Raw genomic sequence first — 72,089 nt, forward strand, 5'->3', positions numbered from 1 at the left:
GTAAGAACTCGAACCGTGATATATGGGTTTAAATAATTAATAGAGAAGTAAAATTGGAATTTGAATAAGCTTCGTTGATGAAGCCAAAGTTCGTCGACGAAGGCCTTGTGTTTCTCGTCAATGAAGTTCAAAGGCTCGTCAACGAGGAGAAACCGAGAGATTTCAGAAAATCGAGAATCTCATACTCGTCAACGAGGTCACCGTTTCATCGATGAGCTGTCTATATGACCTCATCGACGAGGATACCATTTCGTCGACGATGATGGCCGAGTCAAAAAGCTATAAATATCCTTTCTCTTTACTTCCATGCTAAGAAAACTAGATTCTCTCTCTCTCTCTCTCTCTCTCTCTCTCTCTCTCTCTCTCTCTAAAACTCTTCCTACTCTCCATCTCTCTAGATTTCTTCGTTGTTCATCACGAGAATCGTTAATCCAAAGTTACCATGAGGATCGTGGAAGGATTCTCTACAAAACCTATGGATCGGAATCCCGTTTCAGAGATTTTCAGGTTTCGGCTTAAAATCAAGGTAAGGCTCAGTTTTCTTTTCTGATCCGGTGGTTTGGTAGAGGAAGGAGTTGTGAGTATATTTTGTACTGTGATTTGTAGGTTTTGAGAACTCGGTTCGCTGTTTAGGAGCCTTAGAGTTCGAGATCTGTCATCTGGGGGAAAGGTAAGGGAAAACAGTTTATATTAGTTATTTTCGAAATCGGACTCGGTGGAACTGTGGTCCACGGTCCTATGTATGTTTTGACTACTCATTTAGGGGGATCTAACGGGTAAAACTATGGGTTTTTCATGATTACAGTTTTGGAAAAAGGGGGCGATGGGCTGCATCCTTGGTTTTGTTGAAAACCGAGTGTATATGATGATTTATATTGTGATATAAGGATGGTCATGCCTCGACTTGTGTTAAACTGTATGTGTTTGGAAAACCATAATTTTAAATTACCAAATGGGTGTGGTTTGTTTGGTTATATGAACATGCATGTTTGTGTTTTGGTTGAAATGCAGTAGGAACTAGGTTCAAAATTGTTCCAGGTACGAAAGAGTGTCCGGCTGTAATAACCCGAAGAATTTTTCAGCATCTCATCGACGAACACAGGGGATTCATCGTCAAGGATATAAAAGGAGCTCGTTGATGAGGACAAGTTTCTTCGACAAGAAGATACTGAGAGAGGGTTTAAAACAGACTGAAACTCGTCGACGAGGGTTCAAGTTCATCGACAAAATTTCTACAGGACTCGTCAACAAGGTGATGTGTCTTATCAACATATCCAACCCTATAAATAGCTGAAACTCGGATTTTTAATCAGATTTTCAGCCTAAAACCCTTCTCTCTCTCTCTCTCTCTCTCTCTCTCTCTCTCTCTCTCTCTCTCCTACGACCCCCTCCCCTTCTCTCTTCGATTATGGCCCCATTTCTCATCGGATTGAAGATCTGAGGCCACCACGACGCTCCTGGTGAAGTTCTCTGCAAATCTACTGGAGCAGATCATGGGGAAAGTTGGTTTAAAATTTATCCCAAATCCAGGGTAAGGTATTTTACTCAGATTATGCCTTTCTTGTAGTTATAAGAAATGTTGTAGGTAAGAAAATACTGATGTCTTGTTTTGGGGGATATAATTTTCAGGATGTTAAGCTAGGAACCATGTGGGTATATAGCTAGAATCTTATAAGGGCTTTTCAGATTTAAGGTAAGGGAAATATGTTATGCTAGCAATTTTTAATATGTATACAGAAGATTATGAAAGTTTATTTACAAGCATGTATATCAGATTATTTTCCAGAGAATTATGACTATTGTTTTTATAGCAGAATTACAGAAATTGAGCATAAGACTACGTTTATTCAAATGTGTGGCATAAGTTTATTGCAGTACAATACATATAGATTTTACAGTATTACAGATATATAGATATCCAAATATTTCAAAATATTAGAAATGAATGAGACCTACAGTATTTCTCAGAAAGCATGATTTCTAAACCATAACACTCAGAGAGTTTAATTCAGATAGATTATACAATGATAGCATCAAGATGCTATAGTAGATATACAGAGTATACAGATATTATATATAGAGCACGCGGATATTATATACAGAGCACACAGATATTATATACAGAGTCTACAGATAGTATACACAGAGATTTTATACAGATATTATAGATAGTACAGACAATAAACTCAGATATTACAGATGGATAATATATATATATATATATATTTCAGTCAGATATCTTAAATAACTCAGAATTATAGTGTTATGGTTGTTTTTGAAATCATGTTAAAAGTAGCAAGATGATTATATATTTATATACGTATACAGTATTACATGATATCAGATCCCTGTGGAAATTATAGACAGATATATTTCCAGTAGAACACGGTACCATTGCTAGTTTCAGACACGTGCAACCACATGACTCAGATAGCATGTGGATTCCGTCTAACCGTGCTAAGAGAGATTGCAGTCTCCCCAGTACGCTGGGTTGAGGTAGCCGGTTAGACGATGACAGAGGTTTGAGATAGCTCGGAGTGATTGCAGTGGGTTAGGATCTACATAGATCATTACAGATTGGCGGATGATAGAAATTGACTTACCTGGAGGGCCGACTAGAGTAAGTCCAGCCTACGGGCTGCACAACCCTATCATGAGGGGATATATCATGATATACAAATCCCAAGGTATAGTAGAAGTTCCTATGTACAAATATATCACACAGCAGCAATTTATATTATTATACTAGCAGTACCTTCAGATAGCAAACTCAAATACATAGTCATATTTTAAAGATTACATCATAGATAGATATATTCTATACAGTTTATCAGTTTTCTCAAATTACAGTATTATTTCAGTATTTTAACTATTTAACTCAGCTGCCACACACTAGTAATAGCATATTTCCACTTACTGAGCATTGTCTCATCCCAATGACTTACCATTTTTTAAAAGATCCAACTAGGCGAGCAGATCAGGCTCGTGGGTAGAAGTTGACTTGACTTGCCGTTGTGGGAAGGGTAGGTATTTTTGAGATAATAGTATTTTGGGATAGTTATCAGATCATAGAGACGTCACAGGGTATTTTTGCATTGTAAATATATTTCAGAGTTTTATAGTTTTCTGGTGTTGTATTGTATATAGCAGTTGCCAGTTTTTGTTTACCGTTGCCTAGTGTTGTATGATGTATAGAGTATTCCCCAGTGCTCCTTTGGTCCTGGGATGTTATTAGTAGTATTTCAGACAGATGATATTATGATTCATAGATAAGATAAAAAAATATTGAATAAATAGCAGGTCGTTAAAGTTTGGTATCAGAGCCTAGGTTGCTAAGTTTTGTAAACTTTAGAATGCAGCGAGAACAATACCAGAATATAGGAAAAGGATTTGAGGTTGTGTTTTGTGGTCTGATTAGAGGATTTTCGTGATGGGTTTTGTGTTTTTCCTGGGGTGACGATTTCAAGAAAACTATCAACGAGTCGTGTGTTTGGGTCGCAGGATTGGATTTTGGGGTAGGAACAAGGGAACTAGTTGACAGTGAATTTGAGGTTTCAGTTGAATGAAGTAAAGTAAATTTGTATAGGATTTTAAAATAGCGTTTTGTGTATTTTCAGGATGGATCCGGATAGCAATGGTACAAATACTGGAGGTGACAGACCATAACCTTCCAGTATATGAGGTGGGGATACAGAGGTCGTTTTGCGCAACATCACTCAGCAGGTAATGGCTGAAATGGCTAGGAGCGGAGGAGAGTGTGGCTGCACGATCGAGTAGTTTACGCGGATGAAGCCTCCATCCTTTGTTGGGGGACCTGACCCGATTGTGGCTGAGAATTGGGTTCAGGATGTCGAGGAGATTTTAGTAGTACTGACATGTACAAATAAGCAAAAAGTGGAGTTTGTAACGTTTAAACTGACAGGAGAGGCAAAGCGCTGGTGGAGATCAGCACGTATAATTGAGGAGCAGAGGTTGGATCCAGTGCCAGTGTTGTGGAGTCGGTTCAAGGAATTATTCTTTGAGCGATATTTCCCTGCTATCATTCGGAGCACAAAGGTAGCAGAGTTCCTACATTTGTCTTAGGGGTTGATGACGGTGACACAATATGCTGCACGATTTCTTGAGTTATACCGTTTCGCCCCACATTTAGCACCAGACGAAGAGAAAAAGGCCAGGAAATTTGAAGAAGGTTTGAAGCATAGTTTATTTGAGCAAGTTATCGGCTTTCAAGCTCAGACGTTTGCAGAGATGGTGGATAGAGCTGCTGTTATTGAGTGTGATATGCAAAGGAGCACTGCAGCTCAGGGTTAAAGGAAGAGGTCTACGCCTCAAGAATTGCAGGCGAGCTCTAGCCGAGGGCCATGGAGAGGAGATCGCTATGGAGGTGGTTAGGGACGGATGACGGGCTGTGGTGGTTTTCATGGTGGACGGGCTGCTCTTACTTGTCCTAGATGTGGCCACAGACATCGAGGTGAATGCAGGATGGGTGAGGATGTCTACTATCGATATGGGAGACCCGATCACAGATCTTGATTGTGTCAGGGATTGACAGCTCAGGCACCAGCTCCCAGACCATATCGGGGTGGTTATCAGGTGCCCCGTGGAAGACAGTAGAGGAATACTACACCGGCAAGGGTGTACGCGTTAACGTCATGTGACGCAGATGCAGCTAGTGACGTAGTTACAGGTACCCTTACTACTTTCTCATATACAACTATTGTTTTATTTGATACAGGTGCCACCTACTCTTTTGTTTCTACGGTATATGCTAAGTTAACGGGGTATGAGGCACAGTTGCTGGATATTAGGTTAGCTGTAGCCACGCCGACTGGGTCAGTGGTGAGATGTAGAAAGGTACTCAGGAGATTCCCGGTAACTATTCAGTGAAAGATATTGCTAGCTAATTTGGTGATATTAGATATGCAAGGGTTTGACATCATTTTGGGTATGGTTGGTTGGTAGATAAATACGCTAGTATTGACTGTCATTCGAAAGAAGTGATTTTCAAACCTCTAGGTGAGCCAGAATATAGATTTCTTGGTTCACAGGTACGTTCTTTGCCACAGCTTGCGTCAACTATCCAAGTGAGGAAATTGATCCAAGAAGGCTGCTAGGGATTTGTTGCTTACATTAAGGAATTGCCGAAAAAAGAATTAAAACAAGATGATGTCACTGTAGTTAGAGAATTCTCAGACTTATTCCCAGAAGAATTACCTGGTTTGCCACCAGATCGTGAAGTTGAGTTTACAGTGGATCTTCTACCGGGATCAGAGCCATAATCTAAAGCTCTTTATCGGATGGCCCCAGTTGAGTTAAAAGAACTGAAGGATCAATTGCAAGAATTATTGGATAGAGGATTCATCAGGCCCAGTGTGTCGCCTTGGAGAGAGCCAGTCTTATTTGTGAAAAAGAAAGATGGGACCATAAGAATGTGTATAGATTATAGGGAGATAAATAAACTGACAGTTAAGAATAAATATCCACTTCCCAAGATCGACGATTTATTTGATCAGCTCCAAGGGACCCAGGTTTATTCTAAAATCGACCTGCGGTTAGGTTACCATCATGTAAAGGTGAGGGCAGAGGATGTCTCGAAAACAATGTTTCATTCGAGATAAGAGCATTACGAGTTCTTGGTGATGCCATTTGGATTAACTAATGCACCAACAATATTTATGGATTTGATAAATTGGGTGTTGCATCAATATTTGGACTAGTTCGTGGTTGTCTTTATTGATGATACAATGGTCTACTCGAGGAGCTTTGAGGAGCACGAGCATTATTTGAGACTGGTATTGCAGACATTGAGAGAGAGAAAGTTGTATGCGAAGTTCAAGAAATGTGAATTTTGGCTGAAACAGGTTTCTTTTCTCAGCCACGTGATCTCTGAGGCAGGTGTATCTGTCGATCCGAGTAAGATAAAGGCAGTGGTAAATTGGATAAGGCCAAGAAATGTTCAAGAGGTTAGAAGTTTTTTGGGTTTAGCAGGTTATTATCGACGCTTTTTGAATGGTTTCTCTAGTTTGTCAGGTCCATTGACGTGACTTACGAGGAAAAATGTAAGGTTTGAATGGACTGATGACTATGAGCGGAGGTTCCAGGAGTTAAAGCAGAGGTTGGTTACAGCCCCAGTATTGGCTATTCCATCCGGAGAGGATGGGTTTGTGATATACAGTGATGCGTCCCTAAAGGGGCTTGGGTGCATATTGATACAGCATGGCAGAGTCATTGCATATGCTTCTAGACAGCTTAAACAATATGAAAAGAATTACCCTGTGCATGATTTGGAGTTAGCTACAGTGGTGTACGCTTTTAAAATCTGGAGGCATTATCTGTATGGTGGGAAATGTGAAATCTTCACGAATCACAAGACTTTGAAATATTTCTTCACCTAGAGAGAATTGAACATGAGGCAAAGAAGGTGGTTAGAACTTATCAAAGATTATGACTATACTATTAGTTACCACCCAGGGAAAGCGAATGTAGTGGCAGATGCTCTAAGCAGGAAGTCAATAGAACCAATACTAGTAGCCATAAAGATTCAGCACCCGATCCTAATGGATTTGGAGAGACTCAGTATAAAGTTGGTAGAGGATAGTCCACAAGTTTTTGTTGCTAGCCTAGTTATACAACCTACCCTATATGAGAAAATTAAAGCAGCTTAGAGTGATGATGTGAAGTTGGCGAAGGTTATGTCTAGAGTGAGGGATGGTCAGGGAGAGGAGTTTAGCATATCAGATGACGAAGCCCTGCGGTTCTGTACCAGGCTTTGTGTTCCTGCAGATACTAAGATTAGAAGAACTGTATTGGAGGAAGCTCACAGATCCCTATACATTGTTCATCCAGGTAGTACTAAAATGTACAAGGATCTACAAGAGTACTTTTGGTGGAATGGGATGAAAAGAGAAATTGCTGAATTTGTACAGCAGTGCTTGACGTGCTAGCGGGTTAACGCTGAGCACCAAAGACCAGTAGGATAGTTGCAGCCATTGTTTATTCCAGAGTGGAAGTGGGACCACGTTTCTATGGATTTCGTTATGGGGTTACCACCAGTGCGGTAGGGATTGAATGCAATTTGGGTAGTTGTAGATTATTTGATGAAGACTGCCCATTTTATCCCTATGAAAGTCGGCTATTCCATGGACAGATTGGTAGAGATATATGTTCAGGAGATAGTTCGCGTCCATGGTGTACCAGTATCCATAGTATCATATCGGGATCCTCGCTTTACTTCGCGATTTTGGAAAATTTTTCAAGAGGCTATGGGTACACAGTTAGCATTTAGCACTACTTTCCATCCTCGGAGAGATGGTCAAATTGAGAGGATAATTCAGACCTTAGAAGATATGCTTCGTGCGTGCGTGCTAGATTTTGGGGGTAGTTGGACTCAGTTTTTACCACTAGTTGAATTTGACTATAATAACAGCTACCAGTCTAGTATTGGCATAGCTCCCTACGAGGCATTGTATGGCAGGAGATGTCATTCTCCTCTTTTCTAGGACAAGGTAGGCGAGAGGCGAGTTTTGGGTCCAGAGATTGTACAGTAGGCTTGTAACAAGGTTCGACTAATTAAAGAAAGAATCAGTACTGCACAGAGTCGATAGAAAAGTTATGTAGACACTCGCCACCGAGAGTTAGAGTTTGAAGTGGGAGATCGGGTATTCTTGAAAGTAGTTCCTATGAGAGGGATTATGAGATTTGGGAAGAAGGGAAAGTTGAGCCCTAGGTATATTGGCCCTTTTGAGATACTAGAGAAAACAGGGTCAGTTGCCTACAGGCTAGCTTTACCGCCAATTTTATCCAAAATACACGACGTGTTTCATGTTGCTATACTGAGGAAATACGTCCCAGACCCGTCCCAAATTATTAGTTATGCAGAGATAAAATTTAAGGATTAATTAGCTTATGAAGAAGCACCAGTACAGATATTAGACAGAAAGACACAAGAGTTACGCACAAAAGAAATTCAGTTAGTAAAAGTTTTGTGGAAGAATAACGCTATAGAAGAAGTTTCTTGCGAACTCGAGGAGCAAATCAGACAGAAATACCCGCAGTTGTTCCAAGAGATATAAAGGTAATCAGGTAAAGTATAATAGTTAGATAAGTTTCTCTTGTAGGTACATGTATGGATTTAGTTAGTAAATAGTTTTAGTTTTATATATGTAATCTCCTAGAACATAGTATGTAACCATGGTATTCCTCCGCCATAAGTGAGAGTAAGTAATAAAAGAAGTAGACCAATTGCTTTCATGGGATGATAGAAGGTAATATAGATACGTAAATTTCGAGGATCGAGGATGAAATTTTATAAGGAGGGGAGAATGTAATAATCCAAAGAATTTTTCAGCATCTCGTCGACGAACACTGGGGATTCGTCAATGAGGATATAAGAGGAGCTCGTCGACAAGGACAGGTTTCGTCAACGAGAAGATACCGAGAGTGGGTTTAAAATAGATTGAAACTCGTTGACGAGGGTTCAGGTTCATCGACGAAATTTCTACAGGACTCGTCGATGAGGTGACGTGTCTTGTCAACGAATCCAGCCCTATAAATAGCTGAAACTCGGATTTTTAATCAGATTTTCAGCCTAAAACCCTTCTCTCTCTCTCTCTCTCTCTCTCTCTCTCTCTCTCTCTCTCTATCTCTCTCTCTCTTACGACCCCCTTCCCTTCTCTCTTCGATTCTGGCCCCATTTCTCGCCGAATTGAAGATCTAAGGCCACCACAACGCTCCTGGCGAAGTTCTCTACAAGTCTACCGGAGCAGATCGTGGGGAAAGTTGGTTTGAAATTCATCCCAAATCGAGGGTAAAGTATTTTATTTAGATTATGTCTTCCTTGTAGTTATAAGAAATGTTGTAGGTAATAAAATACTGATGTTTTGTTCTAGGGGATATTGTTTTCAGGATGTTGAGTTAGAAACCCTGCGGGTATAGAGTTAGAATTTTATAGGGGCTTTTCAGATTTAAGGTAAGGGAAATATGCTATGTTAGCAATTTTTAATATATATACAAAAGATTATGAAAGTGTATTTACAAGCAAGTATATCAGATTATTTTCTAGAGAATTATGAATATTGTTTTTATAGAAGAATTACAGAAATTGAGCATGAGACTACGTTTATTCAAATGTGTGGCATAAGTTTATTACAGTACAATACATATAGTTTTACAGTATTACAGATATACAGATATCCAAATATTTCAGAATATTATAAATGAATGAGACCTACAGTAATTCTTAAAAAGCATGATTTCAAAACCATAACACTCAGATAGTTTAATTTAGATAGATTATACAGTGATAGCATCAAGATGCTACAGCAGATATACAGAGTATACAGATATTATATACAAAGCACACAGATTTTATATACAGAGCATAGAGATATTATATACAGAGTCTACAGATAGTATACACAGAGATTTTATACAAATATTATAGATAGTATAGACAGTAAACTCAGATATTACAGATAGATAATATATATATATATATATATTTCAGTCAGATATCTTAGATAATACAGCTCAGAATTATAGTGTTATGGTTGTTTTTGAAATCATGTTAAAATCTGTAAGATGATTATATATTTATATATGTACACAGTATTACATGATATCAGATCCCTGTGGAAATTACAAACAGATATATGTACAGCAAAGCACGGTACCGTTGCTAGTTTCAGACACGTGCAACCACATGACTCAGATAGCATGTGGATTCCATCTAACCGTGCTAGGAGAGATTGCAGTCTCCCCAGTACGCTGGGTTGAGGTAGCCTATTAGACGATGACAGAGGTTTAAGATAGCCCAGAGTGATTGCAGTGGGCTAAGATCTACATAGATCATTACAGATTGGCCGATGATAGAGATTGACTTACCTGGAGGGCTAACTAGAGTAAGTCCAGCCTACGGACCATACAATCCTATCATGAGGGGATAGATCATGATATACAAATCTCAGGGTATAGCAAAAGTTACTATGTACATATATATCACACAACAACAATTTATATTATTATTCTAGCAGTACCTTCAGATAGCAAACTCAGATACACAGTCATATTTTAAAGATTACATGATAGATAGATATATTATGTACAGTTTATCAGTTTTCTCATATTACAGTATTATTTCAGTATTTTAACTATTTAACTCAGCCGCCACATACTAGTTATAGCATATTTCCACTTACTAAGCATTGTCTCATCCCAGTGACTTACCATTTTTCAGGAGATCCAGTTAGGCGAGCAGATCAGGCTCGCGGGTAAAAGTTGACTTGAGCTACCTTTGTGGGAAGGGTAGGTATTTTTGAGATAATAGTTTTTTGGGACAGTTTTTAGATCATAGAGACGTCACTAGGTATTTTTGCATTGTAAATATATTTCAGAGTTCCATAGTTTTCTGGTGTTGTATTGTATATAGTAGTTCCCAGTTTTTGTTTACCACTGCCTAGTGTTGTATGATGTACAGAGTATTCCCTAGTGCTCCTTTGGGCTTGGGATGTTATTAGCAGTATTTCAGACAGATAATATTATGATTTACAGATAAGAAAAAAATGTTGAATAAATAGCAGGTCGTTACACCGACTCTATATACGAGGGCGTGTGTTTATTGTCTGCCATGTAGGCAAGAGTGTCTGGTTTTATATCCGAGGGCGTGAGCCTATACCGGCTTATCACCGAAGGGTGTGGATCCACCAGTTAGCGCCGGTACGATGCCATGGTAGTTTGGGACTAGCCATGTGCTGGTGGTGCCGTGTATCGAGGGTTGGCTACGGGCTAACGCCGGATATCGCGGACTGGCTTCGAGCCGAGGGGTGTGACGACACCGGGTAGACCATGGACATGCATATGCGTGTGTGTGCATGTATGGACTGTACTGGAACTACATTGTGAAAACACAGGAAATGCTTTTAACTGTGTATATATTTGCTGTCATGATAACACACAAATGCCACGCACTAGTGTGACCTGTATTTGCCTTACTAAGTGTGTCTCACCCTTTCTATATGTACATTTTTACAGGTCCTTCGAGTAACCGGAACTAGCGTCCTTAGGTTAGGAGCGTAGTGGCCAGTGAACTGCGTGTAGCGCTTGGGTAAGTGCTAGGACTTGTGTTTTGTGGGTTGCCATTTTGAGATGTGTTGGGCACCTATTTATATGTTTTTTATGGAACCTTGTTTCTGTTCTTGTATAGACTCTGGTATGGCACCATGCTTGTATAGAATGACCTTTTTTCGACTGCATATATTCTGTTGTGTTTGGATGTGTATAGGGTGCCTGGGAACCCCACGGGGTCGAACCCTCATCCTTGTACTGTATCTTTAGATAGTTTGTATGATACAGGGACATATTAGATTACATTTTCACCCTTGGGTCCCATTTTCGGGTTCGGGGTGTGACACCCATACTGTGTTCCTACAGATACCGAGATCAGGAGAACTATATTGCAGGAAGCTCACAGATCCCTATACACGGTTCATCTCGGTAGTACTAAAATGTACATGGATCTACAAGAGTATTTCTGGTGGAGTGGAATGAAGAGGGAGATAGCTGAGTTTGTTCAACAGTGCTTGATGTGCCAACAGGTTAAAGCTAAGCACTAGAGACCGGCAAGACAGTTACAGTCATTGTTCATTCCAAAGTGGAAATGTGATCATGTTTCGATGGATTTTGTTAAGGTGTTACCGTCAGTGCGTCAGGGATTGAATGCAATTTGGGTGGTTGTTGATCGTCTAATGAAGACCACTCATTTCATCCCTATTAAATTTGGTTATTCCATGGATAGGTTAACAGAGATTTATGTTCAAGAGATAGTTTGTGTTCATGGGGTACCGGTATCCATAGTCTCCGACCAAGACCCTCGGTTTACTTCACGATTTTAGAAAAGTTTTCAAAAGGCTATGGGTACACAGTTAGCATTCAGCACTGCTTTTCACCCTCAAACAGATGGGCAGACTAAGAGGACAATTCAGACTTTAGAAGATATGCTTCGTGCTTGTATGCTTGATTTTGGAGGCAGTTGGATTCAATTTATGTCATTAGTCGAATTTGCTTATAATAATAGCTATTAGGCTAGTATCGGCATGGCACCTTACGAAGCACTGTATGGTAGGAGGTGTCGATTTCCTCTTTTCTGGAATGAAATAGGCGAAAGGCAAATTTTAGGTCCAGAAATAATACAACAGACGTCCGACAAGGTCCAACTAATTAAAGAAAGAATCAGCACCACGCAGAGTCGGCAGAAAAGTTACGTAGACAATTGCCGCCGAAAACTAGAATTTGATATGGGAGATCGAATATTTTTGAAAATAGCTCCTCTTAAAGGAGTTATGAGATTTGGAAAGAATGGCAAGTTGAGCCCTAAGTATATTGGCCCTTTCGAGATACTAGAAAGAATAGGGTCAGTTGCCTATAGGTTAGCTTTGCCGCCAGCTTTGGCTAGAATTCATGATGTGTTTCATGTTGCTATGTTAATAAAATACATCCCAGACCCATCCCACATAATCAGCTATGCAAAGATAGAGCTTAAAGAATCTTTAGCTTATGAAGAAGTGCCAATTCAAATCTTAGATAACAAGACTCAGAAATTGCGCACGAAAGAGTTTCAATTAGTAAAAGTTTTTTGGAAAAATCATGATATAGAGGAAGCTTCTTGGGAGCTCGAGGAGCATATCAGACATAGATACCCGCAGTTGTTCCAAGAGGATGGTGATAGCAGGTAAAGTATAAGTAATTAGATAAAGTTTCTTTTGCAGGTACATGTATTGAATTAGTTAGTAGGTGGTCTTTTAGTTTTATATGTGTAATATTCTAGAACTTAGATTGTAACCACTGTATTCCTCCGCCATAAGTGAGGGTAAGTAATAAAATAAGTAAACCCTTTACCTTTACGAGATGGTAGAGTGTATAATGGTGTTCAATCCAGATAGTAAATTTCGAGGATGAAATTTTATAAGGAGGGGAGAATGTAATAACTCGAGGAATTTTTCAGCATCTCATCGATGAACACAGGGGTTTCATCGATTAGGGTTCTTAAGTGTCTCGTCGATGAAGGCACGCCTTGTCGATGAGAAGATACCGAGAGAGGGTTTTTGGAAGCCTGAAATTCGTCGATGAGGGTACAGGTTCGTCAATTAAATTCCTTAAGAACTCATCGATAAGATGACGTGTCCCGTCGACGAATTCGGCTTTATAAATAGTAAAAACCCAAATTAATTTACAGAAACTGGCGCAGCAAACATACTCTCTCTCTCTCTCTAAAACGTCTCCCACTCCTTCTCTCTTCGATTCCGAGTTCGTTGCTCGCTGGATTGAAGATCTGAGGCTACCACAACGCTTCTGACGAAGTTCTTTACAAGTCTGCTGGAGCTTATCGTTGGTGGAGTTAGTTTGGAATTCATCCCAAACTTAGGGTAAGGTATTTTATTTAGAATATGCTTTCCCTGCAGTTATAGGAAATGTTGTATGCAGGAAAATAATGATGTTTTGTTCTGGGGGATTTCATTTTCAGGGTGTTAAGTGGAGAACCCCATAGGTGTAGGGCTAGAATTCAGTGAAGGCTTTTCAGAAACTATATAAGGAAAATATGCTATGCTTGGAGTTTTACAATATTAGCAGAGATTTTATATATATACCAGTTTATTATCCAGCTTGTACAGAATTAGAGTTTTCAACGCTGGTCTGACCTAAGTAGATATTTATTTGATTTAGAATTTATATAGCACTTTGCAGCATATCACACTATACAATATCTATAGATAAAGATTGATGTATATCATAGCATATCTCAGAATAGTTTGTTATAAATGCTTATCCAGATCAGTATACATATATATTGAAGTTTATTTAGAACAGTACATTATAATTTTTATACAGATTAGTTTATACAGTATTTACAGTATGTCATATTTTCCTAAGTGCCATAACACTCAGAGTATACAGATAGATTATACAAACAGAGTATACAGATAGATTATATAGTATAGCATCAAGATGCTACAGTTATTCAGATATACAATATTTACAGTACAAAATTATAGTGTTATGGTTATTTTGGAAACATGATGAAAACAGTAAAAGAGTATATATGTATATATATAGTATCAGATCCCTGTGAAAAGATTACAGACAGATACAAAATACAGAGTACGGTACTGTTGCTAATACAGATAGAGTGCAACTACATATCTGAAATAGTATGTGGGTATCGTCAACTGAGCTCAGAGAGTATGCAGCTCCCTAGTTCGCTAGGTTGAGGGGGTCAATTTGACGAGGTAGCAGCCAATCCCGCGCCTAGGAGAGTATGCAGTTTGGTCGGGCTGAGGTAGTATAAAGTATAATGACTTATCTGGAGGGCCGACCAGATTAAGTCTCGCCTACAGGCCGCACAACCCTGTCATGAGAGGTCAAATCATGATATACAGAGTTCCAGGGATAAAGCTGAGTTATGTATATGCATACAAATTTATAGTATTTGATAAATATAGTATGAAGAGTAGAAAACTCAGAAGATACAGTTATGTTTTAAACTGTGAAAAATGTAAGATATGTTTTACAGATTTATCCTTTATTACAGCTCAAATGTTATTTAAAGTATATGTAACTTAGTCACCACAAACTGGTCATAGCATATTTTCACTTACTAAGTATCGACTCACCCTATTATTCCAACATTTTTTAGATGAGCCAGTTAGGCGAGCAGATCAAACTCACGGATAGAGATTTCTTGGTTACCCTAGTTACAAGGTAAGATGGTGCATAGTTTTGTATTTTTGAGATAGATTTTACTTGGGAGAGATGTATTTTATGACTATGTGATGGAAATACTGAGTTATGGTATTGTATGGTATATGTGGTTGTGTGATTTATGTTTCCGCTGCATAGGTATGATATTGTATACAGTAATACCCCAGCGTCCTTGAGGCCTGAGTTTCCATAGCAGGGATATCAAAGAAATTTATATTTTAAAAAAAAATGGTAAGAATTTTGAGGTCATTACATACTTCATGTGCCTTCCGCCCCGGATAGGAAGATGTCGCAACACATGTAGTCACCCATATGCTTTAACCGCATATGCCGTAGGATACCTGACTCATATTCAACAGTTGTGACTCCACCTACGACCGTAACACCCTGTAGTGCATAGATATTTCCCGCTACTTTATCTCCTTTCATCACTATCAAGTTACCCTCACACACTTTCATTTCTCCACATTCAGACTCGTAACATTATCCATTCCGGTCTAAAATTCCCAATGAAATATCATTCTTCCTTAAACTCGATTCATGTTTTACATCACATATGGTTTTTACAACATCATTATACATTTTGATTTTGACACTTCCAATAACAAACATTTTGCATGAAATATCATTTTTCCATCAAAATGCAACCAGTATAAAGTGACCTATAGATGTCAAACCATTTTCTGGGATAAAAGCATCCAGTATCTAAGATCTAAGAATCACCCGTAAGGCACTCCAAACCCGATGAAACACATAGCATATCTCTATCACTACATTATAAGTCTTCCTCCACTACACTTGCATATTTTGATGAACCCGTAGACATATATTGACATTCTTGTTTTCACCAAACTAATGCCAGAGAATTTTCATCCATAATGTGACACAATACGTCCTTAGTGAAACAAAAATGAATGATTGCTTCCAATTCATCCCAAGTCGTTGCATTCATGCTATCCAATTGAATTCTGTACAACCCTTTCACCATGTCTTGCTTGTAAGAACCCAAAATATGAAAAATAGGTTTAAATATTAAGAGAGGGGCAAAATTGGAAATTTTGGGTCAAAGGACTATAAAAGTAAATTTCCTTTGCTTCCTCATTAAGAAATCTCAAATCTCTCTCTCTCTCTCTCTCTCTCTCTCTCTCTCTCTCTCTCTAAACCTCTCATTACTCCTTCTCTCTAGAATTTTTCGCTGATCGTTGAACGAATCGGGAAACGGAAGCTACCACGAGGATCGTGGAAGGATTCTCTACAACTTCTATGGATCGAAATCTCGTTTCAGAGATTTTCGGGTTTCGGCGTAAAATCGAGGTAAGGCTCGGTTTTCAATTATGATCTGGTAGATTTGTAGGAAACTGTCTTATGAACATATTCTTTACTGTGATTTGTAGGTTTTGGAACTCGATTTGCTGTTTAGGGACCTTGGAGTTTGGGATTTGCTTACAGGGTTAAGGTAAGGGGAACTGTGTTTATATTAGTTATTTTTGGAATCAGACTCGATGGAACTGTGGTGCACGGTCCTGTGTGTGTTTTGGCTACTCATTTGGGGGGATCTAACGGGAAAAACTATGGGTTTTTCATTATTATAGTTTTGGGAAAAAGGGAGCGACGAGCTGAATTCCGGGTTTTGTTGAAAACTGAGTATATGTGTGATTTATACTGTGATATGGGGATGGTCGTGCCTTGACTTTGTTTAAACTGTATTAGTTTGGAAAACCATGATTTAGATTACCAAATGAGTGTGGTTTGTTTGGTTATATGAGCATGCATGTGTGTGTGATATGTTGAAATGCTAGTAGGAACGCAGTTCCGAAATTGTCCTAGGTACTGAGAGTGTCCGGCTCTATATCTGATGGCGTGTTATTGCTTGCCATGTAGGCAAGAGTGTCCGGATCTATATCCGAGGGCGTGAGCCTATTCCGGCAGATCAGGCCAAAGGGTGTGAATCCACCAGTTTAGCGCCGGTACGATGCCATGGGAGTCGGGACTGAAATGAAGAATAGCTTCCCAAGAGGGGGGGTGAATTGGAAATCTTTTTAATTTTATTTGATTTTTAAATTTTCTAATTTTAATAACCCAAAAAAATACAATATATACACTTAAGAAAACTGGAATTTAAAATACTTATTCAATCAATGTAATCAATCAATCAATAACATTTAGGCTTCTGTTGCTTTCCCTGTAACCTTTTATTATTCACTTTACTTGATTAAGATTTCCGCAAATTAATCAACGTACTCCCCTTTTGGGTTTCCGCAAAACATTAATCAAAATGTACTTTCTATTGATCAAGAACTTAATTTAAATCCTGCAACCTGCACTCATAAATTTTATAACAAAAGCAAATAAAGTATGTAAATTAAAATAGAGAGAATGAGACAAGAGTTTTTACGAGGTTCGGCTTCAACACAGCCTACGTCCTCGCCTTTGGCAAAAACACCAAAGGATTTCACTATCTCAGTTCCTTTACCTGGTGGAACAATACCAACTTACAATGCACTCCTTCAATTAGGCTAGAGCCCGCCTCTCCAAATAACAACCCCTTATTTGGTTCAACGATTCAACAACTCAAAATCGTTTAAGAAAGATAACGAAGGAATATGTGTACAAAAGAGAACTCTCACAGTAGAGTGAATTAATACACCAATCAGCTCACTTTATACCTCAAAGTAATTTAAATATAAGAAATTTCAAGCTCAATTACTTGGTATGAATTGTCAAATAATTTTCCAAAGAAGATAAAAATTTTGATCGTTGGAAAATTTAATTTCAGAATGTAAATCAATTTCAGATCAGAGAGTTTATCTTAAAAGAATTTCAGATCCTTTGAAAACAAAATTTTGAATACTTGATTAGTTCATCTAAAACCTTTAGAAAAAACTTACTTTGATCTAAAAGCCTTTGAATATCTCTGGATCAGAAAAGTTGTTGAAAAGCACTTGATCTGGAAACTTTAGAGGATTTCTCAATTTCAAAATTCTTTTGAATATTTCATCAAAGTTCTTTCTCTCTTTCTTTGTACTTTCTTTTCTCTAATTTAAAATGTTTGAGATTAGAACTATTTATAGAGTTTTTTTTGAAATCATCCATTACTCCCAAGGATTTCTAAAATTCATTTCCAAATATTTTGAAATAAATATGTTTAAAAGCATGGTTTAAAAAATCTTCTCTTTTTAAGCCCTTTTTATTTATTAAAAAAAAAAAACTTTTTAGAGTATATATGTTTAAAAAAATATTTTTGATTTTCCAAATATTTTGAAATAAATATGTTTAAAAACTTCATTATTTCAAAAAAAATTTTCTTTTCTTAAACCCTTTCTTTTTATGGATTTAAGAAATATTCTTTAGAGTATATATATAAAAACATATTTTTGAATTTTTATGAGCTTCAAGTTTCTTTATACTTAAGATTTACTTTGAAATACTTACATTTGAGAATATCCTTAAAAGTATAATCTAGTCTTCAAAACTTGTTCTTCCACCATCTTTGTAGTTGCATTCTTTCCTTTGAGCTTTTCACAATATGACTTCATTCTTCATGCTTTTTGTAATCCATGAACTTTCTTATACACTTGAACTCTATTATTTTCCTGAACACTTTTACTTGAAACATATTAAATATATCATTTGATTTGTTATCATCAAAATAAGAATTGTAAGCCTTATTAGGCCAACAGGGACTAGCTATGTGCCGGTGGCGCTGTGTTCGCGGGTTGGCTACGGCCAACGCCATATGTCACGGGCCGGTTTCGAGCTGAAGAGTGTGACGACACTGAGGATTATTGATCATGTGTATGTATTGTGACGGGGCTGCGTATAAATGGCCGCCGTATGTGTGCATGTATGCACTGTGTAAATTAGTACTAGAATGCATTTAACTGCGTGTATGTTGTATCCTGATAACAATCAAATGCCACACACAGATATAACCTGTGTTCTTCCTTACTGAGAGGTGTCTCACCCCTACTGTATGTACATTTTTACAGGTCTTTCGGGTAATCGGAACTAATGTCCTGGTGTAGGGAGCGTAGTGGTCGGTGTACTGCGTTAGCGCTTGGGTAAGTGTTAGAACTGTAGTTTTGTTGGGTTGCCATTTTAAGTTGTATTTGGGCACCCAGTTTGTATGTTTTGTTAGAGTCATGTTCTGCTCTTGTATAGACTCTGGTATGGTACTGCATATGTTGATATAGAATGACTTTTTTCGCTGCATATATGATTATGATTGGATGTGTTTAGGGTGTCTGGGAACCCCACGGGGTCAGACCCTCATCCAGTGTACTGTATTTGTGATGATTTGTATGATACATGGATAGGTTATGTTACAATTTTCACCCCCAGGTCCCATTTCTAGGTTCGGGGCGTGACATTGCTGCACCACGAGATCCTTCAATTCAAAGGTCATACAACACACACTCTGATACCAATTTTTGTGAAAATAACGCCTCTTCAAACAATGCACAGCGGAATAAAACATTGTAAAGGATCAAACAATATCATATGCAACAATCTAAAATAGTGAAACATAGAATTATTCCGCAACCATAACAATATAAAGAGAGTAAAGAAAAGAGCAACAACACCAGGAATTATGTGGTTGGGCAAAACCTACATCCAAATGAGCAATCAGCAAGAGATTCACTATGAAAATAAAAAATACACACTCAATGATCTTCTCTCCTTCTCTCACCCCTCTCTTACTCTCTCTTACACATCAAAATATGCCCAGAAGAGCATATATAACAAGCTCGCGGAGGCTTCCCTCCAAATCCCCAACCGTCACACCGTTTACATTCAAAATTCAAATATTTTCTTGCAACCCGGGCACACTCGTCAACAAGAACAGGAGATTCGTCATCAAGTCCAAGAAGCCCACTCGTCGACTAGTCTATCATCTGATCGACAAGTCTTCTGCTCTGAGATTTTCTAACTCTCGATATCTATTCGTCGACGAGTCATTGTTGCTGCACCAACATATGTTTTTCCTCCCTTTGTTTATAAGCCCCCACGAAGTATAAGAGCCACACCATAAACAACATATTATTTTCTACATTTTATGTTTTTTCTTTGTTAAGATATTAATGAATAAAATAAAAGTGTGTTGTTGTTGTTGTTTTTTTTTTTTTTTATAAAAAATGTTATTTATATAAAATGTTGTAAAATTTTAAAAATAAATAAATTATATTTTTAAATAAGTACCCATTTATTAAACAAGTGAGTTTGAGTTTATATGTTAGCCACCCATTAGTAAACATGTCAACCTCAATATAAACTCGAACTCATTTAACTCCTACCTGTTTATGACTTGTCCAAACTCGATCCGCTAATCTGTTTTGTCACCCTAGAGATGCGATGCACATTAATGCTTTGACCAGTGTCCCCATGCATACATGCAATTGATAAAAAAGTATTTTAATTTGGTGGCCACGAGTACAAGATAGTGTCAGTTAGGAAAGTTCTTCAATCTTTTTTTCTTGCAATAATATAATTCTGAGCCTATTTTGATTTTTCACCAAGAATTTAGATTGTTAGCTTAAGCAAAACCATTATTCCATAGTTCTTATCTTGCCAACAATATTGTAATAGGCTAATTGTGTTGTTGGCAACCATTATTTTTAAAGCATTCCAAGGCTCTTGCGGTGGCATTAATGAGTATAGGCTGAGAAGAGCAAAAGAAGGCGTAATTGATTACTACAAATATTGCTAATAGCATGTTTGGCAATGCTCATTTTATGTTTGCAAAACATTTTACATGATCTTGATTCCGAACAAGTTTGAAAAAATAAATAAATAAAGAGGGGGGCAATGGAATCATCACTACATTAAAAAAAAAAAAATCAAAGAGTTTTGGTGAGAGGGCGGGGGTGCTAAACTAACGATCTGCTAACATAGATGTAATGAACCAAATCAAGGTCAAATCGTCTAAATAGAATCACTTTTCCCATTTTCTTAAGATCCGTTTGGTATTGTTGCTGTTTTTTTTTTTTTTTTTTTTCATTTTTATATAGTGAAGAAATAGATTATAAAATCATATTTGTTTATGTTGCTATTTTTCTATTTCTGTTGATAGTTTTCAGTTATTTGCGAAAAAAATTAAAAATTCAATTTTATGATTTTCAATTTTTGGGCAACCTATTGTAAAAATATTGTAGTATCTAGAATTAACTTTTAAAAAAAAATTAAATCATTCATTTTATCTATACCATTCAAATAACATTATTATAAAATATAATTAAAATAAAAAATGTTCATGAAATTTTTTAAAAATAAAAAATAATAAAAGCCATTACAAAATATTTTACTATATTACAATCGTGATAAGATTGTTCTTATAAAATAAATTTTTAAATATAATACGAGTGAAATCATAATTTAGTCCTTATACTATTAAGTAAATTCTATTTTAGTCCTTATGCTTTTAATTAGTGCAATTAAGGTATTGTATTTACTAATTTCATATAATTATTTTTTTATATTAATAAAATATAAAATTATTAGTAAATTTAATAAAGTTGCTTATGCATATAAAGTATAGAATTAATATTACACGTTGTACCACTTTTATCCTTAATAAGTTTATTGTTTTAAAGGAATCTCAAGAAGTTTTATTCATCATGAAGTAAATTATAACTTTAAGTGCATAATTAATATGAAATAATTTTAAAATCATATAAATATTTTTTCATAATTGATAATATAGGGACCTCAAATGATTCGACTAATCCAAGGGTGAAACTCGGAAGGGTCGTCCATTAATTTTAATTCTCCAATTCATAACCATTAAATTATATTAGACCATAACTTTAATTAAATAAAATAATATGTATAAGTCCTTAATTATGCAAATTGAAAGTATAGTGACTAAAATATATTTAACTAACATTGTAGAAGAACTAACAATTCTGGATCTCAGAGAGGACCCATTACTTGATTTAATTTTTAAAATATTGGGTCAAATTTAAAAAAAATGATTACCTATGAATATGTAGTTCAAGCTTACTACTATCATGTTTTGAAAAAATAATAATAATGAAAAATTATGTTCACAATTGACTGTTAGGCTTTGAGCCCAAGGTGGGGAAGTGTTTGAAAGCCCAAGTGGAATTCAAATTTTGGGCTATCCAAACATGTGGATCATCGCCCATGAGGGCCACGACCCAACCCGCGAGCCAGCCCGGCCCATCTCTGGACGACTGCGATTGGTCTGTGAGTCGTCCGTGTAAGCCTACATTGTTTGAATGGGAACTCAAAGCGGTCAAACACGGCTTCATCAACGGCTGGCAGAACATTCTGGAAACTCGGTGTTCGCGGCTATATAGACCACTCCTCCTCGATCTTCTCTCTCTCACTCAAACCCTATTTCCTTCTCGCAGTCTCAATTCTTAACTCTTTCTCTTACTCGTCGGCGGATTCAGAAGAGAAGGAAGAATGGCCGGGAAAGGCGAAGGGCCGGCGATCGGAATCGATCTGGGAACCACTTACTCCTGCGTTGGTGTTTGGCAACACGATCGCGTTGAGATCATAGCAAACGACCAAGGCAACAGAACAACCCCTTCCTATGTTGCGTTTACCGATACGGAGCGGCTGATCGGCGATGCAGCTAAGAACCAGGTCGCTATGAACCCTATCAACACCGTCTTCGGTAAGTTATCATCTTCACCGCTGTCGATTTGATTTCTCTTAGATCTTTCATCTGATTCCTGCAGTCTTAGATCCTGTGATCTTTTTTCAATCGTTGAGCGTGAGTCTTTGTAGCGATTTAGATCGAGTGCGGTATTATTTTTATTTAAACGCAAGTACTTGTTTGACCTAATTTAGGTGCGTTTGGTATTGACATGGGTTTCATAAGTGATGTAGTCGGCTAGATTTGTGGTTGTGGTTTCCTAACCGCTTATGGATGCTTGATATATATAACTTTTTCATGACCTAATGGTGGTAGTCAAGCAAGCATAATATTGCTTTCCTTCATGTGAAAGTCAAAATAATGTGGAGGATTCGAAGTTGAATTTTCTTAGATTTTTGTTTCATTTAGTTGTTTACCCACAAAAAAAAAAACAAGGCATGCTCAAATTGTTATACTTAATGCACTCTGATTGAATGAACTTTTAGATGAGCAAATTGTAGGTTGCGATCTGAAAAATTACTCTCTATCCCAAATAGCCTAACACATTTTGGATGTGGACTATAATAATAGGAAACAATTTGGAGCCAGTTCAAATTGCGTCACAACTCAAACGATTATTGATTCTATGATGAGCAGAACCAACTAATTAATAGAGGGAGCACATAGGTTTATTATATCGTATTGAATATAATACAATAAGGAACATGTGTTGAACATGCATTGGCTTTCTTTTCCGTCTCCTAACCCTGATTAGGAGCACATACATGCTTCGTGAGATGGTAGCTGACAGCAATTGTATATGTTGTGATAAAGCAAATTATTTTCTTGAATTTGAAATTTGATTTAGATTTCATTATGTATTTTAAACCAAAAATAGGGCTTACGTATAATGCACTTTTAGGATTACCACAAATTAGGGCTTGGAAAACGCTAAAATAAAGTCATTCCTAATTTGTTTAATTTTTTTAAAAAAATATTGAAATCATTTTAAATCATTTTAAAAACTGATTAATAGTGGGAGCACATACATGATTCGTGAGATAGTAGTTGACAGCAATTTGTATATTTTGTGATAAAGCAAATTATTTTCTTGGAAATTTGAAATTTCATTTGGAAATCCTTATTTATGCAAAACCAAAATTCTTGGCATGGGTTAATACAGGGTAACCAATCATAATGGGTTTCACAGTTTTAGACTTCCAGATGTACCATTCAAATCAATGGGTGTACCGGTTTGTGTCTAAAACAAGAAGTATAGAACAATCATTAACTTGGATCACACATACACTCCTTGAGTTTTTTATTTTTAAATAAATTCAAATCCAAATGTCAATTTTGGAGGCTAAAGTTGTCTGGTGCTTGTTTTCCTAAATATGTATGCTTCAATTATCTATACAGTTTGAGGAATAGAGACGTTTGTCCTTTCCATTACTTACCCTTGCAACTGTACTGTTCAGATTTTTTTGACTTGTTCAAAGTGCAGTATTTTTTATATTTCTATTGTTGTTTTCCCTTCTGGCAGATGCTAAGCGCTTGATTGGTAGGAGATTTAGTGATGCCTCAGTTCAGAGTGACATAAAATTGTGGCCTTTCAAACTCATTCCTGGTGCTGGGGACAAGCCAATGATTGTGGTCAGCTATAAGGGTGAGGACAAGCAGTTCGCTGCTGAAGAGATCTCATCTATGGTTCTCATTAAGATGCGTGAGATTGCAGAGGCCTACCTTGGTTCAAATGTGAAGAATGCTGTTGTCACTGTTCCTGCATACTTTAATGACTCCCAGCGCCAGGCTACCAAGGATGCTGGTGTCATTGCAGGTCTCAATGTTATGCGGATTATTAACGAGCCAACTGCTGCTGCTATTGCCTATGGTCTTGACAAGAAGGCAACCAGTGTTGGCGAGAAGAATGTGCTCATCTTTGATCTTGGGGGCGGCACTTTTGATGTCTCCCTCCTCACTATTGAAGAGGGTATATTTGAAGTGAAAGCAACAGCTGGAGATACTCACCTTGGTGGGGAGGATTTTGACAACAGGATGGTGAATCATTTTGTTCAGGAGTTTAAGAGGAAGCATAAGAAGGACATTACGAATAACCCTAGAGCCTTGAGGAGACTGAGGACATCATGTGAGAGGGCAAAGAGGACTCTCTCTTCCACTGCTCAAACCACTATTGAGATTGATTCTTTGTTTGAGGGTGTTGATTTCTACTCCACCATTACCCGAGCCAGATTTGAGGAGCTGAACATGGATCTCTTCAGAAAGTGCATGGAACCTGTGGAGAAATGCTTGAGAGATGCTAAAATGGACAAGAGCACTGTCCATGATGTTGTCCTTGTTGGTGGATCTACAAGAATTCCAAAGGTTCAGCAGCTGTTGCAGGACTTTTTTAATGGGAAGGAGCTCTGCAAGAGCATCAATCCTGATGAAGCCGTTGCATATGGTGCTGCTGTGCAAGCTGCCATTTTGAGTGGTGAAGGCAATGAGAAGGTCCAGGACCTCCTATTGTTGGATGTCACTCCTCTCTCTCTTGGGCTGGAGACTGCTGGAGGAGTCATGACCGTGTTGATTCAGAGAAACACCACCATCCCAACCAAGAAGGAACAGGTTTTCTCTACTTACTCAGATAACCAACCTGGTGTGTTGATTCAGGTATATGAAGGTGAGAGAACCAGAACCAGAGACAACAACTTATTGGGTAAATTTGAGCTTTCCGGTATTCCCCCAGCTCCCAGGGGTGTTCCTCAGATCACTGTTTGCTTCGACATTGATGCAAATGGTATCTTGAATGTCTCTGCGGAGGACAAAACTACAGGACAGAAGAACAAGATCACAATCACCAATGACAAGGGCAGGCTGTCAAAAGAGGAAATCGAGAAGATGGTTCAGGAAGCAGAGAAGTACAAATCTGAGGATGAGGAACATAAGAAGAAGGTCGAGGCTAAGAATGCACTCGAGAACTATGCATATAACATGAGGAATACGGTGAAGGATGAAAAGATTGGGGCTAAGCTGAACCCAGCGGACAAGAAAAAGATTGATGATGCTATCGAGCAAGCAATTCAGTGGCTGGACAGCAACCAGCTTGCCGAAGCAGATGAGTTTGAAGATAAGATGAAGGAGCTTGAGAGCATTTGCAACCCCATCATTGCGAAGATGTACCAAGGTGCAGGTGCCGAGGCAGGTGCCTCCATGGATGAAGACGCTCCTTCTGGAGGAAGTGGTGCTGGCCCCAAGATTGAGGAAGTTGACTAGATAGATATTGATTGGTTTTTCTCCATGAATTTCGTATTTATTACTTTTAAAAATTCACATTGATGGGTCTCTTCAGGAGCCACATTGGAATTTTTTTTCATGGCCTTGAATGCAGGGCCTTGGTTTTGAATTATTGTGGTTGGGTTTATATTTTAGGTTTGTTCTCATTCAGTTGCAATACTATTTTTAATGACATATGAGCAAAGTTGAAATAATACTTTGGTTTTTGCTCAATTCTCTTGGAAGAATTTTTCTGGCGTATTTGCTTGAGATTGGATGTTGGTGGCGTTTGATTGAATCTGAATAATGAAATATTGTCGCAAAACGCAGTTTTTCTTCATTTTGTGGGGGGTAATAATCTGAAAGCTTTGAGGTAAATAAAATATGAACATCAAGTAAGGATTTAATATCCAATTATAGTTTAGTTATAAATTAATCATGAACTATTGATATTTTAGCCATAAATAATTATTGACGGATTATGAGATTTCATTATGTAATGAATGTTTAAGCAAGGAAACGAAATTTTGCAACAAAATGAAAAAATCTCCTTTCTTCTAGCAAATTACAACCAATTTTCTTAATTAGCATTTGGTGAAGCAAAACAAGACATTTGGCAATAAAATTAATTGAAGGATTGAAATCTCAGTTATTCAAAAATAAATGAATATAAAGTCATAAAATCCTGTCAAATATATATAACACAAGCTAATGAAAAAGCTGAAAATGAACTCTTAACATGGAACCAAAATCCAGACAGAAGAAAAAGAAAGAAAAGCATATTTTAAGGGCAGAAGGGTCGACCCAACCGAGTCCTATGACTCGGAATGGTGAAGTGCCTGAGCCTCCCCTCCTGCTCCCTCAAGTACCCTTCACAAAGAAACGCCTTTGAGAACTCATCCTCCACCGCTCTATCCACATCGTGCACGAACACCTCCGTCTCCCCCTCCTCCCTGTTCCGCCCCATCAGCCCCGCCGTGTAGATCGCAGTCATCCGCCCCGGCGCCGCCTCGTGGTACCCCGTCGGCGCGTCCACCATTATCAAATCCCACTCAACCTCGTACACCTCCGCCGGAAACCCCTTCAGCGCCAGCCCGCACTTGGACAATCTCGGGTCCCCCACCACCCTGCACTCCTCCTCCCTCCCGATCTTCATGAGCCCCTCGGCCTCGCTCACCTTGGTGTCGTACCCGACGTGGTACGACTCCAGCCCCGGCAATCGCTCCTTGATCTGGTCGATCCACGCCTTGTCCTCTTCGAGGAAGACGGTGCGGCCGCCGTGGTTGAGCGCCGTCCACATGGGGCTGTCGTGGCCGAGGCCGAACACCAGGAAGTTGCAGGGGGATTTCCTCTCTAGGACTCTGGCGCTGACGGAAATTTCTTTGAGGGTTTGCTGTGGGGTAATGTTGGAGGTTGCGTAGTGGATGAGGGTGTGGGCGAGGGAGGGTGTGATTTTGGTGCAGGTGGGTGTGAGGGGCTCGCAGGGGATCGATTGGGGTTGGGGGTCCAGAGGAGCGGTGGTTGAGTTGGAGATTGGGTGGGTTTGGGCGTTTTTGACGGGGGATGGGTTTTGTTGGGAAGACAAGAAGCTGGATCGCAGAATCAAGCAGAGGAGGAGGAAGAAGAAGAAGCAGAGCAGGAGGAGTTTCAGGTTCATCGGGTATGGGGTTTTGGCCCTCATTGCTTATTTTCCTAAGAGAGAGAGAGAGAGAGAGAGAGAGAGAGAGAGAGAGAGAGATGGATTGTGAGGTTTGATGGGTTCTTAGCTCTACAGCTTCTTGATGATGGAGGGAGCTGGAGCTCTGTGGCAAAATGCCTGAAGTACTTCAAGAATACATTGAGGAAAGGAGACTTAAGAGGAAGAAGCAGAACACAAGAAGGAGGATTTATTTATTCTTTTTTTTTTTAATTTGGTAAATTCTTAAGAGAGACGCAAGCAACACTGGGTTCACCCAGAAAATAAAAAATAAAAAATAAAAATAAAGAAAAGGGAGAAAGAAGACAGAGGGAGGTTTGATGGATGATGCCATGATAGGGACAAGGGAACGACTCAACGACCCATGTGATTAAGGGTTGGTGGGGGCTTAGGGTTGGCAACAAGAGCATCATTGGTGAGAGGGTTCATAATTGGAGACATTATACGCCAATTCCTCTTTTCTACTTATTGATATATTTTAGATATTAAATATGGGATAAATTAATTTTATATTTATTAATATTATATATATAAAGAAAATAGATATACAAAACACATGAGATTCTCTATATAATTTTTTGAATAGTTATAGCATTTGTTGGAGGAGTTAATGATGATTAATGACTTTATAATTAATTAAAACCTTTGACAATTTGGTTTCTCGGTTTGGCTTAAGAATTTAAAACATGTGTACTTTATTTGATTGATTTCTATATTTACATAACACCTCATTTAAGTTTAAAAAAAAAAAAAAATTGTGAGTGAGATTGTTGAGTAATTATATAGGCATGCAATCGTTTTAGTCAAGACTAATGCATTTCCATGTCACAATTGATCATAAAATTTTAATTAAATATATGAATGTAGGAATTTGACACTCATCCACATTTGAGGGCTTGACGGTTTCGTTACTTGTAGGAGGTAAGATTCCATATGTTTCTTTGATGTCATCCATAAGATACAAAATTTAAAATAATTTTAGTAAAGTCTTATTGGAATATGAAATTCGAAGATTGGATTTGACTTTGTGTAGATATATCTATAAGAAGTTTAGTACAGATTTATACTAAGTTTAATAATCTCAGAGTTTACATAAACGGAAAAATCAGGTTTATTTTGTATATTTGCTACTTTTAAAAAGATTAATATTGCAGTAGTAGTCGTTTATATTTTGAATGAGTGCATATGAAATAAGCAAAAAGAGACACGTAAGTCAAAGATTGATGATGAATGACACTTACAAAAAATGAGGAGGAAATGACATCGTGAGTACAGTATTTTTGGAATATTTTATAATAACTCATAATTGATTTGTTTTTTTCATAATTGAGGTATAGATATTTAGTTAAAGCCCTATATGAATGGGCCTATCTTTGAGTTAGGGCCCACATGAGGAGTCTTTCCTTTATTAAAGTCCAAGCCAATTCATAAATCCAATTAGTCCACAACATTCCACATGCCCAGCTCGTGACCTAAGGAGACACAATTAACTAAGCCCATTCACCCTCACCAACTCAAGCCCTTAAGCCCATAACCCACTGAAAAAAGAGTGTCTTTAATTTTTTTTTCGTGCATCCATATAATAGAACCGTGAGCATTGGTGCTGTAACCAGTGCTCGTTAAAATCAAACTAATGATAGACTTATGCTTTTTCTCTGTTTGAACTCCTGTGATGTTTAAAATAATGCTTTCCAAAATCAGATCATGCTCAGTATACATAATCTGAACCAATGTTCATGATGTTCTTGGATTGGGATAGAACTATAATTAGTCTTAGAAAATTTTGGTTGAAGCATTGTTGTGATGGAACTTGAATGATAGTGTTGAGATTATCGGTGTGGAGTCGCCGACAGCCACATCAACCCAGCCGCTAGCTTGGACGTTGAAGACCGGCGGCCACCTACTCTACAGATAATGTTGACATTTAGCCACTGCCCTTTGAATTCTTTGCTCCCCCTTTTGTATATATATACGTGTGTGTGGAGCTGTGTATGTGTGGGTTGTAGTGAGGTGTGTTGCAGAGAGAGCTGTGAGTGGTGTATGTGTTGTGCGCAGAGTGTGTTGTGTGCAGAGAACAGAGAGTTGTGGTGAGAGAGAGAGAGAGAGAGAGAGAGAGAGAGAGAGAGAGAGAGTTGAGCAGTGTGGCTCCTCTTGTAATCTTTCTCCCAGTTTATAGTGCAGTGGTGTGTGCTCCCATGGACGTAGGTCAGATTCGACCGAACCACGTAAATCCGGTGTTCCAATGTGGATATGCTTTATCTTTCTTCGTGTGGGATTGTTGCTTCAGGTTTAATTCCCCAACAATTGGTATCAGAGCTTGGTTGGAGTAGAATCGCCAGATCAGGGAAATATTCCCGGATTTTGAGCCTCTATCCAGCAGCTCAAAATTTAATTTGGAGACCACCATCGAACTCCTCTCGTCGAGACGAAGCAAACGGTGTCAACCAGAGCGCCAAACGACTTCAGATAACCCCGCACGGGCCTACACGTGCTGCCAACGTCCAGGGGACATTTCCACGCGCCGACGAGGAATCGGCAGCTTCCCATACGCGCGACCACGCGCCGGAGAACAGATGAAGGTTGAAGACGAGTGACGTCAGTGCCACATCACACGTCCACGTCAGCCAGGACCCACGCCCCATCAGCACGCCACGTCAGCGCCCAGCAAGCCGCCACGTGGCTCCGAGTAAGCGCCTAGTCAGCAACCGCGGCAGCGCCACGTCATCGACCGAGTCAATCGCCTCGTCAGCTGGGCACCACGCCACGTCATCAGTGGGTCCCACAGTAGGCCCCACAGTGTCACGTCAGCAGACGGTTTCGTTAACAACGTCACTAATGTCGTCAAAGAATATTTCGTCCGTGAGAGGAATATTCCGTTAAGTTGTCCAGAGTTGACCAGATTTGACCAAAAGTTTGACCAGGCTTTTCGAAGCCATTTCGGATCTGTTTTTCGAGCGACTTAAGTCATTTCTAGGGTTTTTGGCCGTTCCGGATCCAACCGTGCTGTCCGTTTGAGCTAATTCTGTCTTTAGATCAGTAAATCGAGATGTCAAACAAAAAGAGCTCTCGGATCGAGATGTTTGATGGCACGAACTTCGATTCTAGAAAATGCAAATAGAGGACTATTTGTTTGGTAAGGAGTTGCACTTACCACTGATGGAGAAGTCAAAGTCCATGAAGCAGGGCGAGTGGGAGTTGTTTGACCGAAAAGCTCTCGGAGCTATCAGGATGACGTTGGCAAAGTTTGTTGCCTTCAACATCAAGCACTTGACAACCACCAAGTCCCTTATGGATGCACTATCTAACATGTACGAGCAGCCTTCAGCCGCAAACAAGGTACATCTCATGAAAAGACTGTTTACAATAAGCATGTCTGCAGGTGAGAGTTTCAGCAGACATTTGAATAACTTCAATGAGTTGTCTTATCAACTCGCCTCAGTTGGGATAACGTTTGATAATGAGATTCGGACCCTATTGATTCTCAGTCAATTGCATGAAAGTTGGAATGGTGTCATTACTGCCATCAGTAGCTCCGTAGGAAAATCGAAGCTTGTATACGATGAAGTCGTCAGCATGATTTTGACAGAGAAAATAAAAATGCAGTCAAACCATGGATCCACTTCGAGTTCAGCCTTAAACATGGAGAGTCGAGGTAGAGGAAACATGCATGGACGATCAAACAACCGAGGCAGATCTGGACCCAGACGATCTAAATCCAGAAATCCCAAAGGTACTCAAGACACAGGTTCCCAGAGCACAAAAGTTATTGCGTGCTGGAACTGTGGAAAGACTGGTCATTACAAGAACCAGTGCAAGAGTCAGAAGAAAGAATTTGATACGACGGCAAAGACAAAAGCAAATATTGCTTCCGAGAATGATGAGATGTTGATCTGCTCTTTTGAAAGCAAGCATAAGTCTTGGGTCTTAGACTCCGGAGCCTCATTTCATGCCACTTGCTGCAGAGATTGCCTAGAGGAGTACATACCAGGTGATTTCGATAAGGTGTACCTTGGCAACGATCAACCTTGCGACGTAATCGGTAAGGGAGTTGTGAAGATCAATATAAACAAGTCAGTGTGGAAGCTGAAGGATGTCAGACATATTCCAGACCTGAGAAAGAATTTGATCTCAGTTGGTCAACTGGCAGATGAGGGATACACAACGAAATTCATTGGCGATGAATGGAAAGTTTCAAAGGGTGTACTTACGATTGCGCGAGTTAAGAAAAGCGGAACACCTTTTCTAACCTCCAATGTCTTCATGTCTATTTCAGTTGCTGCAAGAAATGACGACAGTAACATCTGGCACCAACGACTTGATCACATGAGTAAGAAGGAACTCAGGGTGATGCACTCAAAGGGAAAATTGAGTGGTCTACAGTCAATGTAGATTGACGTGTGTGAGCATTGTATAGTCGGGAAACAGAAGAGAGTCAGTTTCCAGATAAACACCTGTGCCCCAAAGAAGTGTATCAGGACACAACAGCAGAATGCCGAATATCCTTAGGCGGAGGAACCAGTGGAGCAGATCGTCGCACCACTGTCTCCTACTCTAACTCCAGAGCTTAGGAGATTTACTCGGCCTCATGTACCAGACAAAAGGTATATAGATTACTTACTTCTTACAGATGGAGGAGAGCCCAAATGCTGTGATGAAACATGTCAGGTGGCAAATACAAGCAAGTAGGAGCTTGCAATGAAGGATGAGATGAAGTCCCTCACCTCCAACAGAACATGGGAACTAGTTGAGTTGCCCAAAGGTAAGAAGGTCTTTCACAACAAGTGGGTGTACAGAATCAAAAAGAAGCATGACGGCTCCAGAAGGTACAAGCCTCGGTTGGTAGTCAAAGGCTTCGAACAGAAGGAAGAGATTGACTACACCGACATCTTTGCACCAGTTGTGAAGTTGACAACCATCAGATTAGTCCGCAAAAATCTAGCAGACAGGAAGGTGGTGATGAGAGAGAAGCTGAAGTTGTGCTCAACTTCAGTTGGTCTTCATGCTTGAAGACAGATATGAGCACATCATTTGCCTATACACTAGTTGAGATGTTGTCTCCGTCTCAAAGTGGGAGATTGTTGAGATTATTGGTGTGGAGTCGCCAACAGCTGCACTAGCTCAACCGCTAGCTTGGACGTTGAAGGCGGCCACATACTTTGCAGACAATGCTGACATTTAGCCACCGCCCTTTGAATTCTTTGCTCCCTCTTGTGTGTATATATACATGTGTGTGGAGCTGTGTATGTGTGGGTTGTAGTGAGGTGTGTTGCAGAGAGAGCTGTGAGTGGTGTATGTGTTGTGTGCAGAGTGTGTTGTGTGCAGAGAGCAGAGAGTTGTGATGAGAGAGAGAGAGAGAGAGAGAGAGTGAGAGTTGAGCAGTGTGGCTCCTCTTGTAATTTTTCTCCCAGTTTATAGTGTAGTGGTGTGTGCTCCTGTGGACGTAGGTCAGATTCGAACGAACCACGTAAATCCGGTATTCCAGTGTGGATATGCTTTATTTTTCTTCGTGTGGGATTGTTGCTCCAGGTTTAATTCCTCAACAGATAGTGTGTGCATCATCGAATTCAAAAACATCCTTATGCATAGATGAGTGAGTTCTTTGGGTATTGGATTATCTAGCTCGTGAAAATAGAATAGAAAGTCCTTGCACATGACTACCCCAAACCAAATCCCCAAGAAATCCAAATCAAATCATAGAAAATTGAATCTCAGGGGATCAAAATCAAAATCATGTATCCACACTTTAATGCATCATCCTTCTTGGTCTAGAGAAGATTAGATCAATATGCACTACCTTTGATGATAATACATAATTATAAAAGCATTTCATCTCATGGAGACTCTGCCACCAAAAGGGGAAAAAGAAAACTTAATTGGGCATTGTTTAATTATTTTACTATTGCCAATATAAATAAAGTTGGTTTTCAACTTTGACAAAGGCATCAGAGTACTAAACAAAAAAAAAGGCATCAGAGTTCTTTCTTGGAGTATAATATTCTAAATCATACGATCATATCTAATTTATTTATCTTTATAGGTGTTCAATTTAGGAGCAACCTAATTGAGTTTTAATCCTGTCCAGCATTCACGGATGAAGCATATTCAGATTGACTTACATTTTGTTCGTGATATTGTGCAAAAGGGTACCCTAAATGTTCTTCATGTTAATACTCAAGATCAACTCGCTGATCTCTTAACACAACTTTTGTCAAGGCCACGTACAAAAATTCTCAGAAACAAGATTGGGGTAGCTGATGGCACCTCCATCTTGTGGGGGCGTATAAACAACGATTCATCAAATTTCGGTGAAGATCAAACAAGTAGCAAATCAAGCAACAATCATAGGTCAATAGCAAGCAAATCAAAGATTGAATATTGAATTTTGAATTTTGATTCTGTTTTTAAAAGTTGTAATTGATCGAATTCTTAACCTTATTTTTAGCATTTACTTGTATAACTAGCTTGTAAATCCTGTATATATTCTACACGAAACTATGTAGTTTTTGTATGCGTGTGTATGTGCGTGCGTGCTGCAATACAATTGTTCTTCTTTGAAAACAAATACCCAGTGCATATTTACTTTTTTATCACAATTATGATCTTCATTTTCTAACAAAACAATAATTATAAGATCTTTTTTTTCTTTTTGCTAAATCAAGGGAGGGGGAAAGTGGTGTCGATGTACATGATTCTAATTTCTAAGCCTCCAATTTATGACATGGGCCTGCTGGTAACTTGGATAGATCCAAACCCGTCTGGCCCATGGGTCGTGACAGGCGGACCTAACCCGATTAATTCCGCTGCCCGCGCGGAGCATGTGATGAGGAATATTCTGGAACCCTAACTCTTCTCACTATAAATATTCTCTTTCTCTGCTTGCAGCCGTTCTCACTTCGATCTCGCTCCAGCTCGAGCCCTTAAACTTGCTGAATCTTTTCGGAGCGAGAACGAAGAATGGCCGGTAAAGGTGAAGGTCCGGCGATCGGAATAGATCTGGGCACTACCTACTCATGTGTTGGAGTTTGGCAGCACGATCGTGTTGAGATCATAGCCAATGATCAAGGCAACAGGACTACGCCTTCCTATGTCGGCTTCACCGATACGGAGCGTTTGATCGGTGATGCTGCTAAGAATCAGGTTGCTATGAACCCTACCAACACTGTATTCGGTAAGTTATCGTCATTTTCATCTTCCTCTTGTGTCCTAGTTGTGAATCTTCTTTGTTACATGATCTCGTACACTGTAGTCGAAATTTTTATTTTTTTATCCTTTTATTTTGTTAGCATTGAGTTTATTTAACTTCTTTAGTCCAGTGTGATCTGTTCTTAACGGGAATGCAATTATTTGTTCAATGTATTTAGGTGTGTGTGCTATTGTTGTTGTCTTCACTTGAGGCTTGAGGTCATTGTACTTGTTTGCTTTTTAAGAATGAGTTGTTTGCATTATTTCAGCAAGCCTGGAACTGACCCATGATATTTGTGCCGGTATGTGCACTGTTGTTTTAGCTCTCACGTGAGAGTCAAAGTTGATTTGAAACTATTAATTCGTTCGAGGTTTACTTCAATTACTGAACGTAATTTGAGCTTTTATTTTCGGGAGAGCCTTTCTGCCCTTCTTTCCCTAATATGGAATGAAACTGCTAAGCATGCCTTTGGGCCTGGACCACATAATCTCTTTAACCTTCAGAGTCAGATGCATGCTTGTTTTTGCTGTTAATCTTGTCCGATCTACTCGGTTTTGGAACCAAAAGGGCCTTGAAGTCATATTGTGTTAACTCTGCCGTTAGGAGTGAGATTCCATGTCCACTGCACATTATATATGAATTGACACAAGAAATAGATGAATGAACAGTCTTGTTAGCATTGAGACCTTTGTGCGGAAGGTTAGGTGTGAAAGCATCCAAATTTGGAACTCAGATTGGAAACGAGTGGTATCATCCCAATGGGAAAGGGAATTGGTCACTACCCCTCATGGCTTTGTGTCATGGACCGACTATTTTCATACCGTTGTGAAATGTGAAATGGTCGTGCGGTGCTAGCTAGAGCACTCTTGTTTAACTAGTCAGTCCTATCGTTTAGTAACATTCATTTACAAAACATTTTCATTAGCATTCAATCAAATAGCAGCGGAAACATAAGCAATCATGAAAGCATTGGCAAATAAACAGTAAACATTGAATCTACGCAATTCTATCGTGTGTTTAGCGAGGGAGGCAAGTAGGCTAAACACGTTGACAATAGCTAGTGAGTTTTAAAATGACGGATGAACACTTATCCTCCCCTAAAAAGGTTTTTATGTAATTATCATTCTAGTGCTAGGAACCATCAAGTTTAGTTCGTGACACTTTGGGTCCTTTATGCAGAAATTGGAATTATGAAAATGTATGAAGTATTTCTTTTTTAAAATGGTATTATCAGGGCAATATTGCCACTATGAAGCGTTAAAACCCATACCACCTCTGCCTCCCTTAGTTTTTTTAACCCCGAGTGTCAGGATTGGCAATCAAGGTTTGGCAATGCTCCTCACTAGGAGCAATTCCTATTTCAGTTGCATTGCTTTTGATTGGTTGCTGCACAAGCCAATGTTTAGATTGTTACAACAGTTTGTAAAAGGTGAATCACTAGAAAAAAACATGGTTGAAGGTGTGTAAAGGTGCTTTTCTTTTATTTATGGCTGCAAATGGTGTAAATAGGTTTAAGTGAATCTACTCTATTTGACCAAGTTCATTATACAAGTGAACATTGACTATTTCAAAGCAATTAGCAATGTGGCGAACAAAATTTTGGATTGTCTCCCGAAAGCTTTTAAGAAAAAATTTTATTTGTGGTTTTTTCTTTTTGTTTTTGTTTTTGTTTGTAAGGATATTGTGCGTTCTGTGATACTCAGTTCATTTATGTGGTTCTGGACTTAATTAATGTACCTTCAATTAAGCTATACTCTTCTATTTTCCCCCATACTATGCATTAATATTTTCTTAAAATCAAGGCAATCACTTCCGGTAATTGTTACACACTTATATGCTAGAATGATTTCTATTTAAACATTGTGAATACACATGGAAAATCCACACAAAGTTGGATTGTCATACACAGTTCATTTGCATTTCTGAGATAACTTTTATGTTTTAAGTAAACAAAATTTAGTCTGGTTGTTGGATGGTGTTGAAGTTGACAATCCCCATATTATGTGGATATGAGCTTATCAAGTGAAATGTGCATATTTTACTTCAACAATTTAATAAAATGGTTTTTAAATTTTTTGTATATGTTTTTCTGCACATTGCCAGATGCAAAGCGCTTGATCGGTAGGAGATTCAGTGATGCCCCAGTTCAGAGTGACATAAAATTGTGGCCTTTCAAAGTCATTGCTGGTCCTGGGGACAAGCCAATGATTGTGGTCAACTACAAGGGCGAAGAGAAGCAGTTTGCGGCTGAGGAAATCTCATCCATGGTTCTCATAAAGATGCGTGAGATTGCAGAGGCCTACCTTGGTTCAACTGTGAAGAATGCTGTTGTCACTGTTCCTGCATATTTCAATGACTCGCAGCGGCAGGCTACTAAGGATGCTGGTGTCATTGCTGGTCTCAATGTCATGCGTATTATTAATGAGCCAACCGCCGCTGCTATTGCCTATGGTCTTGACAAGAAAGCTACCAGTGTTGGTGAGAAGAATGTGCTCATCTTTGATCTTGGTGGTGGCACTTTTGATGTCTCCCTCCTCACTATTGAAGAGGGTATTTTTGAAGTGAAAGCAACAGCTGGAGACACCCATCTGGGAGGAGAAGATTTTGACAATAGAATGGTGAATCATTTTGTTCAAGAGTTCAAGAGAAAGAACAAGAAGGACATCAGCAATAACCCTAGATCATTGAGGAGACTGAGGACCTCGTGTGAGAGGGCAAAGAGGACTCTTTCCTCCACTGCTCAGACCACTATTGAGATTGACTCTTTGTTTGAGGGTATTGACTTCTACTCAACAATTACCCGTGCCAGATTTGAGGAGCTCAACATGGATCTCTTCAGAAAGTGCATGGAGCCTGTGGAGAAATGCTTGAGAGATGCTAAAATGGACAAGAGCAGTGTCCATGATGTTGTTCTTGTTGGTGGCTCTACTAGGATCCCCAAGGTGCAGCAGCTGTTGCAGGACTTCTTTAACGGGAAGGAGCTTTGCAAGAGCATAAATCCTGATGAAGCAGTTGCCTATGGTGCTGCTGTTCAAGCTGCTATTTTGAGTGGCGAGGGCAATGAGAAGGTTCAGGACCTCCTGTTGTTGGATGTCACCCCTCTCTCCCTTGGTTTGGAAACTGCTGGAGGAGTCATGACTGTGTTGATCCCGAGGAACACCACCATCCCAACAAAGAAGGAACAGGTGTTCTCTACCTACTCAGATAACCAACCTGGTGTGTTGATTCAGGTGTATGAAGGCGAGAGAACCAGAACTAGAGATAATAACTTGCTGGGTAAATTTGAGCTCTCGGGCATTCCTCCTGCCCCCAGGGGTGTTCCTCAGATCACTGTTTGTTTTGACATCGATGCAAATGGTATATTGAATGTCTCTGCTGAGGACAAAACAACTGGGCAGAAAAACAAGATTACGATCACCAATGACAAGGGCAGGCTGTCAAAAGAGGAAATTGAGAAGATGGTCCAAGAAGCAGAGAAGTACAAGTCTGAGGATGAGGAACATAAGAAGAAGGTGGAAGCTAAGAATGCCCTTGAGAACTACTCGTACAACATGAGGAACACCATAAAGGACGAGAAGATTGGCGACAAGCTGAACCCTGCAGACAAGAAAAAGATTGAAGATGCAATTGAACAAGCCATTCAGTGGCTTGACAGCAACCAACTGGCAGAAGCAGATGAGTTTGAGGATAAGATGAAGGAGCTTGAGAGCATTTGCAACCCCATCATTGCTAAGATGTACCAAGGTGCAGGTGCTGATATGGGTGGCTCTATGGATGAGGATGCTCCTGCCAGCGGTGGTCCTGGCCCCAAGATTGAGGAGGTCGACTAAATCTATTCATGTAGGCTAGTTTCATATTTTTATTTCGACTGGTGTGTTAGATAGCTAGCTTTATCGGCACTGTGATTTGAATTATTTTCATGGCTAGGAAGGACACCGTGGATTCCAAGTTTTGCTGCTTTTAAGTGCTCATTTCCCATTTTGGGTTATCTCATGTATGAGACAATTGAATTAGAAGTATTGGTGCTTCCATCTCCTGTGTGTGTTTTGCTTCATGCTTAGTCACCCCCCATCCTATTCTATACACCGTAGAAATTATGTTGTTTGCCCAACTATATTGAAATCTTTCAGGCAGTCTGAGGGAACTACAAGTTGCAAATCCTCTGGGCGCCTCAAGGTACTCGGGAACTTAAAGATTTATATTTTGTTTGAATGTGTGAATGGAATGAAATAGAATAGAAATGACTTCATAATTTTATATTTTGTAATATAAATTTTATTCCATTATTCTCTTGTTTAATTCCATTTAGACATACGAAAATATGCCTAAGTATCAAACAAGGTAGAAGCTAAGGTAGCTTTTTAAAATATTAAATGAAAGTAAATGCAATGAAAAATAATCAGGTAGACATGCCAAAGTGGATTGAACTATTTGTGGTGGATTATTGAATAAACAAATTATAATTTATACATGTTCAATTTGAATTGTAGTTTGACAAATAATTTGTGATATTTTGGGGGGTAACCCATCATTCTTGAGAATGTTTTCTTTAATCTGATTTGGTGATTTACTTATTTCTTGATGTTGATAGTCTTAAGACATAATTCTAGACAAGATGACACCAAACGGGAACACCAGTTGCACCAACACAGAACAAAACAACATTACAAACACAACCAACTACGACTAGGCAGAGAAACATAAAAGCAGGTGTGCTGTCTACAGAAAGTTCATCCAAGTCAATAACTTGTTTGTTGACCATGGCTGGTTGCCCTCCATTCCAAACCATACACGACTTATAATGCCTTTGGTCTAATTACTTGATATGTAAAAAATGAATAATATTAATCCTTATAATTTTATTTTGAACAATAGGCGTTGACATTTTTTGAGATTTGATAAAAAGACATTAACTTCTAATTAAAAAATTTGTAGAACCTCCCCCCCTTGAGATTTCAAGAATGATAAAAACCTTTCTTAAAATTTAACAAAATGACACAAATCTCCTTTTATATCTTGCCAAAAAGACAATTTTTTAAAAAAAATATTTGTATTTTTTTGATAAACCTTAAAAGAGGTCTTATGTTATTTTCAAAACTTTGGGAGAAATCAATGAAAAATTTTAAGATCTTAGGGAAAGGTCCCTATTTTTTTAACAAACCGGGAAAGTGAGAGCCTTTACCCGATATAATTTTTCATTTCCACTCCATTCTTGCTCACTAAATATTAAGTAAATTTTTGAAAATGAAAATGTAGGGAGGAATATAAATGGAACCAAATGTTTGAGACAACCCACATACAATAACTCCCATAAATTTTCACCAGTGAAATAGCAATACAAATGAGAAAAATGAATCTTCATATTGAGTCTTGTGAATTTTTACTCAAATTCAAGCCTAAAGCCCGAACACAGATTCTCAAAACACAACTTATGCCCTAATGATTTTAATTTTAACATAAATGATCCAAGCACAACAAATGGAATTAAACAGTTTTCACTCTTCGAATGAGAATGGCTAAGATTCCTAATCCAATTTCTATTCCGCCGTCCCCAGTGAGGCCTACCCACCAAATGGCATGTTCACATAGTGGCTGTGCTGGGTTTGCAGTATGTCAAAACTCAAAACTCCTCTAATACATGCCAAGGGCCATGAGAACTCTTTTTGGCTTATCCAAACAAATGTGCTCTACTTCAAACTCTGCTCTAATTACCGAAACCCACCACAAAGACCCTTGACCCGTATTGAACAAGATGCCTCAAGACATTGGTGCTCTACTTTCAATCATTTAAGGCAGAGCACAATCGACTTCAGGGATCATTGAAAATAGCTCACAGCTACACTAATTTTGTTTGAATAATTATTTATGCCTGATCACATCAGGTCCTCAAATATAAATGAGAAAAATGAATAGTGAAATGGAGCATAAGTTCATTGCACAACCCACAACACTTCCCGCTTCCGCACAGCATGTGCAGGTGAATCGCATCATGCACTCGAATACAAGTCAAGAAGCACTTCATTGAAAAGACCCAGCTACCTGCTTCTCCTAAGCAGCCTCTGCAAGTGGTAATTAATGGTTCCCCCGGGCTTTTTGTTTTTGCCAGCCTGCGACAATGTCAAACAAGATAAAGCTTTAAACTGAATTAATAGTCACAGAGAACAGATGGAATTTTTTATACTTGTAATAGAAATATACTAAATTCAAGGAAAACACTAAGAATACTGTACAAAATCTACAGAAAAACATAAGAATAGTGTACAAAATCTACAGCAAAACATCAAGTTCCAATCACCTGAGAATCAATGCAAGCTCCCAAAAGTTCCTTGTGCCTGACACACTTTTCACCATTGCCCTGGTTTAGAGCCAAGCAGTTGAGAAATGAAATCATTTCCTTCGTGCAAGGTTTGTGGAGTGACCTAAATTTCTTGGGGTTAATATAAAGTCCACCACCTTTTCGTCCCATTACTCCGTTGTTCCAACTGCACGTGACAAGCACAAGGATGTCAAATTCAATTCTTGAGAAGAACCAGAAACAGAGAGAAGTGTCCCAAAAAATTGAGATAACAGTAAGTTTTTGGGGACCCCCCTCAACCAACACAATCCTACCAAATCATAATCCATCCAAGCCAGTTCCTATTGAATGAACACAAAACACCCACTTCCTATAAAGGAATGGAAAAATAAAATAAAAAAAAATCCCCTACAATGATGGAGCATCACCATTGAAGAACTTCTGGTGCTTATATTTTGAATCTGTAACTATATATTTAGAAATTAAGAGTAACATTTTAGCTTTGGAAATTTTGGTTAATTTAGCTCTAGGTATTTCAGTTCTTTAGGAGTTTCTTTGTAATTATTTGTTCCACTTTTTAAATGTGGAGGTGCCGAATAGTCTATTTATGAGTATTGTACAGTTAGAACCCTTGTAAAATTGAAAATCAAGATTCTCTCCGTCTCTCTCCCTCCTACGTTCAGTCTCCTTCCTCTTTCCTCTTTCTCCTTTCTTCTTCTATGCTCACTATATTCTCTTTATTTTCTTCTATTCCTCTCTCTTCTCAAGCCGTCCAACATTAAACACTAAAGTTAATTCTACAATCAACGGAAGAATCGAAAGAAGAAATATATATCCTGCAACAGGAGAGAGAAGCCAAAGAAGACAGAAGAAGGGAAATTTCCCAATCCATAATTCCTAATGGGAAAACTTAAAAAGTATATCCTGCTGCACAAGAGACAGAGAGAGAGAGAGATACCACCTATTCTACCTAAAGCATGAAAACATGAAATAAATAAATGTTCTCTTGTGAAGACTAGTGTAAAGACTATAGATGGAGAAACTAGAGAATTTCCAATTACCATAGGTGTACATCAAGTATCTGCTTTGAGTCCTTATCTTTTTGCTTTAATGATGGACCAATTGACTAAGAGTATTCAAAAGGAGGTTTCATGGTATATGTTGTTTGCAGATGATATTGTATTAATTGACGAAACTAGGGATGGAGTAGAGGCTGAGTTAGAATTATGGAGAGAAGCTTTGGAATCTAGAGGCTTTAAGATAAGTAGAAATAAAACAGCATATATGAAATGTAATTTTAGTAATGATAGGAGGAATATTGGAGACAAAGTTAAACTTGATGATAAAGAAATAAATAGTAAAGGTAGATTTCGATACCTTGGATCTATTATGCAAGCTGAAGGAAAAATTGAAGATGATGTAATGCATAGAGTTAAAGCAGGTTGGTTAAAATGGAGAAGTGCTTCAAGTGTTCTATGTGATCGTAGAATACCCTTAAAATTGAAAGGGAAGTTTTATAGGACAGCTATAAGACCAGCTATGCTATATGAATCAAAATGTTGGGCAACAAAGAAACATAATATCCAAAAAGTAAAAGGTGCCGATATGAGGATGCTTAGATGGATGAGTGGTATAACATTGAAAGATAAATTAAGGAATGAACATATTCGTGGTAAGTTAGGTGTACCTTCTATAGAAGATAAGATAAGGGAGGGACGACTCAGATGGTATGGACACTTGCAACGTAGGCCTTATAGTGCACCTGTGAAGAAGAATAACTTAGTTACTGTGGGGGGCAGTAAAAAGGGTAGGGGTAGACCTAAAATAACTTGGGAAGAGATAGTGAGTAAGGATTTAATATCCTTGAATCTATCAAAAGAAATGGTCCATGATCGCATAAATTGGCGAAAAAGGATTCATATAGCCGACCCCACTTAGTGGGACTGAGGCTTGGTTTTGTTGTTGTGAAGACTCACCTTCAAGACAATAATTTGCTCCCAAAATGAGACTCTATATGATATTAAATTAAAAATAAAGTCGGAACAATATGTGCAACAAAGAAGAGAACTTTACTTGCAAGTATAAAGTTTCGTTAACTTTCTGGATTTCAAAGACATAGGAACAAACTATGCTAACCATTTATTAGAAATTAAAAAGTATAATCTTTGTGGACTTGAAAACACCAGTGAATATTTTAGAATCAACCTACAAGGGAACAGAGCCAAAGAGGTCAACAATATGTCAGGGGCCCTAGCCTCCCTAACTCCATCCTTAGAAAGAACCACATCTTCAGGCTTGCTGTATGCACGAATATACATAAATTATAGGCCCGAGCACAATTTTCTATTGAGGGGCCAAGAGAAAGTATCTAAATATTTTCTTACCAAATTCACCTAGGTCAAGGGAATAAGACTAAGTCAATATAAAAGGGAAAGCATTAACAAGTTAGAACAAGAAACTAAGATTAAATTAGCAACTTGAAACATACGGACTCTTACGGGGAAAAAGTATAAAATAGGGAAAATAATATTTAGAAAGAAAACTAACTTAATCTACCTTCAAGATACGAAATGGGTAGGACGGAAAGCTATAGAAATTGAAAATATCAGGATTTAAACTTTGACACACTGGTTTGGGCATTTGAAACTCAAGCCTCATAAAACACTTGTGAAGAGGAGTAATTTAGTTATTGTTTCCGGCATGAAAAGAGGTAGGATAGACCTGAAATAACTTAGAATGAGGTAGTGAGGAAGGATTTAACAGCCCTTAATCTAATAGAGGAAAACGCTCTTAATCGAGTGAATTGGTGAAACAGGATTCATGTAACTGACTTTATTGGGAGTTCAGGCTTGTTGTTGTTGTTGTTGTTGATGTTGTTTGCACACACCAATTAAGATTTTTATATTACAAATACTTAAAATTGGGCTTCCATGGTCTTTCAAAGTTCCTCACTTCCCTCCCTTGCCACTGACAACCAAACACCACCCCATCCCCTGCACACCCCTGCAGCCTGATCCACCACTACATATAATGTTTCAATTATTCTGGGATTTTTTTTAAAAAATAAAAAGAAAAGGATTCATGAACAAGGTTCAACATAAGAGTTCTAAATTAAAGGGGCATCAAGGGGTGCCAGCTTGAGCACAAAAACCACACAAAACTAAACAGTAACAATAAGTTCAAAAGTAGTGATCTGGAGTAAAATTCCCAGAGCTCCACAAGAATAGCAGGCATGAAATAATCCTTTAGTTTTGTATGGAAAATTACTTTCCCTCAGAAACTCTACTAATCCTCCAGATGCAGACATAAACTCTGCATCACCCAATCCCGCTCCCCTAGTGCTTCGCTTTTGAGCCTTCATCTTCCAACAACTGAGGAAAGCTGAAGCACTGCAAGGCACAATCCAAGCATGCACAGCCACATAAGCCCTCCAAAGATCCCTTACTTAGCAGCAGTAAAGATTATAAAAAAACGAAACTAAAAACCAAAAACCAGAAACCAGTAACCTATTTGGTTAATGTTTGTACAACAAAAAAACACTAAAATTTTAATTAAAAATTTATTATTTTGTCTTTAAATCAAATAATATTTTTTAAATATGATTTAAATAATAAAAGTGCAAAATAATACAAATAAAAGATACTACAATTAAAATGAGGTCGGTTATAGATTCTTAGAATTGCCATGTCTTATGATTTGGTTATATTGAATACTTGCTTTATAAAAAGAGAAGCACACTTAATAACCTTCAAGAGTAGGTATAATAAAAGTCAAATAGATTTCTTTTTAACTAAGAATGGGGATTGTCTATCTTGTAAGGATTGTAAAGTTTATTCCAGGTGAAAGTTTGGCTACACAACATAGAGTCTTAGTATTAGATATACATATAAAAAAATGAAGAGATGGAGTGGCATAAATCAACGCAAGAGAACTAGCTGGTGGAAGGGAGATGATATAGTAAAATTTAAAGATAAAATGATCAAAGAGTATGATTGGACAGTAGGTGATAAGGTTGATGCAAATACTGTTTAGAATAGAATGAAAAATTCTATCATAAGCATAGCAAAAGAGGTTTTAGATGAGTCCAAAAACTTGTTAGGACAAAAAGAAATTGATATAAAATATGAAAAAATTGTAGAAATATAGAAAATCTTGAAAAATATAAAGAAGCAAGAAAAAATGCAAAAAAGACTACTCGTGAAGCTAAAGATAGAGCTTATGATACGTTATATACTAAACTAGATACAAAAGAAGAAAAAGACATTTTAAACTTGATAGAGCTAGAAAAAAAAAATACAAAGATTTAGATGATGTAAAATGTATTAAGGAGGAGAATGATAATGTCTTAATTAGAGAAGAAGACATAAATGAGAAGTGGAAGAGATACTTTTATAAGTTGTTTAATGAAAACTAAAATGAAAGATTGAACTTGAATGTGACAAATGAGGATAAGACTAAAAATAGAAGATTTATTCACAAAATTAGAGTCATTTTATGATAGCCCTCACTTCTGGCAGAGGAAAACCGTGGTTACAAATATGTCACAAGGAAATTACAAATAACTAACAAAACCCGTATCATTAACCAAAACAAGCCTATCAAAATCCGTATCATTAACCAACTAAAACAAACTAAACATGCCCAAATGATGAAAAGTGGGAAATCTATACGATCAGATAAAATACCAATTGAAGTTTGGGAATGTTTAAGGGGAATTAATTGGCTAACTTATCTATTCAACACTATTATAAAAACCAAGAAAATGCCATAAGAATGGAGGAAAAATACATTAGTACCTTTGCACAAAAACAAAACAATATTTAAAACTGTAATAACTATCATAGAGCTAAGATTATGAGTCATACGATGAAATTATGGAAAAAGGTAATTGAACATAGAATAAGATTAGAAACAAAGAATTCAGAAAATCAATTAGGTTTTATGCATGAGGGATCAACAACAAAAACTATTTATCTTTTAAGAAGTTTAATGGAAAAGTTTAGGGAAAAGAAAAGGAACTCGCATATGGTTTTTATTGACCTAGAGAAAGCTTATGATAGAGTACATAGGGAAGTTTTTTGGTGGGTCTTAAAAAAGAGGAAATTTTGTAGTAGATATATAGATGTCATTAAGGATATATATGATAGAGTAGTGACTAGTGTTAGGGACTGTAGGAGGTGAGTCTAGAGATTTTCCAATCACAGTAGGTGCACATCAAAGTTCTACTTTGAGTCCTTACCTTTTTACTTTAGTAATTGATGAACTAACTAGAATATCCAAAATGAGATCCCTTGGTGTATGTTGTTTGTGGATGATATCATGTTGATTAATGATAGTAGGAGTGGAATCTAAGCTAGAACTTTGGAGAGACACATTAGAGTCTAAAGAGTTCAGGATAAGTAGGAATAAGAAAGAATATATGAAATGTAACTTCGGTACTGCAAGGAATAGCCATAGAGAAAAGATTAAACTTGATAATCAAGAGATTGGTAGCACTAATAGATTTAGATATATTGGATCTATTATGCAACTTGAAGGGGATATTGAAGAAGATGCAATACATAGAAATAAAACAGGTTGGGTAAAATGGAGGAGTGTGTTAGGTGTGTTGTATGATCATAGAATACCCTTAAAATTAAAAGGAAAGTTTTATTAAACAGCTATAAGGTCAGCTATGTTTTATAGCTCAGAATGTTGGGCAACTAAAAAACACGTACAAAAAATAAAAGTTGCTGAGATGTGAATGTTAAGGTGGATGAGTAGTTTAACATTAAAAGATAAAGTAAGAAATTAACATATACATAATAATTTAGGCATAGCACCAATTGAAAACAAGATAAGGGAGGGGCGGCTTTGATGGTTTGGGCATGTGAAACGCAGGCCTCGTAGAGCACCTGTAAGGAGAAGTAAGTTAGTTATTGTGTCTGACATGAAAAGGGATAGGAGTAGGCTTAAAATAACTTAAAATGAGGTTGTGAGAAAGGATTTAAAAGCCCTTAATCTAATAGAGGAAATTGCTCTTGATCGGATGAATTGGCGAAAAAGGATTCATGTGGCCAACCCCACCTAATGGGGACTTGAGGCTTGTTGTCGTTGTATAATTAAAATAAAAATTATTATAATTATTTTACTTAATTGCTATATTTTCAAAATTCACTTAACAATAACAATATTATTGTACATGATAATTAAAAAATAATAAATATATTCAGTAATTGATATTATCATTTTATTAATTTTAATTACAAACTGTGGATAAAATGATGAGTTAATCCAAAAAATACCATTTCTATATATTAAAATTTTAACAACTGAACTATAAAATCATGTTTTTAGTTTTTCTGCAAACAGCTGAAAACTAAAAACATAAATAAGAAACTAGCAACATAAACAAATGCAATTTTATATTCTGTTTCTTCACTACGCAAAAATAAAAATAAAAAACAGAAATGACACCAAACAGGCTCCAAGATAACTCCTCTTCTCCTAAGGACCTAAAGTAACCCTATGAGTATGACTTCCCAAAGCACTTCCCAAGCAAAGGAAGCCACCTATTTAGGAGCTCCTGCTTTCCAGAAGGCCCTGCAAGGAAATTGCTTTGCCCTCTTCCTGCCAATAAGAACCAGATTATGATAGGACTTGACTGAGAGTTTTGAGGACTAACCACCCATTCTCCCAACCAGCCAGATGCTATCTTTCCTGTTGGTACATATTCTGGTTCTGTTAAGCATAACCACCCGCTCTCCCAACCAGCCAGACGCTATCTTTCCTGTTGGTACATATTCTGGTTCTGTTACGCATCCCCAGCAGATTGACAACTTGCTAGCTTCACTTCCAAGTTCCAAGTCCTGAAACTTAAATTTCATTCAACCCACTCTCCCCCAATGTGGCCCCCACATTGGATGTTAACCATTTTGTTTTTTTCCCTTTTTGGGCCAACCAATCCCACTGAATAAAAAAAAAAAAAAAATCTCACTCCTTTAAAACAATCGGCAGAAGCACACCACGGCGACACTAAATAATGAATCTTCTCCAACAACAAAGATATTTATATATATATTAATCATTTCATACAATCTGTAGACTCCACAGAGCTGAAAAAACCACACACAACCACAAAGCATGAGAATCCTTCCTTTTACAAAAACCTAAAAAAATAACTAACAAATCCAACACCGACTCTAGACACCCAATTTTCTCCCAAAAGACCAAAAAGCTTATTCCATATATTGCAAAGCAAATGAGAAGTGCAAAAACAAATGAGATGCTGTTTCAGAACTATCAAGACAAAGAAAACATATATCGGGAGAAAGTGTCTTTGGAGATCTCCTCCCATATAAAAGATTGTCAGTGTTAACTCTGTTAAGAACAACCGACCAAATAAAACCCTTGATCTTTGAGGGAACTTTGGCCTTCTGAAAAATGAGAGAAAAGGAAATATTAGCATTAATCAAGTAGTCGCCAAAAGTTTTGCAAGAATAAACCCCCAAAGAGTAAAGATCAAGAACATCCATCCACCCCAAAAGAAAGATAGAAAATCCCCAAGAACGTCAACAAGAAAGGCAACTTCACCTCTCTATCATTAAGAGTTGTATGAAATTGAAGTCCCGGGAAAATGAATGAACTCCAGAAATCAAAAAGAAGGAAATAAACTCATTATAACCTGAACTCAAATGATAAAGACAAGGAAAATAATACATTTAAAGCAGTATTACTCCCCCTAGATGTCTTCCCAAAAATGAATATGAGAAACAACCCAAGACAAACTTAGTGTGAGAAACAAAAAGGGGGTAGACTTGAAAAACACACCTCCACAGGCTTTTCGAAAAACATCTAATTCCTAAATTAGCATCCTAGCCATTCACATGCAAACAAAATTTACTTTTAATGAGTCTATGTCAAGAAAAGGACTCCTCTATGGGAACTCGCCATAACCATTTAGCCAAAAAAGTAGAGTTTTTAGAAACTAACATACTAGGATCCAAACCCCCCTCCAACCTAGACTACAGTCAGTCTCCCAACTAACAAGATGATCTTTCTAATCCCCAACCTCGGGCCAAATAAAATCTCGTATGGCCTTCTCAACTTTACTGGCTATCCCATTGAAATCCTAAAAACATACAAATAATAAAGAGGGATACTAGCAATACAAGCCTGAATAAGGGTAATGCAACCCCCTAAAAAAATAACATACCTTTCCACCCATCCAAATGCTTAGAAACTCTTTCTACCACCAGATCCCAAAAAATCACAGGCCTAGGATTACCTACATAAGACAAGGGCCAATTCAAAAGACCACAACCCACTAATGAAGCCAACTAACTAGACTTACCAGAAGTCAAATTGATGGCTTCTATACCACTCTTCCCCAAATTATTTTTAAGCCCACCTCTCAATATTTGAAGAAGAGTCGAGCTGTTCAAAAAAGAATCTCTATGGTCACAAAAAAAAAACATAGTATCATCAGCAAACTAGAGATGGGATGCATAAATCCCCTCCCTACCCACTTTCGGTTAACTAACTTATTATCACTCCCTCTCCACCATGCTACTCCAAACATCAACAACCAAAACAAACAAAAAAGGAAATAATGGATCCCCTTGTCTAACACCTCTTGACGGTCTAAACCATGATTCAGTACTCAACTCACGATGACTGAGAAGAAAACATTAGACAAGCAACCCCTCACCCAAGTCCTCCATCTCTCCCCAAGCCCTTTCTTGCCAACACCTTATCCAAAAAATTCCAGCTTACTCTATCATAAGCTTTTTCAAAATCCAATTTCAAAAAGTGCCCTCCTCCCTCTACCTACGAACCTCCTATACAATCTTATTAGCAACCAAAATGAATCCAGTCTGCCTACCCTGGCAAAAGCACTTAGAAGCTTAGAAATAGTATCATCTAACACCACACTCAACCTATTATCTAGTAATTTAGCAATGATCTTATGCACACTAGTCATGAAACTAATAGGCCTAAAATCAGCAATCTTAATAGATCTATTAATCTTAGGCACCAAAGAGATGAAAGCGGAATCAATGCTTTTGTTAAGAATCCCATTACAATAAAATTCATTAAAGACCCTTAACAAATCCATCCTAACCACATCCCAAACAATCTTAAATATATATATATATATATATATATATATCAAATTAAACCCATCTAGACCTATAGCGTTATTCCTCTCCATACAAACACAAAATCCTTCACTTCCTCCTCCTCAAAGGTCTTTCCAAACAACTCACATGATCCCAAGAAATGGGATTCCAATCAAGACACTCAATCATAGCCCTACAAAAAATCTCCTCTGAATAGAGATTGGAAAAGAAGTGAGTAATCTCATTTGCAATCAAAGGATCAGAAATAATTCCATCTCCTACCAAATCCAATTCCCTAGTCATGTTATTCCTCATCTTCCAATTAGCGAACCTATGAAACATTTTTTTGTTACAATCACCTTCTTTTGCCCACTTAAATTTAGCCTTTTCCCTCCAACTCCTCACTTCTTTGAAAACCAAATCCTCCAACTCATTCTTTGACAAAATCAATTTAGCCTCTTCACTCTCCAAAAGACTAACACCTTCCTCTTTTCTATCTAAAACATCCAAATCACACAAAATGACAGCCTTCTACAACCTAATATCCCCAAGAACTAACTATTCCAGATCTTCAAAGGCTCCTTAAGACGCTTAGGCTTCCTTATGAACCTAAAACCTTCCCAACCCCTTAAATATCCTCCACCATGAATCTCTTAATACAGAAGGGAAAAAAATCATGATCAAGACACATATTCTCAAGCCAAAAGGGAGAGAGACCCTATTTAACCTTAGAATATTCCATAAAAACAGCAAAATGATCAAAGCAGTTCTAGGAAAAACTATTTGTGAAAGACTATAAAACTCATCCTCCCAATCACCAAGAGAAAAGAGCATCACCAAGGGGCAATTCCCTCAAACCACAATCCCTAATAAATATATCAAAATCCAGCAAGATTTAAATTTTTCTCCCCATTTTTTCTCCTCAAGAAACCTAAAAACATGAAATTCACCACCTAGAATCCATCTAGGGGAACAAAAGCCAAAAACCTATCAAAATTCTGAAAGCTCTTGGTCCTATGGTCATAATTCCACATTCTATAAAGCTACCTAGAATATCATTGAGAAGGATCTTGTAGATGTCATTCCCTCTCTCTCTTTTTTTCAAAGCTCTAAGCATCTGAAGCAAGTGAATGCAACCTTGTTGATTCTAGTTCCTAAAAAAGACAATCCTTCTTCGCCAACAAACTACAGACAAATTTCCTGGTGCAACATTCTCTTCAAAATTATTACTAGTAATCTTGCTGTGCAGGCTGTGGAGATCTTGATCCTTTCATTAGTCTCAACTCTCAATTAGATTGCTTTTGTCAAGAAAAAACATAAAAAAAGAAACAAATAAATAAAGGGGGAACGGTCCACACTCAATTACCATTGGTACCAAAAAAAAAAACGTAACCCAACCCTAGCAATAAATATATTAAAATAACATCTAACAAAGACTTCCCCAATGGATTATGCTCCATGCACAAATAAATAATGATTCCAAATGAACAAACACACAAACATACATATTTGTATAGAAGGGCAAATCATGTTTAAAATATAAATACCGACAAGTGCACAATAAAACAGGTACACATGCAAGTATATATCTTCATGTGCTTGTGGGTGGGTATGTGTGTTAAGATGGAAAATAGAGAAGCAAACCATTATTTGCTATTAAAATCCCTCAACCAGATGCATATTAAAGAAATACAACAAAAATAACACCAAAACTATTAGATAGGTTATATGATTCCTTTTTTTTTTTTTCATTTTGTATGATATAAATCTGCAAAAAGATGGAATCCTGGCAAATCTTTTCCAATTACCTCAGTCCAAGTCATTCTAAGTCTACCCCAAGGAAGCACTAATACGAACACGGGAGATAGGACACAATGCCAACACGTAGACATGAAAAATATGGATACAACCATGACTGGGATAAGTTAGTTAATTAATATAAAAAATGTATCTGTAATCATGTTTTTCCTTCTAAATGAAAAATATTGAAGAAATTTTAACTTAAAATGAAACATGCATCATTCATGCTCAATTACGAATAGCATAATCATTAACAGCACTCATATAAGAAAATTCATAAAAAAAAATTTGTCATTCATCAACAACCAAAAAATGGTCCAAGGCTTCCAAGAAAAATACAAAAATATTTTTCAAAGTACAAATCTAAGTTAAGCTAATACAACATACATAATTTTCATTCAAGTTCCTGAAGATGCGTTCTTTCTCATCATACAAAATATCAAGTTAACTAAGTTAAGCTACATACGATTAAATGCTTCAAAGATAAACCAGAATTTTCGTTCAAGTAATCAAGTTCCTGTGTGCTTTTTGATTTCCTGTCAAAGAAGCTTCAAGGCTAGTCGATGACAATTTTGGGATCCAAGCAAAGGGTTCAAAAACAGAAAAGCAGTATCAAACAGAAAGGGTCCATCAAATGAGAAAAGAAGAGGGGACTCACGAGCAAAGACCCAAATACTTCGACCCTTCAAGAGAGAACACAGAAAAAAGCTTCGATTTGATCCTTTGACAGAGAATAGGCTGCTTCAACAGAGAACCTCCTTCAAGCCCAGATCGTCAACGAGCAAGCCTGAAATGTCCGGCGAACAAGGCGAGGAAGGCTAGGAGCAGTGGCAGGCAGCGAGAGAGGTCCAACAGGGGTCTAGGGCTCTGACGAATCTACTGCCGTTCTATCTGCATTTTTTTTTTTTTTTTTTCATGGTATAAAATGACCAAGGAAGCACAACGCAGCGTTTTAACATAAAGACATATTTGGGTCATGTCCATTCGTGTACCCAAAATATATAGAAAAATTAAGCATGTACATTCGTGTACCAAAAAATATAGAAAAATAAAGTAGCTGAAAAATAAGTAGAAATGAGTCCTAAATTTACATGATTTATTTATATCTACTTTACGAATGGATGAAATAAAAAAATTTACTATTTTGGAAGGAATTATAAGATAATTTTTTATATAAAATATCTCTTTTTTCTTTCTCTTCTTTTCTCTTATTCTTTCTATATGTTTACTCTCTTCAAGTATTTTTCTGTACATTACAAAATGAGAGGGAGATGACTCTTTTATAGGACAATACATGGTAGTGGAAGATGAAGGAATGAAAGATGAAGGGGTGACAACATTCATATTTAACACTCCCTCTTAGTTGTCACCCATACATTAACTCTTTCCGCTAAGATCTTTAAGATGTCTCATTCCGATGAAATGAACTAATTTCTTGATTGTTGTAGTAAGCAAAGATTCAGTGAACAAATCTGTTAGATTATCACTTGATCGGATTTGCTGAACATCTATATCATAATTCTTCTAGAGTTCATGTGTATAGAAGAATTTTGGAGAGATATTATAAGAACCCAGTTTGGTACAAAACCAAATCGTTGACGATTTCAGACAGTCGACGAGTTCAAGCGGGCTGAGGTCTTTAAGTTGCGAGAAAGCTCATATTTTTGCATAATCTCTTTCTCTCTCTTAGGGTTTTCTATCTTTCTCTCTCTTCCCATTCCTCTAAATTGTGTCCCACCCTCTCTTTCACCCAAATTCCCTCCACTCTTGCTCTCTGATCCTCTCTCTCTCTCTCTCTCTCTCTGAGATTGTCTCTCTCTCCGCGATAAAATTTAGGAAAACTGGGGTTTCATCTTCTGAACGCTGTAGGCATGGTTTAAGGATCATGGTAAGTCTATCTTCAGGAATAGGTAAGGAGAATAAATTATGTCAGTTTGTTTTTTAATTTGAACCAATTAGTACAGATGAATGTATGTAAGGAACAGTTAGATACTCTGGTACATCTACTAGAATTCATATGAATGTTTATGTTTTTCCGCAATATATGAAAGTACAGATCAATATGATATACCCGTACGTCCATATTTAGGGCTGGTATTTGATGAATGTTATCTAATTGTACATGTAACAACCCAAAAAATACTGATATTTAAATATTAAAGAGAGAGGAAAAATGGAAACAAGAACAGAGGGAGGCAGTAAACTTCGTCGAAAAACGCTTCGCGTTCATCAACGACATCGCATTTTGGAGATAATAATAGTTGGAGATAATAATAATAATAATTTCAAGGAATTTCCAGAACTCGTCGACGAATACAGGGCTTCGTCGACGAGTACATATGGAAACTTATCGACGAATACAGGGCCTCGTCGACGAGAAAATACCGAGAGGGGTTATGGGGCAGCCTGAAATTCGTCGACGAATACAAGGATTCGTCGATGAATTTATTGAAAGATTCGTCGATGAGATGACGTGTCTCGTCAACGAAGGCCGCAGTATATAAAGGGAAAACTCAGATTTTTATCACTTATTCGCGCCCCTCTCTCTCTCCTCTCTTCTCTCTCCCTCTACGACTCTCTCTCACTTCTCTCTTCGTTTCCGGGCATGTTCCTCGCCGGATCAAAGATTTGAGGCTATCACAACGCTCCTGGCGAGATTCTCTGCAAGTCTGCCGGAGCTGATCGTTGGAAAAGTTGGGTTGGATTTCGTTCCAATCTCAGGGTAAAACATTTTATTCAATATTTGTCTTTTCTTCAGTTATGAGAAATGTTGTAGGTAAGAAAATACTGATGTTTTGTTTTGGGGGATTGTGTTTTCAAGATATTGAGTTAAGAACCCTACAGGTATAGAGCCAAAATTTTATAGGGGCTTTTCAAAACTAAGGTAAGGAAAATATGCTATGCTAGGAATTTTCATAATGCTATCAGAGACTTTATAGATACATATTTATACCAGTTTATTATACAATATTTATAGAATATGAGTTTAAATACTTGTGTGGCCTGAATAGATTTTTATGTAATGAAGAAATGTATACAACTTTCATAATGAATCATACTATACTGGATATACAGATATAGATATGTATATATTCACAGAGATTGTACAGAAAAATGTACTTGCATATACAGCTTTTATATGAATAGTTTTATGAAACATATATATATATATATACACACGTATACATGTGTACAGTTTTGTTCAGATCAGTATTTATATCACAGTTGAGTTATAGTATGTCATGTTTCCTATTACCATAACATATAGAGTATATAGATAGATAGCATTATGGTAACTTTGGAAACATGGCGAAAACAGTAAAAGAGTATATATGTATATAGTATCAGATCCCTGTGAAAAGATTACAGACAGATACAGTTTACAGAGCACGGTACCATTGCTATATACAGATAGAGTGCAACCACATATCTCAGATAATGTGTGGGTACTGTCTAACCGTGCTCGGAGAGGATGCAGCTCCCCAGTACACTAGGTAGAGGGGGCCGATTAGACGAGGTAGCAGCCAGTCTCGCGCCTAGGAAAGGATGCAGTTTGGCCGGGCTGAGGTAGTGTAGAGTATATTGACTTATCTGGAGGGCCGACCAGATGAAGTCCCGCCTATAGGATGCACAACCTTGTTATGAGGGGTCAAATCATGACGTACAGAGTCACAGGGATAAAGTATAGACATGTAAATGTATACAGTTTTACAGTATATGATGAGTATAGTATGATATTATCAATATGAAAAATAGAAAATACAGACAGTACAGTATATCTTAAATTGTGAAAGGAAAATATGCCTTACAGATGTTTTATTGCTTTACAGTTCAGTACTATTTTTAAGTATTCTTAACTTAGTTGCCACACACTAGTAATAACATATTTCCACTTACTGAGCGTCGACTCACCCCATTACTTTACCATTTATCAGGTGAGCCAGTTAGGCAAGCAGATCAGGCTCGCAGATAGAGAATAGTTTGATCACCCTGGTTATAAGGTTAGTTTTTGACAAAGTTGTGTATATTTCTAAGTAGATGATGCTGGAGGGGTATTTTTGTTTTGCTATAGTTTGTATATACTGGATTCTAGTATTGTTTAGTATATATGTAAATGGCTGTATGATTTGTGTTTCCGCTGCTTAGGTATGGATATGGATATATATATATATATATATATATTTAAAAAAATGGTATGAATTTTGAGGTCGTTACAATACAGGTTATGTATGTATAGCGTATAAAGGGTCGAGGCGTTATAGTTGATATTAAAGCCATAGCCAGCCGGAAGTGTGATGTGAATTGCACTGCCTGGTTATGGATATGCTCAGATCTTAGGTTGCTAGGTTCTGTAGATTAGACTATACCAGAGTTTAAGATGTGAATATGATTATCGAGTGTAGCTTTGTATACCTAGAGACAAAAATTCATTGACAGACTTATGTGTTTTTCTAGATCATTCGAAAGGTTCAGAAAATCATGACAATCTATTGGCGGTTTTCTTTCTAAGTGGAAGGGCGGATGTAACAACCTGCTCTTTATATTATTATTATTTTATTACTTTCCTCTATCTGTATATCATAAATGTCATATGTCTGAAATACTACTAGTAAACTCAGGCTCCAGGGAGCACTGAGAAAAATGCTGTATGTCATACACACCTAGGCAGTGGTAACTGAAAAACTGTAAACTATCATATACACAATACCAAAAAACTATAATAATCTGAAGTATATTTTTACAATACTAAATACCCAGTGACAACATCAAAATCTAGAAACTATTCCTAAATCTTTGATACCTAAAACACACCTACCCTTCTAGTAAGGGCAACTCAAGATAACCTCTACCCACGAGCCTGATTTGCTCACCTAGCTGGATCTCCTGAAAAATGGTGAGTCACTGGGATGAGTCGACGCTTAGTAAGAGGAAATATGTTATTACTAGTATGTGGCGGCTGAGTTACACATTTAAAATACTGAAATAACACTGATACTATAATCTGAGTAAGTTGATAAACTGTACAGAATATATGTAATGTAATTTAAAGTATAGCTATGTATCTAAGTTTGCTATATGAACATACTGCTAATATAATAATATAAACTGTTGTTGTGTGATATATCTGTACATAGGAACTTTTGTTATATCCTGGGATCTATATGTCATGATATATCCCCTCATGATAGGGTTGTGCGGCCCGTAGGCTGGACTTACTTTGGTGGCCTACCAGGCAAGTCAATTTGTATCTCTATCATCCGCCAATTTGTATCAATCTAGCCATCTGCAATCACTTTGGACCATCGTACCTCTATCTCGTTTAACTGGCCACCTCAACCTAGCATGCTCGGGAGATTGCAATCTCTCCTCGCACGGTTAGACGAAATCCACATACTTTCTAAGTTATGTGGTTGCACGTGTCTGAAATAGCAACGGTGTCGTGCTATGCTGTATGTCTCTATCTATAGTATCCACAGGGATTTGAAACTATGTAGTACTATATATATACTTATCTTGCCATTTTAACATGATTTCAAAGTAATCATAACATTATAAATCTGAACTGTAATATTTGTATTTTCTATCTATTATATTTGTAATATCTATCTATAATATCTGTACTATTTATCTGAAATCTCTATAATGTCTATCTGAGATGCATGTATATCTGTTTGAGTGTTATGATTTAGAAATCATGTTATTCTAAAAAATACTATAAATCATACCTTTTGCTAACAATATGTATAACTGAATATATGTAAAGTTACATAAAGAAATCATGTTGAACTATAATAAACTCAGGCCGCACAACTGTGTATTTAAAATCTCATGTTTCATTTTTGTAGTTCCATTGTAATACTGATAATAATAATATTCTGGAAAAACTGATCAATAAGCTGATATATATATACACACACACATAAACATAATCTTCTGACTTGCTTTCTAAAATCTCTAACATAGCATATTTCCCTTACCTAGTTTCTGAAAAAACCCCTATTGTACTCTCGCCTTACACCTGCAGGGTTCCCCGCTCAACACCTTGAAAACAACATCCCCCAGAACAAAATATCAATATTTCTTCGTATACTACATTTCTTATAACTATGGGAAAGGTAAATACTAACTAAAATGTCTTACCCTAAGATTGGGATGAAATCCAAACTAGCCCCACTGATGATCCGCTCCGGCAGACTTGTAGAGAACTTTCCTAAGAGCGTTGTGGTATCCTCTGATCGTCGATCCGGCGAGAAAAGGAGCCGGGATCGAAGAGAGAAGGGGAAGGGAATGTTTTAGAGAGAGAGAGAGGGAGGTTTTCCTGCACTAGAAATCTGCCAAAAATCCGAGTTTCAGCTATTTATAGAGTCGAATTCGTCGACGAGACACGTCATCTCGTTAACGAGTCCTGTAGAAAGTTCGTCGATGAACTTGTACCCCTCGTTGATGAGTTTCAGACTGCCACAAACCCTCTTTCAGTATCTTCTAGTCGACGAGACGTGCCCTCGTTGACGAGATCCTCATAAACCTTCATCGACGAAACCCCCGCGTTTGTCAACGAAGCCTTGATTAATTTCTTGGGTAATTACATTCTCCTCTCCTTGTAAAATTTCGTCCTCGAAATTTACTATCTTTGTTGACCACTATCCATATTATCTATCATCCCATAGAAGCAAATGATCTACTTATTTTATTACTTACCCTCACTTATGGCGGAGGAATATCGTGGTTACATTTTAAGTTCTAGGAGATTACACATTTAAAACTCAAAGACTACTTATTAACTAAATCAATGCATGTACCTGCAAAAGAAATACTATCTAACTATTATACTTTACCTGATTATCACTAAACCTCTTGGAGCAACTGCGGTTATTTCTGTTTTATCTACTCCTCGAGCTCCCAAGAAGCTTTCTCTATAGCATGATTCTTCCACATAACTTTTACTAACTGAATTTCTTTGGTGCGCAATTCTTGTGTCTTTCTGTCCAAGATCCATTCTGGTACTTCTTCTTAAGCTAATGAATCCTTAAGCTCTATTTCTCCATAGCTGATTATGTGGGACGGGTCTGGGACGTATTTCCTCAACATAGCAACATGAAACACGTCGTGTATTCTAGATAATGCTAGCGGCAAAGCTAGCCTATAAGCAACTGACCCTATTCTTTCTAATATCTCAAAAGGACCAATATACCTAGGACTCAACTTGCCCTTCTTTCCAAACCTCATAACCCCTCTCAGAGGAGCTACCTTAAAAAATACTCGATCTCCTACGTCAAACTCTAACTTCTGGCGGTGAGTGTCTGCGTAACTTTTCTTCCGACTCTGTGCGGTACTGATTCTTTCTTTAATTAGTTGGACCTTATCATACGCCTGATGTACAATCTCTGGACCCAAAACTTGCCTCTCGCCTACTTCATCCCAGAAAAGAGGGGAACGACATCTCCTACCATACAATGCCTCGTAGGGTGCCATACCGATACTAACCTGATAGCTGTTATTATAAGCAAATTCAACTAGTGGCAGAAACTGAGTCTAGCTACCTCCAAGATCTAGCACGCATGCACGAAGCATATTTTCTAATGTTCGGATTGTCCTCTCAGTTTGACCATCTGTTTGAGGGTGGAAAGCAGTGCTAAATGCTAACTGTGTACCCATAGCCTCCTGAAAACTTTTCTAAAATCGTGAAGTAAACAGAGGATCTCGGTCCGAGACTATGGATACTAGTACCCCATGAATGCGAACTATCTCCTGAACGTACATTCGTGCTAGTCTGTCCATGGAATAACTGACTTTAATAGGGATGAAATGGTCGATCTTCGTCAGACGATCAACAATCACCCAAATTGCATTCAATCCATGTCGCACTGGTGGTAATCCCGCAAACAAAATCCATAGAAACGTGATCCCATTTCTACTCTGGAATGAATAGTGGCTGCAACTATCCTGCTGGTCTCTGGTTCTCAGCCTTAACCTGCTGGCATGTCAAACACTGTTGTACAAATTCGACAATTTCCTGAAACATTTTAGTATTGCCTGGATGTACAATGTATAGGGACCTGTGTGCCTCCTCCAATATAGTTCTCCTGATTTCGGTATCTGCAGGAACATATAGCCTAGTACGGAACCGCAGGGCTCCGTCATCTGTTATGCTGAAGTCCTCTTAATGTCCGTCTCACATTCTAGCCATTACCTCTGCCAATTCTACGTCATCACCCTGAGCGGCCTTTATTTCCTTATATAGTGTAGGTTGTACAACCAAGATGGCAACAAATGCCTGAGGACTACCCTCTACTAACTCTACGCTAAGTCTCTCCAAATCTATCAGGATCGAGTGTTAAATTTCCATGGCTGCCAGTGTTCGTCCCACTTATTTCCTACTCAGGGCATCTGCTACTACATTCGCTTTACCTAAGTGGTAACTACTAGTACAGTCATAATCTTTATTAAGTTCTAGCCACCTTCTTTGCCTCAAGTTCAATTCTCTCTAGGTAAAGAAATATTTCAAGCTCTTGTGATCCGTAAAAATTTTGCACTTTCCACCATATAGATAATTCCTCCAGATCTTGAGAGCATAAACCACTGCAGCTAACTCCAAATCATGGACATAATTCTTCTCATATTCTTTAAATTGTCTAGAAGCGTATACAATGACTCTGCCATGCTGCATCAACACATATCCAAGACCCTTTAGGGACGCATCACTGTATATCATATACCCGTCCTCCCCTAATGGAATAGCCAACACTTGGGTAGTCACCAACCTTTGTTTCAATTCCTAAAAGCTGTGCTCGCAATCATCATTCCATTCAAATTTTATATTTTTCCTTGAAAGTCGCATCAACGAACCTGACAAATTGGAGAAACCATCCACAAAGCGCCGATAATAGCCTATTAAACCTAGGAAACTTCTAACCTCTTAAACATTCCCTGGCCTTACCCAATTCACTACTGCCTCTATCTTACTCGGGTCAACAGCTACACCTGCCTCAGAGATCACATGGCCGAGAAAAGAAACCTGCCTCAGCCAAAATTCACACTTCTTGAACTTTGCATATAACTTTTTTTCTCTCAACGTTTGCAATACCAGCCTCAAATGATGCTCGTGCTCCTCAAAACTCCTCTAATAGACCAATATATCATCAATAAATACAACCACAAATTGGTCCAAATACTGATGGAACACTCGATTTATTAAATCCATAAATACCGCTAGTGCGTTAGTCAATCTAAATGGCATCCCTAAGAACTTGTAATGCCTATATCTCATTCGAAACGCTGTTTTTGAGACGTCTTCCGCCCTAACTTTCACTTGATGATAACCTGACTGTAGGTCAATTTTAGAATAAACCTGGGTCCCCTAGAGCTGATCAAACAAGTTGTCGATCCTGGGAAGAGGATATTTATTCTTAACTGTTAGCTTATTTATTTACCTGTAATCTATACACATTCTCATGGTCCCATCTTTCTTCTTCACAAATAGAACTGGTGCCCCCCAGGGCGACACGCTGGGCCTGATAAATCCTTTATCCAGCAATTTTTGCAATTGATCTTTCAATTCTTTTAACTCGACTGGGGCCATTCGGTAAGGTGTTTTAGACACTGGTGCTGACCCAGGTAGAAGATCCACGGTAAACTCAACTTCACGGTCTGGTGGTAAACTAGGTAATTCTTCCGAAAATACATCTGAAAATTCTCTGACCACAAGGATATCAGCTTGCTTCAGTTCTTTTTTTGGCAATTCCTTTATGTAGGCAAATCCTTGACAGCCCTCTTGAATCAGTTTCCTCGCCTGAATGGCTGACGCAAGCTGTGGCGAAGAACGTACCCGCGAACCAAGAAACTTATATTCTTGCTCACCTAGAGGTCTGAAAATCACTTCTTTCAAGTGACAATCGATACTAGCATGGTTAACTGCCAACCAATCCATACCCAAAATTATATCAAACCCCTACATATCAAATATCACAAGATTAGCTGGAAATATCTTTTCCTGAATAATCACTAGAAATTCCCTGAGTACCCTCCTACATCTCACCATTAATCCAGTCGGCGTAGCTACAACCAACCCAATATCCAACAACTGTACCTCATACCCCGTTAATTTAGCATATATTGATGAAATAAAAGAGTGGGTGACACCTGTATCAAATAAAATAACAGTTGTATATGAGAAAGCAGTAAGACTACCGTTAACTACGTCTCCTACAATATCGGCGTCACCCGGCGTCAACGCATACACTTTCGCCGGTGCAATGTTCCTTTGCTAGCCACCACAGGGCACTTGATAACCATCCAGATACGGTCTGGGAGCTGGTGCCTGAGCTGGCGATCCCTGACATGACCAAGATTTGTGCTTAGGTCTCCCACAATGGTAGCAGACATCCTTTCCCATTCTACATTCTCCTGGATGTCTTCGACCACATCTAGGACAGGTAGGAACAACCCGTCCACCCTGAGAACCACGACGACCCATCATCCGTCCTTGACCACCTCTATATCGATCTCCTCTCCATGGCCCTCAGCTAGAGCTCACCTGAAAATCCTGAGGTGTGGACCTCTTCCTCTGACTTTGAGCTGTAGCACTTCTCTGCATACCACTCTCAATAATAACAACACTATCCACCACCTCTGCAAACGTTTGAACCCGAAAGTCGATGACTTGCTCAAATAAACTCTACTTCAGACCTTCCTCAAACTTCCTTACATTTTTCTCTTCGTCTGGTGCCAAATGTGGAGCGAAATGGTACAAATCAAAAAATCGTGCAGCATACTGTGTAATTGTCATCAACCCCTGAGTCAAATGCAGGAATTATGTAGCCTTTGCGCTCTGAATGATAGCAGGGAAATATCGCTCAAAGAATAATTCCTTGAATCGACTCCACGCTACTGGCACTGGATCTAGCCTCTACTCAATCATCCGCGCTGATCTCCACCAACGCTTTGCCTCTCTTGTCAGTTTAAATGTCCCAAATGCCACTTTATGCTCGTCTGTACATGACAGTACTACTAAAATCTCCTCAACATCCTGAACCCAATTCTAAACTTTATCGGGTCAGGTCCTCCAGCAAAAGAAGGAGGCTTCATCCGCGTAAACTACTCGATCATGCAGCCACGCTCTCCTCCACTCCTAGCCATCTCAGCTATCACCTGCTGAGTGATGTTGCGTAATACGACATCTATATCTCCACCTCCCATACTGGAGGGTCCTGGTTCTATCACCTCCAACATTCATATTATTGCTCCCTAGATCCATCTTGAAATACATAGAACATCATTTCAGTATCCTATCCCCCGTATAGATCTAATTTACTCATTCAACTAAAACTTCAGATTCTCTACTAACCACTCCCCTGTTCTTTACCCCAAAATCCAATCCTGCAACCCAAACACATAACTCATCGATAGTTTACTATAATTTTCTTGAAATCGTCACCCTAGGAAAAACACAGAAACCACCATGAAAATCCTGTATTCAAACCACAGAACAAAACCTCAAATTTTTTTCCTCTATTATGGTATTGTTCTCGCTGCATTTTAAAGTCTATAGAACCTAACAACCTAGGCTCTGATACCAAACTGTAACAACCTGCTCTTTATATATATATATATATATTTTTTACTTTCCTCTATCTGTATATCATAAATGTTATCTGTCTGAAATACTACTGGTAAACTAAGGCTCCAGGGAGCATTGAGAAAAATGTTGTATGTCATACACACCTAGGCAATGGTAACTGAAAAACTGTAAACTATCATATACACAATACCAGAAAACCATAATAATCTGAAGTATATTTTTACAATACTAAATACCTAGTGACAACATCAAAATCTGGAAACTATTCCCAAATCTCTGATACCAAAAAAACACCTACCCTTCCAGCAAGGGCAGTTCATGATAACGTCTACCCACGAGCCTGATCTGCTCGCCTAGTTAGATCTCCTGAAAAATAGTAAGTCACTAGGATGAGTCGACGCTCAGTAAGAGGAAATATGCTATTACTAGTATGTGGCGGCTGAGTTACGCATTTAAAATACTGAAATAATACTGATACTGTAATATGAGTAAGCTGATAAACTGTACAAAATATATGTAATGTAATTTAAAGTATAATTGTGTATCTGAGTTTGCTATTTGAACATACTTCTAATATAATAATATAAACTGATGCTGTGTGATATATCTGTACATAGGAACTTCTGTTATATCTTGGGATCTGTATGTTATGATATATCCCCTTATGACAGGGTTGTACGACCCGTAGGCTGGACTTACTCTGGTTGGCCGATCAGGTAAGTCAATCTGTATCTCTATCATCCGCCAATCTGTATCAATCTGGCCTACTGCAATCACTCCGGACCATCGTACCTCTATATCGTCTAATCGGCTACCTCAACCCAGCATGTTGGGGAGACTGTAATCTCTCCTCGCACGGTTAGATGGAATCCACATACTTTCTAAGTTATGTCATTGAATGTGTCTGAAATAGTAATGGTACCGTGCTTTGCTGTATGTCTCTATTTGTAGTATCCACAGGGATCATAAACTATGTAGTAGTACTATATATATACTTATCTTGATGCTTTAACATGATTTCAAAGTAATCATAATACTAGAAATCTGAACTATAATATCTGTATTTTATATCTAGTATATCTGTAATATCTATCTGTACTATTTATCTGAAATCTCTATAATGTGTGTCTGAGATGCATGTATATCTGTTTGAGTGTTATGATTTTGAAATCATGTTATTCTGAAAAATACTAAAAATCATACCTTCTGCTAACAATTCGTATAACTAAATATATGTAAAGTTACATAAAGAAATCATGCTGAATTATAATAAACTCAGGCCACACAACTGTGTATTTAAAATCTCATGTTTCATTTTTGTAGTTCCACTATAATACCGATAATAATAATATTCTGAAAAAATTGATCAATAAGCTGATATATATATATATATATATATATATATATATATATATATATATACATAAACATAATCTTCTGACATGCTTTATGAAATCTCTAGCATAGCATATTTGCTTTACCTAATTTCTGAAAAAGCCCCTACTGTACTCTGGCCTTACACCTGCAGGGTTCCCCACTCAACACCCTGAAAACAACATCCTCTAAAACAAAACATCAATATTTCTTCGTATACTACATTTCTTATAACTATAGGAAAGGTAAATAATGACTAAAATGTCTTACCCTAAGATTGGGATGAAATCCAAACTAGCCCCACCAATGATCTGCTCCGGAAGACTTGCAAAGAACTTTCCCAGGAGCGTCATGGTGGCCTCAAATCGTCGATCCGGTGAGAAACGGAGCTAGGATCGAAGAGAGAAGGGGAGGGGAACGTTTTAGAGAGAGAGAGAGAGAGAGAGAGGTTTTCCTATGCCAAAAATCTGCCAAAAATTTGAGTTTCAGCTATTTATAGAGCTGGATTCGTCGACGAACCTGCACCCCTCGTTGACGAGTTTCATACTACCACAAACCCTCTTTCGGTATCTTCTCATTGACGAGACATGCCCTCATTGACGAGATCCTCATGAACCTTTGTTGACGATACCCCTGTGTTCGTCGACAAAGGCCGGATTAATTTCTTGGGTTATTACAACTGAACTCGAGTTAGAATGGGAATGTGAGTCATTAGAGTACGTCAGTATTAGGAATGTTATTGGGGGAAATGAGTTTATAGTATTGCAGTAATAGTTGATTAAGCTTCTAATCAATTTCCTCAATTGCTTTTTCAGGATGGAATCAAAGGATATTATTGCCAACGTTGGAGGCAGTAGTAGTGAAGGAGTTGGCTATGAGGCTAGCAATGACTCCACGAGTGTGTTGTGGAACTTCGCTCAGCAAATTATGGCTCAGGTTGTCCGAAAGAATAAGGGTCAGGATCGTCCCCTTGTTGAGTTGGGATGCTCCATTGACTAGTTCACACGATTGAAACCTCTCGTCTTTGTAGGGAGTGTAGATCCGATTTGAGCTGAGAATTGGATTTGGGAGATTTAGAAAATCTTGGACTATCTTAACTGCACTGTAAGAACCCGAACCATGATAACTGAGTTTAAATAAATAAGAGAGGGACAAATTGCGAATTTGGCAGATTTCGTCGACAAAGCAAAATTTCGTCGACGAAGCCTTTGTTCTTCTCGTTGACGAAATTCAGAGACTCGTCGACGAGGCCATCAATTCGTCAACGAAGTCAGTGAAGGATTCGTCGACGAGAACACCATTTCGTCGACGAAATTGCCCAGGTCAAAGAGCTATAAATAGAAATTTCCTTTACTTCTTCATTAAGAAACTTATATTTTATCTCTCTCTCTCTCTCTCTCTCTCTCTCTCTCTATATATATATATATATATATAACTCTCCTTACTCCTTCTCTCTAGATTGCTTCGCTAATCACTGTTGAAATTGGAAATCTAAGGTTACCATGAGGATCGTGGAAGGATTCTCTACAACTTCTACGGATTGGAATCTCGTTTCGGAGGTTTTCAGGTTTTGGCAAAAAATTGAGGTAAGGCTCGGTTTTTAATTCTGATCCAGTAGTTTTGTAGGTAACTGTCTTGGGAGCACATTCTGTACTGTGATTTGTAGGTTTTGGAACTCGATTCGCTATTTAGGAACCTTGGAGTTCGGGATTTGCTTTTCGGGGAAAAGGTAAAGGGAACCATGTTTATATTGGTTATTTTTGAAATCGGACTCAGTGGAACTGTGGTTCACGGTATTGTGTGTGTTTTGGCTACTCATTTGGGGGGATCTAACGGGGAAAACTATGGGTTTTTCATTATTACAGTTTTGGAAAAGAGAGGGCGACAGGCTGCATCCATGGTTTTGATGAAAACCTATGTATATGTTGATTTATACTTTGTTATTGGGATGACCATGCCTTGACTTTGTTTAAACTGTATTTTTTTCAAAAACCATGATTTAGATTACCAAATGGGTGTGGTTTGTTTGGTTATATGAGCATGCATGTGTGTGTGATATGTTGAAATGCTAGTAGGAACGGGGTTCCAAATTGTTCTAGGTACTGAGAGTGTCCGGCTTTATATCCGAGGGTGTGTGTTTATCGCCTGCCATGTAGGCAAGAGTGTCTGTCTCTATATCTGAGGGCATGAGCCTATTCCAGCAGATCAGGTCGAAGGGTGTAGATCCACCAGTTAGCGCCGGTACGATGCCATGGGAGTCGGGGACTAGCCATGTGTCGGTGGTGCCGTGCTTCGCGGGTTGGCTATAGGCCAATGCCGGATTGTCGCAGACTGGCTCCGGGCTGAAGGGTGTGATGACACCGGGATTGCTGATCATGTGTTGTGTGTGCGTGTATGCACTGTGTAAATTAGTACTGGATTGCATTCAACTGCGTGTATGTTGCATCATGATAACACTCAAATGCCACACACCGATATAACCTGTGTTCTTCCTCATTGAGAGGTGTCTCACCCCTACTGTACGTACTTTTTTACAGGTCCTTCGAGTAACCGAAACTAGCGTCCTGGTGGAGGGAGCGTAGTGGCCGATGTATTGCGTTGAGCGCTTGGGTAAGTGCTAGGACTGTATTATGATGGGTTGCCATTTTGGGATGTGTTAGGCACCCAGTTTGTACGTTTTTGATAGAGCCATGTTCTACTTTTGTATAGACTCTAGTATGGTACTATATATGTTGATATAGAATGACCTTTTTCCGCTGCATATATGATTGTGATTGGATGTGTTTAGGGTGCCTGGGAACCCCACGGGTTCGGATCTCATCCATTGTACTGTATCTTTGGATGTTTTATTAGATACAGGGACATGTTAGTTACATTTTCACCCTTGGGTGACATTTCGAGGTTCGGGGCGTGATAGCTTGGTATCAAAGCTAACCAGGTTATTAGATCTTGTAGACTTGGTTAGGCTTAGTTATGAGTACATACAAGAGTATAGGATGTGGATATGGGTAGAGTTGGTTGAGGGTTGTTCGGTTGCTAGACCGGGATTTGTCGATGGTATTTCGTGTTTTTCCTGGGATGATGATTCCAGTAAAAGCAGGGTAGATCATTGATGACTTTCGTGTCGGTGTGATAGGACAAACCTAGACCTGGCAGGGAGTAGTTAACATGATTAGTGTAGATCATTGTGCTAACTGTATGGGTTGTAAGGATACTGATAGATTCCTATTGTGTTGCAGCATGGAGCCCAAGGATAATAACTTGGGAAGTGGCTCCGAGGAGATTGCGAGTGATGAGTCTCCTTCTATGCCTTGAGGTTTGACAAGGCAGGTATTACGGGAGATTGGGTGGAGTGTGAGGAGACGCGAGCACTCTCTTACTGCTGTGGGGTGCACCATTGAGAGGTTCACAAGCATGCATCCTCTGACGTTCTCTGGAGGACCTGACCCGACGATAGCAAAGGATTGGGTGGAGAAGACTGAGAGGATCTTGGAGGTCCTGCACTACACGGATAGGCAGCGAGTCCTTTATGCCACCTTCCAGCTATCTGAGGAGGCGGGTCGATGGTGGACTGCGGCGAGTCTGCTGGACAAGCAGAGGGGTGGTCCTGAGGAGATGACGTGGAGCCGTTTCAAGGAGGTGCTCTTTGGCAGATACTTCCCATCTTCTATACATGATGCGAAGGCAGATGAGTTTTCTGCTCTAACGCAGGGGAGTTTGACGGTGCAGGGGTATGCGACTTGATAGATAGAGCTGTCCCGCTTTGCACCATGTTTGATTTCGAGTGAGTATGAGAAGACTCGGAGGTTCGAGAAGGGCTTGAGGAAGGATATCCACAGACTAGTGGGTATGCTTCAGATCTGTGAGTTCTCGGTGTTGGTTGATAAAGTCACGGTGATTGAGACTGGTATCCGAGAGGACAAGGTGGATCAGGAATCGAGGAAGAGGACATTACCTTCTGGTTCTCATAAAGGATCTCATCAGGGATCGTGGAAGAAAAGGAACAATGGCTTGGGCTACCGTTAGAATACCGAGCACCAAGATTCTCAGGGGAGCCAGACTAGTGGTCGTTGTACCAGGTGCCAAAGGCAGCATGAGGGTGAGTGCCGGTCATTTGAGGGTAACTGCTACAACTGTGGCTAGCCAGGTCACATGGATCGTGATTGTCGAGCACCGAGGCGAGATGTGCTTACATTCAGTGGGAACCGAGGGAGCAATTAGATAACTCGGGGGACCATTCAGGCGAATACAGCTCCGGCCAGAGTATACTCTCTTACTCCTGTGGACGTTGAGCATGCAGGTAACGTGGTGACAGGTACCTTATTATTGCTTTTGAATAAAGCTTCTGTTTTGTTTAATTTGGGTGCGACCCATTCCTTTGTGTCTGTGAATTTTGTAGGACGGTGTGGGGTTGAGACCTGAGACATGAATGAGGTATTATCAGTTACTACGCCATCTGGGAGTGTATCTTTCTGTAGGAAGATGTTGGAGGACTGCCTAGTGGAAATTCAGTGAAAGCTGCTACAGGCGAATCTTGTGGTATACGACATGTCGGGGTTCGATGTCATTTTGGGGATGGATTGGTTGTTCTCCAGTTATGCGGTGATCGACTGTCGTCTGAAGGTAGTAGTATTTAGACCTCCTAGGAAGCAGGAGTATGAATTTGTGGGATCGTGTGTGCGTTTAGCGCCACAGATTCTATTGGCACTACAGGCGAGAAGGCAACTCTTGGACGGATGTCAGGGGTACCTAGCGTGTATGAAGGAACTGTTGTGGTATGAGTTGAGACTCGAAGACATTCGGGTAGTCAGCGAATTCTCGGATGTGTTTCTAGATGATTTACCCGGTTTACCTCCAGATCGTGAGGTGGAGTTTGCAATACAGTTGCTGCCCGGTAAGGCACCGATTTTTAAAGCTACGTACCGGATGGTTCCAACAGAATTTCGGGAGTTGAAGGAGCAATTGTAGGAATTACTGGACAGGGGATTCATTCAATCTAGTGTTTCGCCCTGGGGAGCTCCAGTATTGTTTGTTAAGAAGAAGGATGGATCGATGCAGATGTGCATTGATTACCGCGAGATTAACAAGGTAACTGTGAAGAATCGCTATCCCTTACGTCGTATAGATGATCTCTTTGACTAGTTGCAGGGCACGCGGGTCTTTTCGAAGATCGACTTGCGGTTAGGGTATCATCAGGTGAGGGTTAAAGCAGAGGATGTAGCGAAGACTGCTTTCCGAACTAGATATGGCCACCATGAGTTCTTGGTCATGCCATTTGGATTGACAAATGCTCTGACGATGTTCATGGATCTGATGAACAGGTTTTTCCATAAGTACCTAGATTGACTCATAGTGGTATTCATTGACGACATTCTGGTATACTCGAGGAGTACAGAAGAGCACGTGGAACATTTGAGGTTAGTGTTACAAATTTTGAGGGAGAAGAAGTTGTATGCTAAACTGAAGAAGTGTGAATTCTGGTTGAGTTAGATTGCGTTCTTAGGCCATGTGGTTTCTGGGGATGGTATATCAGTTGATCCTAGCAAGATTGAAGTTGTGGTCGACTGGGTAAGGTCGAAGAATGTGTAGGAGGTTCGGAGTTTTCTGGGACTGGCGGGTTACTATCGTCAGTTCGTAGAGGGTTTCTCTAAATTATCTAGACCTATGACTCAATTAACCAGGAAAGGAATACAGTTTGACTGGACTAGTGATTGTGAGTAATGCTTTCAGGAGTTGAAGCACCGACTAGTTACTGCTCTAGTGTTGACCATTTCTTCGGGGGATGGTGGGTTTGTAATTTATAGCGACGCGTCTCTGAAAGGCTTGGGATGTGTGCTCATGCGGCAGGGTAAAGTAGTGGCGTATGCTTCTCGGAAATTGAAAGATTATGAGAAGAATTACCCTACGCATGATCTGGAATTGCCTGCTGTCGTATATGCACTGAAGATCTGGCGACACTATCTGTACGGGGTATAGTGGGAGATCTTCACTAACCATAAGAGCCTCAGGTATTTCTTCATGCAGAAGGAGTTGAATATGAGGCAGAGACGGTGGCTAGAGTTGATTAAGGACTATGATTGTACGATCAGTTATCACCCGGGGAAGGCTAATGTGGTAGCTAATGCGTTGATTCAGAAGTCAGGGCCTACGATTGTATCTGCGATTGTAACTCAGTGTCACATCAGACAAGATTTGGAAAGCTCAGGTATAGAGTTGGTGGTTGGTGATCATCTGGCTTATCTTGTTGGTTTGGTGATCCAACCGACTTTATTTGAGCGTATAAAAGCCGCGCAGGCTAGTGATGCAGAGTTGGCAGAGGTTAGGGAAAAGGTATAGTAGGGACTGACTACGGAGTTTAACATCTCCAAAAAAGGTGTGTTGAGGTTTGGTACCAGACTGTGTTTTCCGAATAATGATGAGATCAAAAGGACGATTCTAGAGGAGGTGCATCGTTCGATGTATACGGTACATCCTGGTAGTACAAAGATGTATCGGGACTTGCGTAAGACCTTTTGGTGGTCTAGTATGAAGAGGCAGATTGCTCAGTTCGTGGAGCAGTGTCTGACGTGTCAGCAGGTGAAAGCTGAACATCAGAGGCCGGCAGGGCCGTTACAGCCTTTGCCTATTCTGGTGTGGAAATGGGAGCATATTTCCATGGATTTTGTAACTGGATTGCCGCCAGTGCTTCATGGGCAGAATGCTATTTGGGTAATCGTGGATAGATTGACGAAATCTGCTCATTTCATACCGATGAAGGTTACCTACCCTTTGAGTAGGCTAGTTGATATGTACGTGCATGAGATTATGAGAATGCATGGGGTACCAGTGTCCATTGTGTCAGATAAAGATCCGAGATTTACTTCTTGATTTTGGACGAGTTTGTAGGAAGCATTGAGGATAAAGCTTACTTTCAATACAGCGTTCCACCCCCAGACTGATGGATAGTCGGAGAGGACAATACAGATATTGGAAGATATGTCGCGGGCTTGTGTGTTAGACTTTAGTGGTAGCTGGATACAGTTTATGCCACTTGTAGAGTTCGCTTATAACAACAGCTTCCAGTCTAGTATCGGGATGGCACCGTTCGAGGCTTTGTATGGTCGGAGGTGTCGATCTCCCTTGTGTTAGAAGGAGGTTGGTGAACGTCAGGTGTTAGGACCTGAACTTGTGCAGCAGGCATATGAGAAGGTGGGTTTGATCCAGGAGAGGATAGATCAGCTCAGAGTCGGTAAAAGGGTTACACAGATGTTCGTCGCCGTGAGTTAGAGTTTGAAGTGGGAGGTAAGGTATTCCTGCGTATTGCTCCGATGAAAGGGGTGATGGGATTCGGCAGGAAGGACAAGCTGAGTTCGAGGTATATCGGACCATTCAAGGTACTTGAGCGAGTGGGTCTGGTAGCCTGCAGGATTGCATTACCTCCAGCACTTTTGAGGGT

General features: G+C 38.6%; 4 protein-coding genes across 5 annotated transcripts; 2 read left to right on the plus strand and 2 right to left on the minus strand.

The window, feature by feature from the left end:
• The first annotated feature begins 21,978 nt into the window (after positions 1-21,978).
• On the plus strand, positions 21,979-25,861 carry LOC131149542 (heat shock 70 kDa protein 1-like). The gene is made up of 2 exons (XM_058100086.1): positions 21,979-22,393; positions 23,898-25,861. Exons 1-2 carry the CDS (start codon positions 22,180-22,182, stop codon positions 25,625-25,627), a joined length of 1,944 nt encoding a protein of 647 aa, XP_057956069.1. The 5' UTR covers positions 21,979-22,179; the 3' UTR covers positions 25,628-25,861.
• Positions 25,862-26,252: 391 nt separating this feature from the next.
• Positions 26,253-27,623, minus strand: LOC131149544 (glucuronoxylan 4-O-methyltransferase 3-like). Its single transcript, XM_058100087.1, has one exon. The coding sequence runs from the start codon at positions 27,306-27,308 to the stop codon at positions 26,412-26,414; it is 897 nt and encodes a 298-aa protein (XP_057956070.1). The 5' UTR covers positions 27,309-27,623; the 3' UTR covers positions 26,253-26,411.
• Positions 27,624-34,145: 6,522 nt separating this feature from the next.
• LOC131149545 (heat shock cognate 70 kDa protein 2-like) lies at positions 34,146-38,540 on the plus strand. Its single transcript, XM_058100088.1, has 2 exons — positions 34,146-34,491; positions 36,610-38,540. Exons 1-2 carry the CDS (start codon positions 34,278-34,280, stop codon positions 38,334-38,336), a joined length of 1,941 nt encoding a protein of 646 aa, XP_057956071.1. The 5' UTR covers positions 34,146-34,277; the 3' UTR covers positions 38,337-38,540.
• A 1,785-nt stretch (positions 38,541-40,325) lies between these two features.
• Positions 40,326-52,636, minus strand: LOC131149546 (uncharacterized). Of its 2 annotated transcripts, XM_058100090.1 has the most exons (4): positions 52,361-52,636; positions 42,489-42,563; positions 40,802-40,988; positions 40,326-40,613 (listed from the first exon to the last, which is right to left on the minus strand). In XM_058100090.1, the coding sequence occupies exons 3-4, from the start codon at positions 40,970-40,972 to the stop codon at positions 40,542-40,544; spliced, it is 243 nt and encodes an 80-aa protein (XP_057956073.1). In that variant the 5' UTR covers positions 40,973-40,988; positions 42,489-42,563; positions 52,361-52,636; the 3' UTR covers positions 40,326-40,541. The 2 variants fall into 2 exon arrangements, with proteins under 2 accessions (XP_057956073.1, XP_057956072.1); XM_058100089.1 differs by lacking the exon at positions 42,489-42,563 and having other exon boundaries at positions 52,361-52,634.
• Between the last annotated feature and the right edge of the window lie 19,453 nt (positions 52,637-72,089).

This window comes from Malania oleifera, chromosome 2, assembly GCF_029873635.1.
Source record: "Malania oleifera isolate guangnan ecotype guangnan chromosome 2, ASM2987363v1, whole genome shotgun sequence".
Taxonomy (NCBI): domain Eukaryota; kingdom Viridiplantae; phylum Streptophyta; class Magnoliopsida; order Santalales; family Ximeniaceae; genus Malania; species Malania oleifera.

Bases quoted from the DNA above. Each gene is read 5' to 3' on its own strand.
- LOC131149542 (XM_058100086.1), top strand. From the start codon at position 22,180: ATGGCCGGGAAAGGCGAAGGGCCGGCGATCGGAATCGATCTGGGAACC. The intron at 22,394-23,897 runs GTAAGTTATCAT...CCCTTCTGGCAG, and splicing joins CCCTATCAACACCGTCTTCG to ATGCTAAGCGCTTGATTGGT.
- LOC131149544 (XM_058100087.1), bottom strand. From the start codon at position 27,308: ATGAGGGCCAAAACCCCATACCCGATGAACCTGAAACTCCTCCTGCTC.
- LOC131149545 (XM_058100088.1), top strand. From the start codon at position 34,278: ATGGCCGGTAAAGGTGAAGGTCCGGCGATCGGAATAGATCTGGGCACT. The intron at 34,492-36,609 runs GTAAGTTATCGT...GCACATTGCCAG, and splicing joins CCCTACCAACACTGTATTCG to ATGCAAAGCGCTTGATCGGT.
- LOC131149546 (XM_058100090.1), bottom strand. From the start codon at position 40,972: ATGGGACGAAAAGGTGGTGGACTTTATATTAACCCCAAGAAATTTAGG. The intron at 40,614-40,801 runs GTGATTGGAACT...ACATTGTCGCAG, and splicing joins GAGCTTGCATTGATTCTCAG to GCTGGCAAAAACAAAAAGCC.